This window comes from Urocitellus parryii, chromosome Y, assembly GCF_045843805.1.
Source record: "Urocitellus parryii isolate mUroPar1 chromosome Y, mUroPar1.hap1, whole genome shotgun sequence".
Taxonomy (NCBI): Eukaryota; Metazoa; Chordata; class Mammalia; order Rodentia; family Sciuridae; genus Urocitellus; species Urocitellus parryii.
In genome coordinates this window covers 30296076-30368164 of record NC_135548.1, presented here as the reverse complement: position 1 = coordinate 30368164, position 72089 = coordinate 30296076, and the positions used below count along the sequence as shown (strand labels likewise).

The following is a 72089-nucleotide window of genomic DNA, read 5'->3' as shown; positions in this document are numbered from 1 at the left end:
CAAACAACTTAATATAACAAAGGGCAGAAATGCTTCTGTTAGTTGCTAAACTGGAAAAATGATGGAACTTGAAGTTTCCACACAACAATGTCTTGGGAATTGCTATTTCAAGGTACTGCTTCCTTTGCTGTGGCAAAGAAAGAAGTCCAGGCTGCCACAGATAATCCAGAGATTCTCTTCTCAGGATAACACACTTGCAACATGAAATAACAAATAAGAAAAGACTGAATGGTAAGCTTGCAATACGAGTCTTAAATCAAACTGACATGTTGTATAAAGGTGATATTCTATACAAATTTCCATAGAAAAGGAATATGATGAAAAGTGAATAACCTAGAAAAGAATCAGTATAATAAGTAAAGGAAAGAAATATGCACTTAGTAGAAAGCAAAGACAGAACCAATCAATATTAAGAATGAAATAAATGCATATGAAATAATACAATTGGGGCTGGGGATGTGGCTCAAGCGGTAGCGCGCTCACCTGGCATGCGTGCGGCATAGGTTCGATCCTCAGCACCACATACAAACAAAGATGTTGTGTCTGCGAAAACTAAAAAATAAAATATTAAAATTCTCTCTCTCTCTCTCTCTCCTCACTCTCTCTTTAAAAAAAATAATAATACAATAGTATCAGTGGAAAACTTATTTGTTAAATATGGGATTTAGAAAGGGTGCTATTTATTGGCAAAGCGAAAATAAAATATAAATAGTTATCTTTTAAATTCATCATACTACTTAGATTATTTAATTCCTATAAATAAATTTTTGTAAGAAATGTGAAGCAACATAAAGAAGCTAAATGGAAATAAAAGCCATGTTTTGTTCTAAGATTTTAGAATTATGAAATTATGTCATAATTCACATATTAATTTATAAGTAGAATTCAATTTGAATCAGTGGAATTTTTCTTCTTTTTTTAAAAGAAATTTTGTACTTGAATGTACTTCTAATGTTTAGCTCTGTTATATAGTCTATAATAACCAAATATATTTTGGAAAAAAAAGTGATAGTTATTTTTAAATTAAATCTGAATACTTTTTCAATGAGATGCCCATATGGAAGAATTGCACAAGAACAGATACACTAGCTAGTAAAATAAAAACAAAGCATTACTATATATATATATATATATATATATATATATATATCTGCTTTCTTATAAATTATACAATACAATATCACACACATTATTTCAGTAGGATAAAACAAATTAAAAATTAATAATTACAATTAAATTTTTTAAAGCTCAAACAATATTAATTTAAAAAGTGAATAATCAAGCAATAATTAAATATTTTTTTTTATTAATTAAACTGATAAGATAATAAGAAATAACCTCACTGTTATGAACAAAACAAGATATCTAGTACACGGACATTGGAATTACAGTTTGTTAAGGTATTTTTGAAAGACATTTTTGTAATGTGGAAGAGCTTAAAATATAAATGACCTTCTAGTTTTGAATATTCACATGTTATGCAGAATGGGGAAAGTGAGTATTAATATAAGTAAAGTGCTTAGAACTTTACCAAGATTATTACTGATATACTTTTTAAAAATGTTTTCTACAATAATTTGGCTTTTCTGCTAAGCATGTCTGATAAACTCAATTTTTGTCGTTTTTGTTTCCTTCTCTAATTATAAACATTTATTTTCTTAGAACAGGAAATTACTAACCTGATAAAAATCTCAGAGCTGCAAAAGCCCTTATTCCAAAACTGGAATTCACAGACTTTCTAAAGACATTATGTTCATCTGGTTTAAACTATCTTCTTTTCTGAAAGGGTTAAGTATTACACCTTACATTTCTTTGTTACCAAAACAGAAAGATTAATTCTGAATTAGGATGTGGAAAACAACACAAGGTTCCCCCTAAATGCTTTCGCACATGCTCTAAGTGTTTGGGCCATCAGCAGAGTGAAATTCAGGCATATGAAGTGATCACATTGGCTGCGTGGTGGCACAGGCCTGTAATCCCAGTGGCTTTGGAGGCTAAGTCAGGAGGATCTTGAGTTCAAAGCCAGCATCAGTAAAAGAAAGGCACTAAGCAATTCAGTGAGGCCCTGTCTCTAAATAAAATACAAAATAGGTCAGGGGATATGCCTAAGTGGTCAAGTGCCCCTGAGTTCAGTTCCCAGTACCAAAAAAAAAAAAAGGTGATTACACTGATATTACACAAATAGAACAGTGGGGACCTTGGGACCAAAGGCCTTCCTAAAAATCTGGGTCATATGAGGATTGTGTTCCAAGTAGATTAAATTTCACAGGTTTTGCTTATCCCAGCATAAATTGGAAGTGAAAGACTGTAACCTTAAGATCATGATCTTAAATAGCAATTGATAGAATATAGAAAACTCTTTTTGATTCATTAAGTTTTCTGAGTCTAGCTGGATGCCTGAAAAAGAGGTCAGGTGGCTTTAGATTGTAATGAACATTGTCAACAACAGATTTGCAGGAGTGGACTAAGGTATGAGGGGAAATTCTAAGTTTTTTTTTCTGCCTTCTGGCTTTCAAAATCTCTTTACAGTCTTTTACTGGTTTTATACCCAGAACTGTCTTTCTCAAGGACCTGGGAGCCCTCTCTTGAAAATGCAACCCTCAAGGAAGATGGTGTCCTTATCTTCTAGTCTCTATGGGGAGGTAGGAGCCCAAGTTTTCTGAGCACCTTGTTTCAAATTATGAAACTTTCGTCATGAAGACAATAGTTTACTTTCCTTTAGTAAAACCAAATGGCAGACACAGATGGCTTACAATCTCCTTCCTGTCCTTTGAGTCTTCAGAATTGATATCAGACTGTCTTGAGTCTACTATATTGCAATAATTTTGAATAAAGTCTTTCCTGCGTTTATCCAATACAATTTGCTTTGATAGCAGCATTCCACCTCGTGTTTCTAGAGAACATCCTTTTCATTTCTAGATAAATTATTAAAACTATTTCATTTGATATTACCTCAGTGTTTTTAAAATCAAAAGATAACATTATTTCTTATTTGTTTCTGTACCATTAATCTTCCTCTTATAAGAGTTCTCTAAACCCTGCTGGGGTTGCTAATTGCAAAAGCAAAGTAAAATCTGATTTGCAAAACTTAGCATCTGAAAAACCACTGTCAAATTGTCAAATTCTTTTACAGACTATTTCACCCTTTTCCTTGTTTTCCTTTATTAAACATATGCACAATTTCAGGCCTTTCAGAGCCTTAATTTTCCTCTCAGACTGGGATGTGAAGAAAAGTAGTATGAAATTAGTGGGCCAACATCCTGAAAGATTAGTCTGACCACTCTATACACATAATTAGAACTAATTGAATTAGTCCCACTCCTAGCAAAGAAGTAAAATCAATATTATAATTAAAACTGAGTTTCTGTATAATTGGATTTTCAAATGAAAGCTGAAAAAGGGGGAGGAGTGGAAAGTGATTCTTAGGTGTAGAAGTAATTAATATTTGTATTAAGTTTATATCTTTAAAATAATCCTACAGGAATTTGTGGCAATATCCTCATTTTCATTAGCCAGAGCTGATTGCAGGAGTTCTTCACTTTAATCCTTAAAGAAATCATGCTTGCAACAAAAGCCTTCCTGTCTGTTGCCAGTGAACTGCCTAGCTAACTGGTTTGCCTCTTCTTTCCTACTTCAACTATTTCACTCAGATTCAGCATTGAGGGTCTTAGGACTGTTATTGTTTGATATAAAGTATCCCCCCAAAGACTTGAATCAGAAGCTTGGATCCCAGTGCAGCAATGCTTAGAGGTGGGGCTTTGGAGAAGTGATAGGATCATGAGGGTATTAACACCATCAGTGGATTAATCCACTGATCCATTCACAACCTGAATGGAATAATGGTAGGTAGGGCAGGCAGTGAGAGGTGGGATGTAGATGAAGGAAGTAGGTCCCTTGGAGACATCCCCTGGAAGGGTATTTCTTATTCCTAGCCCCTTTCTTTCTTTCTCTGCCTCTTGGCTGCCATGAGCTGAGCTGCTTTCCTCCTCCATGCCCTTTTGCCAGAATGTTCTGCCTCACCTCGGTTCCAAAGCAATAGAGCCTGCCAACCATGGACTAAAATAAATTTGAGTCATGAGCCAAAATAAATTTTACTTCCTTTAAGTTGTTTATGTCAGGTACTTTAGTTGGCTAACACAAGGATCATTTTATTCAGTCTAATTGTTTAAAAGTTTTACTTGAGATTTTTTTTTTCTTCCTAGAACAAAATATATCAATCTGAATAGGACTGGGCAGCTTAACTCTTCATCTGTTAGTTATTTTCCTGGAAATAACTGGCATTTCTTCAAGTGCTTTTGCCACATTCTTATATACAAATGAAATTCCCTTTTTCAGTGTAATGTTAGAAGAGGGTCACAATTCATTTAAAAAAACAATAGTGACATGATTCAGATTACATGAAGAACACAGTTTGACATGGCTCTTCTCTCAGAACTTAGTGATTTAAGAGGTTTAATAAATTAGCATGTAGACAGTTTCTTAGGTCAGGAAGATTGTTAAATCCTGGGTTGAGAGGGAGGAAAATACATAGAAAATTAGATGCACTCTCAAAAAGTTCTGTGTAATTCAGAAAAGTATATATTATGCGCCAAAAGGTAAAGATAAAAAAAAAGTATAGTTCATGTGCCAAATGAGTGTCACAGAGCTATAAGTACACAAATATAAAAAATTGGAGACATTCTTGAAAAAAATTTGAAGACCTGGTTTCTATCATTGATAGCACATAAGCCAGTTGATCCCTGGGCACATAAATCAGTCATCTAAGGTCCTAGTTTTCTCATTTGTAAAGTGAATTGTGGAACTAGATTAGAATGTTCCTTCCAATTCTGAAATTCAGTGGAATTCAGAAGAGGGAGATCATACTTTGAGATGATTTGCTCATGCAAGATTACATGAGGCATATGAAACATGAGCTGAACACTGAAAGAATGAGGGGATAAAAAGGAGACAAAACATGAGCAAAGGAAACAGTTACCATGTCTGTTTTGTTCACTCTGGTATCCTCAGAGCTGGCCACGTTATCTGACACACATCTATCAATTTTATAATATCTACTTAATGTTTAAATGAATGAATTAGGAGCTAGCTGCTCCCATTGCTTACCAGAGGTGTAACATCTAAAAGATCACATTCTATATTCACTTCAAAACTCCCAAGCTTGGAAATAACCAAAGAGACAGATTTTCATGGGAACATTCTTCAGTGCTTCATATGGATGAAACAGAATTTTTTTCATCTCAGTCCATTTTGCCTTCTAGTTTGTATGCTAAAATCTTATGTTGATATTCCTTAAGTTACATAATTGATATATGACAATATCCAGAATCAACGCATGAAATTTCTTTTCTGACATCAGTTTCTAGACCAGGAAAGTCCCTAAATTGTCTTTGAACTTGATATGCAATATGTACTTGACTTTACATTCCTTTTTACCATGTTCTTTTGTCAAGCTCTTGACTTAAGTTCTGCATTTCCATTGCAACTTTTTAGTTCTTCAGTCTTCAGAACTAATCCTCACATAAATTAGCAATATGTTCTAAAATAACCCCAGTCTGCAGGCATCCCCCACAATCACTCCTAGAACTCTAGTTTTTGCTGTACCTTCTTTCCACTCTGATGGTATCTTGGGGGTGCTTTTAACCAGTTATCTGCAGGATTGATTTTGGATGCTAAAGAAAAGAGAACATTGTTTTGATTTCCCCTGAGCTTGCTGAAGTTCTAATGCCTAAAATAAAAGTGCTCTGAGAGGACATCTTTGCTTGCATATCACTTCTTGGCAATAGATAAATTGTTTCTTCATAGTTTTCTCTTTGAATTTTATGTTGGATCAGTTTTTAACTTAGAAAGCATTCTCTTTTGAGTAATACATTTTCCAATGTGTCACACCTTGAGATTTATTGCACTAATACATCATCAGAGTGGCAGCTGGCCCTGATGATGTATAGCTTAATACATCATCAAAGCAATTTCTCATTCAGGTTACATATTACATAGAGGTGTTAGTGTTTTATTTTTTAAAAAATGTATATATATATATATATATATATATATATATATATATATATATATATATAACAAATAAAAATATTACAATACATAAAGAAGCTTCCAGAAAGCTGTCAAACTCTCAAATTTGTTCTGAATCTACATGGACAATAAAACTAGCATCAAGTCCAAATAATAAAAGTGTCTGCCGATACCTCTCTGCATCACTCTGCATATTTTCTTTTAAGGTTTTCTTTTTTAAAACCGGAATTTGTGCACTGTGTAAAGAATCAAAAACTACTAAATATCCCTTCTCTTCATAACTGGTAGATATCCATAGCTCTCTTCAGAGGGAAAAACTTAACACTTCTTTTGGAGGAAATAGAAAAATGTAAAGACATCTCTTCATATATTGGCTTTGCTTCACGTTTTAAAGGCAATCAATAACATACTCCTCTGCAATTGTTTTTCCCTGTTAGTGGTGTAAATTTGAAATTTCGACATATAGGCACATAGACTCAACTCATTATTTTTGGAGATAGCATAGTAAACTATTTAATGGATGCTGTATACTTTAAATATTTCTTTGGTTCTAGTATTCTACTACTATGAATATTGTTACAATAAAAATTCTCACATAAACCTGGCATATTAGAATGCATATATAAAATTCCAAAATGTGGAATTTGTGGGGTAAATGTTTTGTGCATACATTTTTAAAAAATATTTTTTGCCATAATTAAACTGATGTGTTTTATGGAGTTTGGACTCCTCCAGCAAGGTTCAAGAGTTCTTCACCAGTGTAATCCATCTTGTCCTCAATGTTATGAAAACCTATATTTTAAAAAATTTCCACATGAATTTGAGGTTATTCTTTAATTTTATACTCTTTTCCTACATGTCTCTTTGATATTTTCCCCTAGAAACCATACCATAAATTGTAAATTACTATAGATTTCAAAATGTTTTCATAATTCATAAAGAACTACTAATTTCATTATCTTTTGTTTCCAGAACTTTCTGGTGATACTTCATTCAATATTTTTTTCCATGTCAACCTTAAAACTTGTATAGTTACAAGAGAAAATACACCTGTGTTTTAATTGGTCATGTGAAATTTACAGGATAACTTAAAGGAAATTTGACAAATTTATGATAATAATTATTTCTATCTAGGATCGACTCTATTTTTCAATTCTGCTCTCTTACTCATAGAAGGTTTTATGGATGTTTTAAATATAGATCATATTTAAATTTTTTATTCATTGGAAATAATTTTTTAATTAAAAATTTCAAACTATGACAGAAATTACAATGAAAGACAATATATAGAGTAGTTTGAAAACAACGAATCTCTCTTGAAAAGCATAGTATTTTTATCATGGCTATCACTATTGTAATAGGCAAGTCGGCCCTTCACCAATCCTTCCTTTAATTTTTACATTGATGGTTTCTGAGAGTTATTCTATATATCCATTACAAATTTGATTTTTAATTGTTTGCTAAGTCACTTCCTTTAGCATTTACTTATAAACCTAAATCCACAAAGAGAAGCAATTTTAAAACTGTTTAACTAAGTATCTTTTTGTGTGGATGTGTCAGACTCAAGTTTTATTTCTCTGACCTCCTTGGTTTAACCACTTTAATACACTTTAAGGGTGTACGAATTTGTAGATATTCAATGACTGTGATATTCTCTCTCTCCCTCTTTTTTTTTTTTGTAAATCTTTTAAAGAGATGACATGTATCAAGCAATGCTGCTGGGAAATTTACATGGATGAAATTGTATGTGCCTGTACATGTGACTATACTTATTTCCTATAAAAACTGCAGAGCTGGTGGGAAGAAATTAGTTTGGAGAGGATGGGAGAGAAAACATTTTATCTAAGGACATATTCATCTCAAGGCACTCTTGAGAGTAGAAGTTGTTAACAAGGGTTGGGGAGCATAGAAAATAGGGTAAGACAGAGCTCCCTGAGAAAGAGATGGAGGGGTAATAATGACAAAGAGCCAGAAATAGAGGAAACTGACCATTTTGATGGCAGTGTGTACTCCTCATTGTTCAATAACTTTTATTAAATAAAGCTAATGTTAACTAACTTAAAATCTAACTTAGAAATCAATGTTTTTAGAGTTCTATCTCTTTGAATTTTTTTTCTGGTTATGAAGTGGAATAAATTTAAGATTAAAAGTATGCATTAAGTCCCATCCAGACAGCATTACCTTGGAAAATAAACATTTTTCATTAGCAGAATTAATGGCCATTTTAAGATGCTAAGATCCATTCTTTTTTAACATAATGAGGTAATCCTTAAAGACTGAATTTGTAAGACCTTAGAGACTACATCTTCCCATCTCTGCTGGTTTCATAAGTTGCATGATTCATAGCCAAGCAGGAGTAGTAGAGAATAATCCAAGGTCTGAGGTTCCTTCCCCAATACCAACATTTAATACCTTTGGCCGATTTAGTAATTCAAGGGATCTCAATTTTCTTATTTAATTCTCACTCCAATTTCTAAGTTTTTTGTTTGTTTGTTTGTTTTAGGATTAAGCCGAGTATTACCTGAATTAAAAGCTAAGATTTTTGAAATTCACTTAATTTGTTAATAAATCTTGAACTTATTTTTGTACTTCAGAAATCAATAATTGGCTAGGTAGGAGGATGACAACTGTATAGACTATTTCCTTTTGAATTCAGTTCATAAAGTACTAGAAGGCAATACTACATAGAAAGGAAGAAAGTATTAAACCACATTTGACAGAAATGTGTTTTTTTGCTGAATACACCTGCCTATAGTGTTTCTGATTATTCACAAGGGTTTATTGGAAAAAAATTGTACTCAGATATATTGTCAAATGACTTTAAAGGAAACACTTGTATCAAGTTACTGTATATACTTACCTTCATCCTACACTCCAAACTTCAATTACTTGTAAAAAGTATAGTCAGATTTATAGAATAATATATCTTGATTTTTGTTTTTAAAATAGCCATAAAAATGAGTTAGTGCAGAAATAATCTTGTATATAATTTATGAACTAACATAAGAGCAAATAATGTCATAAAGTCATTCTCTGATCATTGAATATGACATTATTCATATGTAGTTATATGTTGAAATTTATAAAATAATTACATGTTTAATTCAGCCATAGTTTGAATTTAGGCATTGAAATTATTTCTTATAAAATCTGAAAATTTAATAAGATAGTATACCTTACACATTTCTTAACATGATTAAAAAGAAAATCATATCAATTTGTAATGAATAAATTTAAGCACTATTTTTTTATTTTGATTGAATATAAGAAAATATTAGTAAGCCTTAATACAAATACAAATTGTCATTTTAGAGGCAGAAATATTTTTATTGTTTGTTTTATTCACTTCATTTTTTGCTTTTATTATTCTAAGTGTTAATGTTTTTATACCTTTAAAATATGACTGTTTATTTTCCCATTCTCCTCACAACCTCTTATATGTAATTTTGTATAGCAATGAGGGTCTCCCTCATTATATCAAAGAATTCATTTGGTATTTGTTTTTTAGGGGTTGGCTAGCTTCACTAAGCATAATCTGCTCTAGTGCCATCCATTTCCCTGCAAATTCCATGATTTTGTCATTTTTTAGTGCTGCGTAATATTCCATGGTGTATAAATGCCACAATTTTTTTATCCATTCATCTATTGAAGGGTATCTGGGTTGGTTCCACAGTCTAGCTATTGTGAATTGTGCTGCTATGAACATCGATGTGGCAGTATCCCTGCAGCATGCTCTTTTAAGGTCTTCAGGGAATAGTCCGAGAAGGGCAATAGCAGGGTCAAATGGTGGTTCCATTTCCAGCTTTCCCAGGAATCTCCAAACTGCTTTCCAAATTGGCCGCACCAATTTGCAGTCCCACCAGCAATGTACAAGTGTACCCTTTTCTCCACATCCTAGCCCGCACTTGTTGTTGTTTTACTTCATAGTGGCTGCCAATCTTACTGGAGTGAGATGGTATCTTAGGGTGGTTTTGATTTGCATTTCTCTGACTGCTAGGGATGGTGAGCATTTTTTCATGTACTTGTTGATTGATTGTATATCCTCCTCTGAGAAGTGTCTGTTCAGGTCCTTGGCCCATTTGTTGATTGGGTTATTTGTGAAATGAATTACAGTAGATGGGGTAGAGAGAGAAGATGGGAGGGGAGGGGAGGGGGGATAGTAGGGGATAGGAAAGGTAGCAGAATACAACAGTTACTAATAGGGCATTAGGTAAAAATGTGGATGTGTAACCGATGTGATTCTGCAATCTGCATTTGGGGTAAAAATTGGGAGTTCATAACCCACTTCAATCTAATGTATGAAATATGATATGTCAAGAGCTTTGTAATGTTGTGGACAACCAATAAAAAATAAAATAAAATAAATAAAATAAAATATGACTGTTATAATTTAACTAGCCATATAAATTGACTTAAATCATTTAATTAACTTTGCCCATACGTAAGTTTGCCTTTATTGAAGCTTGCTTATAAAAACTGGAGGAAAACTACAGATGTATCTCCAAACTTTCTCCTTTCCTTCTATGAACATACTTACATTTGTGTATGGACATTAGAAATACCAAAGCGTTAGACAGCAGTAATGGCTAACTTTGTTAGCATCATTACTATTTACTTACCAGATACATTTTTCAGTATTTTCTATGTGTAATCTTGACAATAAGACTATGGAGGTAGTACTATTGCCCATAATTTTACATAAGAAAAGTTAATACTTCATCCAAAGTTATTTATCTTGTAATTGACAATGTCATGATTCATAATGACATAATCTGTCTTATGAAGTGTGGCAATTAGCCACCAAAATTTACCATCTTAGTATCATCATATGTCAGATATATTACAGAAAATATTTGGAAGTGTTATGGAAAGCTTTATTTAATACTATCCATGAGTTTTCATTTTTTCAAAAACCGGATGTTGGAAAAATAGAAGATTAAAATATATCAAATAACCCAAATACTTATAAAAATATATTTAAGTTGTGTTAAGTATTTCTGCCCATTAAAAGAATTAAAAATCTTTTCAGTGGCTTCTCTTCTCTGTTTCGGTTTTATTTTTGTCTTAAGAAACAGAACTAATTCTTAAGAAAACAGAATTGTTTTCATTTTTACACTCACTAGACATTCTAAATATGTTTGAAATGTCACTGCACACTGCTTACTAACTTGGTGGTAGCAAGTGAAGTCAGAATTATTAATGAGAGACCTTTGCCAACAAAGGCAAGGGATAGTGAGCAATACCTTTCCATAAGTACAAATGAATGCACATTGCTGGAATCTCATATAAGATGACAAATGTCCTACAGTGCTGATAGGAAGGATAAAAATAAGGACTGTGGTGGAAAAAGAACTCACCACTTATGTACATTTGAAAGAATTCATGGAAAGGAGAAAAACAGATGAAAAAAAAAGATAGAGGGGGAATATTTAGAGGTTGAGGAGGAAAAGGACAATCAGGAATTAAAAGAAAAAGTAGGCTAAATGCAAAGGAGTATAAATTAACTAAAGTAAAGGAGCTTAGAGTGTAAGGAAGAACGAAATAGAGAAAAGGGTCTTAAAAATACTGTGTCTCCAGTTTTTTGCCTCCCATTTCTAGCCTCATTATTTGGTTCTCTTTCTACATATATGTAATGTTTGCCATTATAATTTCATTAGAAAGTGCCTTGAGACACTTTTTAGTGTATCAGAGACTTTGATTTTCCTTTCGGGGTCATAGATAAAAGATTTTTTTAAAAAAATTATTGGGTAACATCAAACTTTTGAGGAAACGTCTTTTTGGGCAATGCTGTTAAGATTTCAGAAGAGGGGCTGGGGTTGTGGCTCAGCAGTAGTGCACTTGCCTGGCATGTGGGAGGTACTGGGCTCGATTCTCAGCACTTCATATAAATAAATTAATAAAGGTCTATTTATAAGAACTATTTTTTAAAAAAGATTTCAGAAGAAACCATTTTTCCCTAAACAAACTTAATTTTATACCAAAGCAAAAGCATAGAGAGCAAATTTGGAAAATATAAACTGGACTCTGATTTGAAAAAGCAATATAAAATCTAGAATTTTAAAACTGCTCCTGTCGTCTCTTGATCACTAATAAATTCCTCTATGTACCAATGTGATCTCTGAAAGAATATTTCCTCACCTCAGCACTATAATCATCCAACTCCTGCCAGGACACTGGCCTTCCTTGTAGTCTTATTAAGTAGCATTATTTTTTGCTCCCATTCTCCTTACTTTGGACCTTAGAGTTTGCACAGGTATCATAATTCTTCATTCTTTCTTCTAGGCCATTTCTCACCTTTATTCTCTAAGGCACACTAGTTTTGATCTCCCACAAACTTCTCTTTGCTGCAATCATTCCCATTTTCCACTCACACAAATAAGGTCCTGCTTCAATTGTTCACATGTCTTTTAGTAGTAATTTCATATTTCCAAACACTGTGGCTAAAATATTCTGTAGTCACCCAAGGGGATTGTTTGTTTTTGTTTGGGGTCTCACACCTTTCATCAGAAAATTCAGTTGGTTCTCTCTTCAAAATATATCTGGAGTCTTCCCATTTTTCATCACTGCTCCTACAATCACCATAGGTCTATCTCCATATACTCCTTGCACTGAATTTTGAAATAGCTTCTTCTTAACTGGTCTTGTAGCTTTTATCTTATCTGTCTATTCCATAAATTGAATTCTCAGCAAAGCATTCTGGGTAGATCTACTTATGCATACACAGCAGGTCACTCTTCTGCTCAAAACCCTCCTTCTATCTTCAGATTTTCCTTTGAATGAAAGCCACTGTCTTTAAAATGGCTTAAAAATCACCTATATGATTTGTCTCTTCACTCTTTACTACCACTATGATTTCCTTTGCCACTACTTCCTGTCCCTCTCATTCTTCTTCAGTTATGCCCATCTTCAAATATGTTAGGCAGACTACTGTCTCTGCATTTTACACTTGTTTATGCCCAATACCTATGATGCTATCTCCCAAGATACCTACATGGTAAGCTTCCTAACCTCCCTTACAGTCTTTGCTTAGCTTTCATCTTCTTTACAGTAACTATCCTATTTAAATTATACCCCACTCTTCAAGTGTGCCCTAGGCTTCCTTTCCTACTTTATTTTCTCAGTACCACTTTTCATCTTCTAACCTACTCTGTAGACTAAACAAGTTTTACATTGTCTTTCACACAGAATCTCTGTGAAGACATGGAATTTCTTTTTTATTTACTGATGTATATCCCCAATACCTAGAAAAGTGCCTCTCATACAGTGAGCACTCAATATGTACTTTTAGCTATTGACAAAATGGGTGAGTGGTCAAATAAATGAATACTATTTCTTTAACTGAAAATATAAGTTACAATGGTCCTTCATTTTGAATGTGTCTTCCAGAACTATCCATAAAATATTAGGGACCATCATTGTTTTACCTAACTGCTTAACTACTTGTGTTTTATGAATACATGGATAATAATATGTTGTAGAGCCCTAAAAATTTAGGTTAAGAATCATAGCTGTTAGAATAGATATTGATTTAGAATAACTTTCTTAGTCTCTTCAAATCCTGACATTTGAAAGGTATTCTGAATTCAGTGCCAAAACATGATAGTACTATTCATAGACAAAGACATACACACGGTATCATTCTTCTTTTCACTCATTTTTATCAATATTTTGAAGGCTCATAGACATCATTTACTGCTACTCATTTTATACTTGTTATGGTACCCGAATAAAGGTTACTGTGATAGCCAATAGTAGTAATTTTGTTTTTAGCATTTCCCCTGTGATTCTGATTCTTAAACATGCTTATAATTCAGTTTTTGATGAAGACCATTTTTAGTGCTACATGAAATCTGGAAGTTGGGCTAAAGATCTTTATGTTTTATAAAACTGCATCATTCAGAATTCCTATTAGGTCATCCCTCACACTGGAAATGTAGGTACCCAAAATCATAAATACCACAGATGGAAAAGGAGGAAAATTAAGAGATGGCTGGTCTGCCTCAATACAGGCACCTGATTCAGAAAATATGTGTATTTGCACAAAAGTTCTGGCCCACATGCCATCCACCACTGTCCCTGAAAGGGAAAGGATTTTCTGAAGATTTTTTTGAGGAAGGGAATCTGGTTATTTCTGATGACAATAAAATTCAGTGATAGGGAAAAATTCTGTTTAAAGAAAATTTCCTGGACTTGTTGATCTGTCCAAGATTCTGACTCTTAGAAGCCCAATTATTCTGAGTTCTTAATTATGAACCTAATATTCTTGATATATTTTCTGAATTCTTTACCTATTTTTTCCTAAAAAACTATTCTGGGCAGAGACCTGAGTTCTCAAGCTAGTTAATATACTCAGGTTCCATTTAGACCATAATATATCTGAGCAATGTACTAAATATTTATGAAAACATTTATTTTAAATGGCTTTATTATACTTTGGTATTATTTGAAAGCCCATTACTCATCCGAAAAAGTCTACTATGATACAGCATATGATTTAGAAATCAGTGTGCACTTTTCCAGTTTGAGAATAAAGGTTTATTTTGATTCAATCGTGTCTTACACTCTTAAAAACTCAATATAATTAATTGTCAACAGAGATTTGCATTTCCTCAAGCCAAAACAGTGTTGCAGGAGATACAGTAATATAGAAAGAAAACCTGTATGTAAGCTACTTGCTGAAATGCAGATAGGCAGAGTATTCTTTAACTGATATTGTGGTATTTCAACCTAACAGTGGCAAAATCCTAGTCTTGATGGAAATGTAATGATGAATATGGCAATTTTCAATTATCACACTTATATTATCTGTATGATTATTCCAACCTGATCTTAACTTTTTCTATGTTGAAAACAAAAAAATGCAAGGAAAAAAACTTTTAATTACACAAATGGTGCATTGCAAGGATAAATTACACCATTTCTATCCATAATATTATTGAATTTTTAGACAACTAATACTATGCAAATACAAAATGCTATTATAGTTTCTTTTACAGAAACTGAAAATACTGTACAAAGGATTGAGGATGGGAGGAAATGAACCATTTATGTTAGTTTTATTTCCGAAGAAACATATTTGGAAATATGTAAGCTTGAGCACTCTTAGTTTTTCCTCCTTCAGAATGCATTTATCTTTGTTCATCCACAAAGAAAAATAGTTATTTCTAGCACTTGTTCAGGATCTTGATCTCACACTCACAACGATACTTCAGCTCTCTGCACAGAAAGAGCCATTTGACAAATTGAGCATTTGAGTTATCGCAATCTTATGTGATCTCCCCACAATGCTGCACACCTCTTATCTGATTCCGATAGCTCAGGGACAACTTAACACATTGCATTTATCTTTATTGCAATTTAATTTTGAACAGTCAGGATTCCGAATGAAAGAAGAAACTGCCAGAATTTTGAAATCAGGTTGTTCTGCTTGTAGTTTGCTTTCTCTGTTAAATACTTGGAAAGATACCCACTATGATGTTTTGACACCCAATCCATTAAAATCTCCTCTTAGCATTCTTGACCTTGACTATGGATGGTTAATTTTTTTTGCTCCATTTTCCCCACAAGTGGTGCCAGCCCTTAGAACAGAGAAGCTGTCATGATAGCGCTGTCCTCAAAATGGCTGCAGGAGCAACCCCCACTTCATCCATCACCATCTTTTGTACCTGCCACTACAGGGGCTCACCTCAACTTCTATCTTTTCCTTACCTATAGCTATTGACAGGCACTTCTCAGGCTGAAGGATGGTCTTAATACAAGATAAAACTAAAGATCAGAGAAGAACAAAGAAACCATTTATTGGAAGTGAAAGTGTACTCTAGTGACAAGGGGAAAAAATTGCAGGAGGATGAAATTCAAGAGATGACTTCCAATAGCAATATCATTATTGGAAGTTGTATAATATTCAATCAATAGCTGTGATTTTTTTAAAAAAATATGTTCTCCAAGATTCTTGGTGTAACATGGAGGTAGTCCAGATAGTTTTCAGGTTACTAGTGTATCAATGTCCTGTAGATGCTAAAAAAGAAAAAAAAAATGTAAATCATATGAAAAGTTAATGGCAAATATTAGATATAGCTTCAATTTACTCACAGATAAATCAATGTGTACCTTATTCAAATTTATATATTTAAGTCATAAATTTAAATGTAATAAACATGTATAATCAAAATTGGCCTGAATAATGCTTTTAAAATGCTCCTTCTCAAAAAGGTATTGTACATGAATTTATGTTATGTCCAATGCCATTGCATTGTATTTAAAGACTTCCCTGGTAAAAAATGAAAAATAAATTTAAATAGAGTCACATTCTACCTAGTAAAATACTCATGTTACAAAATGCATGCAGGAGAGGAGATCAGGATTAGTATCTCCCATTCTGTAATCACTCAGAAGCATGTGGGATAAATGATATAAAGTTGCTCATATGTTTGGTAGCTTTTCAATTATAAAAATGCCAGTTTCATACAGTTTAACTTAGTAGGTAAGAAGATTACACTTTTATTTCTGACTGTGTGCAACTAAATATATATAAATTAAGTATGGGTATAATGAAAATTTCTTTACAATGGTTGTGACAGTGAGTATTGCTTCTGGTTTTTGAAACATCATTTAATGTATGTTTATTATTAAATTATTTCATGCTATATAATGACTTTTGAAGTTTCTTCTTCCATCTTAAGTGTGTCTTTACAATACTTAAGTATAATATTTACATTTCAATAACAAATGCATCTGTAGAAATGATTTTTGATTACTATATAAGCAAATTTTGTTGAAAGTGGGAGTTATCATTCACATAGTGTACAGTGATTAGATGGGATTAAATGTTCTTATAGGTTCTTTGCCAGCCTCAAGATTTTGAATTGTTTCACTTCAGAGTAGATTATATGGTAGAATTTTTGAAACCTATAAAGTAATGGAGAGGTGCACAAGTTTACAATTTTATAGAAAAAGCCTCAAAACTGAATTTCAGGTATAGATAGATCGGTTACCAGCTCCTTGTGTGCAGTGAGCATTTTACTTCAACTTTGTGAGTTTAATTTTTCCATTTGTAAACTAATAGAGTATAATTTGGTGATTATATGTTTTGTTTAGTTTTAAGATTCTAGAAATAAGTGAGACTTTGACCTGAATTAAGCATGTACATCACCCACTAATAAAAATAGTGGATATGGCAAATAGTGGCAAAATTTTTTATGTTCTGTAAAAAGGAAGAAAGTATGCAGAATCTATACAGGAGAGGTCCAAGAACATTCAAGAACATTTTCCATTACCTTTGAACCCTCTGACTCAATGAAGAGCATAAAATAAATGGAGAGGGAGGATTTGCAGACACATACAATGCTAAGAGTTGTGGCTATGCCCACTCTTAATGAGTCAAAGCTCCCATTCTATCAAAGGGTACTTCACTTTCTGTGACTAACACCCTCATTCCCATCCTCAGTTGTTCATGGATTCTGTGCTGTATCACTTCCTATAGTTATGCAATATGGAGTCTCCTCCATATTATATTCATCAGTTCGTATCGAGGAGGGGTACTGCCTTATTAATTACAAATTTAGTGAAGAGGTGATGAGATCACCTTTGATAACAAGTTTTCTATGGCTTCATTTATAATCCTTATAATTTTAAAGACATATTTTTATTATTTTTGTTCTTGGAGAAATAAACATTTCAGCCATGTGTTCCATATTTTATTGGAATCAAGTTTCTGAAGTGATCTAGGAATAGTTAAAACAGAGAGAAAGATAAAGGAAAAGGAACTGTATATTCAAGGTAATATTGTCACATGTAAGAGGAATTTTCAATCAGTGAAACATTACAAAGTTGGGAAAAGAGAAAATCTATCTTACCCAAATTTAACTCTTCATAGGACCTTCCTGCTAATAATTTGACCAAGAAAACCAAGTTCATTTAATTAGCAATAATAAATGCATTAATAATTATAATGATAATGCAACAACAGAGTAAAATAATTACATTAAAATAGAGTGTAAAGGCTGGGCATGGTAGTGCACTCCTATAATCCCAGCAGGTCAGGAGGCTGAGACAGGAGGATCATGAGTTCAAAGCCAACCTCAGTAATGGCAAGGTGTTAAGCAACTCAGTGAGACCCTTTCTCTAAATTTGAAAAATTACAAAACAAGGCTGGAGATGTGGCTCAGTGGTTGATTGCCCCCTGAGTTCAATCCCTGGTACTGCCCCCTTCCCCCAAAGGGGTAAAGGTCAGAAAATCTCAGTAACAAGAAGCAAATTCATGAGAAAAAAATACTTAATGGATCTGATAATACTATGAAACATCATTCCAATGTGAATTTAAATGACATTCTCATGCCATGTACTGTGGCACATGCCTCTAATGCCAGCAACTGTGATAGCTGAGGCATGAGGATAAGAAATTTGAGGCTAGCCCGGGAAACTTAGCAAGACCGTGTCTCAAAATGTAAAAATAAAATTTATGAATAAAAAGAAAAAATTCTCATGTTATATTTATAACCATAAAATAACATTAAGAAACTGAAAACTCTAAGAAAAAAATGGTTAAGATAATTAACTCTAAACAAAAATGGATATGAATTAATAATCATATAGAAAAAAATCAGTCATTGTGAAATAATCACTAAATAGCAAAATGTAAGATCAAAATGCCAACAGGTAAGAAAATAAAATGCAATAAAGGAGGGTATAAGTGGAGTATAAAACAAAGGGAGAAATACTAAAGACATACAAAGGTGATCCAATAAATATACAACTGGAATCCAAAAAGAAATAGCAGAACAATGGAACAAAGCAAATATTTTAAGTTACAATTAGGAAAATGATCTTGAAATAAAATAAAACATGCATCTAAATAATTAAAGGGCACATTCTGCACAAAAGAGAATTGATCCAGAATCATCAATATCAAGGTAGTTTCTGATGAAATTATTGTATATATAAGGAAAGAGAGAATACTGTCAGTGGCAAGCCAAAAACATTTGTTCAGGATGTGCTGTTTAACTACAGGAACAAAGGATCCCAAAAGATAATCTCATTGTAACTTTATAGTTGATAAGGAGAGGTTTGCAAGAGGGAGAGGAAAATGATACATTCTAATTTTATTGTTTATCAGTTTGGGGAAAAATATGCAATCAAAAATAAAGAACTGAGAGTATCATGGGATGGTAGTAATATAAAGATTAACAATTTGATACACTAAAAGAATATCCTAAGTATTAGAAAATCAAAGGAAAAATGAGAGTATTGAAAACTATCTCATAATGAAAGATATCTAAAGCAGTAAACACATAATACAGTAACATGTCAGAACTGACAAAAATTGTCATATCAAAAAATGGAAATGAAATTAAGTTGCTTATTAAAAGACAAAAAACCTTCAGGTTGCTCACAAAGCAAAATCTTGGTCTCTTGTTTTATACAAGAGACAAGTGTAAGCAAAGGCATTCAAAAAACCTCAAGGTCAAAAATATAACAGACATGCCAAAAAGCAGGAAGGATATAAAATTGGTTACAACAGGGTAGAGTGCAGCCACAGAAGTGTTAAACAAGCAAAGGAAAGAAGTTTATAAATCTGAAGTGTGTGCCTTACAATGATGACATGACAGTTATGAATATTTATCTACTAAACAGCAAAGCAGAAGCTGTCATAAAGCAGAAAGTATAAGAGATTTGAGGCAAAATGGTCAGATACACAAAAATAATAGGAGACTTTAGTATACTGTCTCTGCCAAAGCCAGATCAAATAGTCAGAAAAGCAAGAATATTCAAGACCTCAACAAGGTATGTAATAAAGTAGAGCAGCTTTTGTATGTACAATGAACTTTGTGATCTAAAAACTGAAAATAATTAGTAAATTATTAAAAATATTAAAGTAGAATTCAAGGTAGAAAACACTAAAACCAGTAAGAGTAATTTTGTTGACAAAGAGACAAATAGAATAACTAAGACATGAGTTGGTGTGAATATACTTTGTATAGAACCAGAGATATGAAAAAATATGCTCTATATGTGTAGTAAGAATTTTAGTGCATTCTGCTATCACACATAAATTAAAAAAGAATAACTTAAGCAAATAATGGAGAAGAAATAAATAACAATAATCAGGAGCAGGCAGGACATAACAGTCAAAACATGAGGTGTTTTGCAAAACCCTATGCAGTCAATTGCATGATTTTTTTTTCAGTAAAACATACTTTACCAAAACTCATCACAGAATAAATGGGAAGTTTCATTTTATTGACACAATGAAGCTAATTACCAAAGAGCAGTCCTCCCAGGATTCAACATGTATCCACAGTGAATGCTACAAAACTCTGAAAAATAAATAATTACTATGTTACTTACAGTGTTTCAAAGCATGTTTATCCTCCATACAAACAAAGTGGAGCATTTATAATAAATCTTCATAAACAATACACTAAAAAGAAAATTAAATACAATCTTATTTTCCCACAGATCACTGCAAAGTATAAGTAAAATACTAGTAGAGTTCAATATCTTATTCTTTGTTTTAAAGCAATAAATAATAGTTAAGTTTTATTTTAATATAAGAAGTGAAACTAGTATCATCCGGCATGCAGACCAGAAGCATTTGCCATCAATTAATATACATTACAGGAATTAATGTATCTATGAGTGTGAGAGACAAGAAATGGTAATAATATGATATCATAGTTTATTATAATATTTTTAATGAAGAAGTTATATAAGAATGATTATCAATAATGTAAGAATTTTAAAGAACAAAGTAGGCAGTTTATAAACATTAATATGTTATTATTACAACATCAGTAAATGCATAATTTAAAAAGTTAAAAATAATAAAAGGATATCATGTGCTCACTACCTATTTATAAGACTTCTGTCCTACGTAGTTTACATTTATTTTTACAGATATCTTCTAAAGTGCAGGTGTGTTTTAGTATGTGTGTTGTATGTGTCTATGTGTTCTGTATATGCCAGAATCAGTCTAAACTTTTTATTCCAAATTAAAACATAGTACTACTTTATATAATACCCTACTTGATGGTTCTATTTCTGGAACTCCAACAAATAACACCACATTAAATGAAATTAATTTTTTCCAATAAAGATATATAATCAGTTAATGAGAAGGGAATAATTATTTAGTTAGTGTCTGCTCTATGTTAGTTGTTCAATAATTAAATGACAACTATATCATTTAATCAAAAGTAATATAAAAAGAAAAATACCAAAAGATATATAGCATTATCCAAATTCATTGAAAATAATGAATCAAAATCATTAATCTCCTCTTGTACATCATTCTAGTAAGAGAATTAAGATTTGCAGCTAGTCATAACTAAGCCTGAGTTGTATTTCTGCTATAGCTTTCTTCCTCATGGAAAATTTCTACACATTTTTTCATCATTTTCTGGATGAAACCTGATATTTTCTTTGAATATACGTGAGGAACATTTCCCATTTGTGGTGCAATTGTTGTCACTATTGTGATCAAGTATCCAGTTGACCACCAGAACTTGCATTCTCCATTCACATGTTGAACTCTTCTCAAAAACTGTGCTATTGCTCCATATAAAAAAGGGGAAAACAAAACAAAACCCTCTCTAATTCTTTGAAAATAAATAAACTCACATTAAATTAAAAAAAAAAAAAGATTTGGGTGTACAGCTCAACAACCTTCTATGCCCAAAGCATCTCTCCTGTATTTTCCAGCCAGTTAGCAGCAATGTCCATACTCTCAGTAATCACAATGTGTACGTGTGGATGGTTATCTTGTAGGATAACTTAGTATATAGGTCTTCAGGTCCAAAAGAAAATAAATGGTACAGGTTATTTTGTGTGTGTGTGTGTGTGTGTGTGTGTGTGTGTGTGTATGTGTTTACTGACCATAACTTTAATGCTTATGTGCCAAATGAATAAGGGTTATGATTTTCTTGAAAGCCCTCTGAAATTTATTTCAAAGACTTTCTTTGGCCAAACATGCATATTGGCCCATTCTTTGCCTTATTTCATGTTTTAAATGAGTGTCAACGGTTACTCGTTGCTATTAGAGTAAGACATGGGTGGCAGCAGAGGTCAGGGACTCTCTGGCATTCCATTAGAGCCATAAAAACAAAACAGAATGATAATTTCACCTGCTCTAACCTCAATTTTTCCAGGATGGGATGGACATTGACCTTACTGTTTGTCAGTCATTGACTCTATAAACTTCAACTACTTTAATTCTGCTTACTAAACAAGAAGACTTTTTTCACAAAAAGGATAAAAAATAAAACAATGGAAAACACTCAGCAATGACTCAAGGGAGAGGCATATACAGGTGACAGAAAAGATAAAATAACATCTTCTTTAGTCCTGGGTCACATCTCTCGTTTGGCTATTTTACAATAACCAACAACCTTCAATTTTATCTTCTTTTGTAGAATACCTTATAACTTCTGTTATGTGATCAAGTACAAGCAATAAATCTAATAAATTGTTCATTCTCCCTAAAACCTATTTGTGGTACTTGAAGGGTTTATGAATTTCTGTGAAAGTTTTTTTTTTTCTACCATTCCCAACCTTCAAAGTTTTTAGCTGAAATGTCCATAGAGAGTTAAGAGAATAATTAATCTTTTAGAATTTCTTTTCTAAAGAAGCACAAATAGCAGTTAATAAAGCATATGTTAAATGTGTTTCTTTTAAAGTTATTTGGAAATTGACTTCTTAATAATAATTTAATGAAATAAAGGCTAGAACCTGAAATAACTTTCCTCCAGTTTTATTTTTTTGACAAAAATCATTATTTGTTGGTGGTTTTTCATAATTAAATGGGAAACAATTTAAAGTTTAAGTGAGGTTATTCAAGTGCAACTTTTCATGAAAAAGCACTGTTCAAAGGACATCTGAATATCTGATAAATAGTGCCCTTTAAAGCAAGTCATTTTCTTCTCTTAATTTGTTCATTGTTTTAAGTTATGATTTGAGAGTTAATATTAAACTTTGGATTTTCAGAATAACAATAGGTCTTCACTTTTATTTCTCATCTTAACATTACCAAGACAAAAAACAAAACAAGAACAAAAACAAAAACATAACAAAACAAACAGAAACACAGATAAATTTCTTGTGGAAATTATTGATGTTTGTTAGACTGATAGATTGCAATTCCCAAATTAATGAGATGCCACAGAGTTGTTAGGTCACTCCTTAGAAGGTAGACATGCATTTCTAGGGACATGATTTCACATATAGACATTAATACAGAAAATTAGTGATATTTTAATTCCTTGATTTTTCTTACAAAAATTAGTGATATTTTAATTTTTTTATTTTTATGTGGTGCTGAGAATTGAACACCAAGTGAAATAAAGTGATCTGATACATGAAAAAGATTAGCTTTTTAGCCATTAAAAAGTAAAGTTTTTTATTCCACAAATTGATTTTGAATTTTCCATGAGTGATTTATTTCTGCTTATTAATAGCTAAAATAACATAATTATCATGAAACAATGTGTTTTTTTTCTGTATTTATCTGACCAGGAATCAATGTAAGGGGATCAAGAACTCATTAACTGTATTAAAAATTCCTTAATATCCAGTAAAGTTAGCTGAATTTTCAATCAATTTGATCAGCTGTGTCTTTGAGACAACACTGATTTTCCTCTTATGCTTCGATGGGTTGTTAAATCACTGATGCTGCTGAGCTGAATTCATAAAATTTGTCAAGGTGAAGAGTTATTCTGATACCAAAAAGTTAGATCAGTTGCTCACTTTGAAAATTCTAACTTTATTTTGTATACTTCTTTCTCTTCTACCAGGTGAGGGGTTCTTGCACCACTGATTTATGGCAAATATCTCAGATATTCGGTAACTATTTTCTCAAGGCTTGAAAAATTTCCTGGCAAGGTCTTATATCTCAATGAAGAGTGGGTGGTGTGACTGTCTCATCAGCTTTCCAGAACATAGATGTCCCCTTCATATAGCAGTTCCAGAGACAAGCCTATCGCTGGGCAGATAATAGACTCAACAAATGAGCTGATTCTTTTACATTTGACATTCAGGTAGGTCTTGGCAAAGAAAATTTAATGTATTTTGATGATAATATTCCAGAAATATGTAATTATAGGGCATATATATTCTTAGAATTAACTGACTAAAAATACAAGAGAGAAAATGAAGGGGAGACTTTATAGTATTATTTTTTTAAATATGTATTTTTTAGTTATAGGTGAATACAATATCTTTATTTTTATGTGGTTCTGAGGATTGAACCTCTGAGTCACAACACCAGCCCCTGTGGTGTTATTGTCATATAAACTAAATTTCACATTATTTAAAGAAGGATCTAAATTTGACAAATTCTGTGTTATTTCAAAGAAATGGATGGTTTCTCTTATTAACGTGTGTTCTCTAAACCCATACATGAATGAGCCCTAATAAAGCTCACACTCAATGAACTCTAATTAACTGACCATTTCTCCAAGTTCATCTTACAGCCTCTCACACAAATACCTTTGTTTGAACCTACACTTTTGAAAGGCATTGATTTCTTATCATTGACAATGCTTTATAAATAAGATGTTAGCCATAAGAAAGGTGCATAAAAGGATGGCATGATCTAGGTTTTAGGAATATTTAGAGCAACAATGAATCTGAAAAGAAGACAATCCTATTTCATTTCCACTGAGGTCCGTATCCATGGAAACTCCCTTTTAATAGCATCCACATCACACTGGAAAAACAGGTATGCTACCTTTTGAAAGTGAGTGCATTAAAAGAATCTAGCTCTTTGCTAAGAAGGTCAGCTCTTGAAAGCCTTCAAGAGCTTTGGTAGCTGAGAAAGCTGGAGGGCTGTAAATCCTTCCTTTCGTTGCTAAGAAGCTTGGCTCCTGAGAATCATATCAGTGCTCTCTAACACAGAGTGTGGAATGTGAATCCTTTGTTTCCTGCCTATGATGTTACACTCTTGAGTACTTGTTTCTTTAGCTAAGAGAACATGCAGGAGAGGCCTATTACATGAACCCAGAGATTAATTATGAATAGACACAAACTGAGAAAGACAGGTAGAAAGATGTACAGTGTGTGAGGAAAGAAGACTTATTTGCAAGAATGCCAGATGGCAAATGCCATTACAGTAGAAATATATGCACTAAAATAATATTCACATGGTAACATTTTAAAACATTTTGTAATCTCAGCACATGTTTTTTTTTTTTTTTTTTTTTACTATAATAAATTTCTGTCAAGGAAAATGCCTTCCCTATTGGATTATTCAACATACTCATTGAAAATGAAGGAAAAAAATACTAAAGGTCATTGTGTTTTTAAATCAAATTTGTGACACAGCAGAACTACTCTTCTTTTACTATATAGTAAGAGAAATACTTTAAACAACTGGATGATAAATAATTATGATTGTTCAATAAAAAATAAGTACAGTATATTTTAGGTACACATATAAGTCAAAGCATCCTTTTTTTGTATTTACACAACTAGAAAATAAGCCAAGAGTATTAATTATCTGATAAACTTTTCTATTTAGGAGATTATCATCAATATCTATAAATATTAGGATACTTGTGAAAACTGAGGTACTACTTTCTGTACATATTAAGTTAAAAATTTTATATGGCCTAATAGACCATAGCATCAACATTAGATGGCCAAATAATAAAAGTTATAAAGTTAGAAATAATGTTAGTATTAATAATAGCAATGGCATGTGTCAACTTACTCTGTGGTTCATTTCTTGACTTACTAAGTGCTATATACTTTCATGAGCATCTTGAATCCATCATGTAATGATCTTCAATATACTCTCCTGAGTTGGTTACTACTAGCAGTTCATTTTACAGAACAGGCAGAGAGTTTGATTGATTTGTTTAAGAATAAGATTTTTGCATAACAAAACTGGGATGTTTTTGTTCCATGAGTAGAGCCCCAGACAGAGAAATAATGATAATCATTTTGGTTTTCATCCCTATATATGTTACAAAGTAATATTCCATATATGACCTATTTTGATCTTTATAGCCCTTCTGTAACTAAAAAGACTGATACAGGGATGTAAAGTGAATTCCAATATCAAAAGTTTACTAAATGCCAGGATATGGAATCAGAATGAACTACTAATGCTCCTTCCACAACTTGTATTCTTTTTATAAATGAATATAATACTGCAAAAAACCTCCCATCAATTCAAATGATGATAAAGCAACAAAACAATAGCTAATAAATATAAACATTAATCACCATCTCATTTACTTTCTCAGAATCTTTCCACTTCCCAGTTTCCACTGCCAACAGCACAAGCATTTTGCATGACTCAGAGACTTGTGGCCATTTTCATTCTTCAAAACCCCCGTCAGCAAATTGTGATTTAAATCCATTCTTTTCCTTTCAATTTCTACAATTATGAAACTAGTTATAATCTCATGGTTGGATAACTCCCAAAGCCTCTTACCTGTTTTCATTTGAACTTTCTATTTCAACCAAACCTCAATAGGACAAGTAATCTCCAATACAGTACAAAGAAATGCATGCTGAAGCTTCTTGCTGCCCAGCTATCTAAAACTTTCATACAAAAAGTAGCATTGTATGTGGACTAGGCAGTTTAGGACTTGAACCCTTGCTCTGAACTCATGAGCTGTGTGATACTGAGCAAATGTTTAAACTCTTCATGCCTTGTTACAGTCCTCTTTAGAGCAGGATGATAATGCTACTTACTCATGGATTGATATGACATCTGACGAATTGTTACACCTAGAGTGATAAGGAAAGTATCTAGCATGTGAGCACTTAATATATGTTACATAGCTTAATAGCCCTACTCATTTTGTTTCTGAGATGTATGGGTGAATGCATCTTCCAGTCTGCTACTCTTAGGTTTGAATTCTAAGTGTGTCTTTTAGCACTTGTGTGACCTTGAAAAATTCACTTGAGAGTCTTCGTCTGTAGATTTCACCAACAATTTTCTAATGAACATTAAATGAGACAGTAAATGCCTAGTACCTAGCACTGAATGTGGCTTATAATAAACACTCAATAGTTATTAACTATTATATTGAAAATGTTTTGGAAGGGTTGTTTCTTATAACAATTTCTTAGGATTTCATAGGACACCCATGAAATGTGCTATAAAATTGACGATAAGAAAAATGTTCAGGAAACTATTGTATCAACAAATCCAAATCTACCAGATTTTTTTCATCAAATGTAATGTCAAAACTTCATCTCCTATTTTTTTAATAATCTTATGGCTATAATCAGTTTTGTAAATAAATAGCTCTATTTTCCTCTTTAATTAGCTTGCTATAACTCAAACAAAAAGCCAAACAAACTTGGAATCTAAATTCAGAAATTGAAAAAATGTCATAAAATACATTTATTTTCTCAACATATGATTGATCCATTGGCTTCTTTTAACTTTCCTGCTTTAATATTCTTTCCTCCTAAATTGTCTATTTATATTTTGGGGATACAATATTTTACTTTTTTTCTTCCTTATATTACCATTAGATAAAATGTAGCTTCCATTTTCAAGTTAGATAGGATTTCAAAAATTCCTTAATAATTAAAAATACTTTTTCCATTTGAATTTCATTTCCAATTGAAAATCATATTTTTCATATTCTGATTTCTGTACCCTTCTTCTGGTAAGTACAAGAAAATCATCTGATACATACTATACAAATGTGATATCTGATACATTTACAATGGAAATATTGGAAACTCAGATGGAAAGTTGTGATACTGAGGAAATGAAAAATGAGTGCATTGTGAAGGTCATTTTCACCATCTTCTCCCTATGATGTGATTCTCCAATAACTATTAGAAATTCCCTGTTCTTCCTAATGATAATTTGTCAAAGCCATGTGCCAAGTTCCAGGACTTCAATGAGAGTGATGAAATTTGTTAAATAATCTTGACCAAAATGAGATATTATATCAAGTAAGAACTCATCCATCGACTTTATTTTGGATGGAAGAAAACCAAAGGCATTGAAAAGCTCAGAACCCAGCCCTAAGAAATAGCCTTTTTTTTTTCCGTCAGGTGTGAAATTTAACTTATGTTGTTTTTTTGAAGATAAAATTTGAATTTATTTCTTTTGATTAACTTGCTTTGTTAGTCTCCTCTTATTTGACAACATGGCCACCCAAGAGCCTTTTCTTTTTTTATGACTTCAATCAGATCTAGGGAAAAATGATTACTATTTTTCATTACTTTTTTTTATCATTGCATTCTGGTCTGTACCTTATTAAAAGCCAAATATTTTCATTCCCTGTAATGGGAACTATTACTGCTGATAGTTTCCTTTTTATTTTTTATCTTTATCACTAAATGAAAACTTAAACCTGTTTACTTTATAGAAAAATATTAAGTACCTATTTGGCGACTGCACAGTTGCCTTTAATTTAATGGAATAGATAAATTCTAGTAAGTCTAGCTGAAATATTTACCACAAATCCTCATTATAAATCAGAAACTTATTTCTATGCAGGGGTAGAAATGTACCAAATTCAATTGAGTTCAAATCAGCAAATATTTATTGAGAACGTACCTCAGATATTGTGCTGAGTACTGCATGATACACACAGAAGAGAAAGACATTGCCACTGCTCTTTAGTAATTAATAGTCACCCTAGAAGGGATACTAGGTATGCAGATATGTCTAATACAGGAGAAATACTCAGGTCTTAAAAGGCATGTAAACAATGTGTTACAGGATTTTATTTTAAAATGATTTCGTGCCCTGTTTTGGGAAAAGAGGTTCTGTGACATTTTTACTACTAGAGGAAGGAGAAGGCTTCCTAACAGAGTAAAACTAAGCAAAAACATGGAGGTAGTAATGTGGGGGCCTCTTAGTAAGGCCACTTTAGACACAGCATGGGATATGTGTAGAGGAATACTAGGACATAAAGTTTTGCAGATATTGCATGGTCCTAGGTGATCAGTTAAGATAATTATATATGATTAAATAAATATTTGGGAACAATGGAGGCTTTTGAGTGAAAGTATAAAATATCTAGAACTGTTGAAAGTATGCAGAATCAATTCAGATAAGAAACCAATAAAATAAGCTTTTATTACCATGACACCTTTTCAATTTCCTCCTCTTTGGCACAGATGAAGCTCTGAAACTCCTTTCTGATATGCCTGGTAAGTTCAGTCTTTCCTCCAAATCCCAAGGAGGATTAGGTCCAGGACTTCGGAAGATATTAAAATCTCTGCTGATGCTCACATTTCTTATATTAAATGGAAGAATACTTGCATACAATCTATGTGTATATACCTATAGTCTTTAAATCATCTCCATAATACTTATAATACTTAATGCAGTGTAAATATTATTTAAATAGCTCTATACTGTGCTGGTTAGAGAATAATAACAAGAAAATATCTCTACATGTTCAGTATAGACATAATTAATTTTTTTGAATATTTTTTATCTCACATTGGTTAAATCCTTGAATGCTAAACCCATAGTTATAGAGGACTGACTTTAATTAAGATATAGCAACCAACCAAAGAGTTTGAATATTGATAAAAGACAAAAACACAGAATAATACAATTTGTTCCTGGGCAGGGGGGGAGTAAAATTAGTAAAAATTCCATAATAAGTACATATTTATCTCCGAGGCATACTATTAAATGAAAACAGCATGGTGTAGAACACTGAGTGCATTATCTCTCATTTATGTGAAAACCATGATAACTCTTCTCCCCTAAAAATGAAAACCTGAAGGGTAATCTTATATAGGTATAGAAAATTTATTAAAGATTTCACAGAAACTGCCCTACTTGTTATATTTTGGGAGATGTGGGCTGTGGGTTTTAAGGTAGGAGAGAAAAAGGTGTGAATTACTACCATGTATCACAAAATTCGGAAAAAAAAAGTTCTTTTCGATTTGATGAGAGACATGGTATTTTAATACCTTCTCCCCTCCTCCAGTAGTTGCAAAAAAAATGTCTTTCTATTTTCTAAAGTAGGGCATGAAATCATTTTTAAAGAAAATCCCACAATGTATTGTTTAACGTCTTTTAAGACCTTTGTGTTTAGTTTTATACCATGTATTAGGTTTTTAGTAGAGAAAAATGTACTGGATAATAAATCAGGGCTTTTGTGGGTTTTTGTTATAAGTCAAAATGTTAGAATGACTTCTTCGGGAATTAACTCATCATTGATGCTTAGGGAATTTATATATTTTTTATTTACTTGAAATATCAGTTTGAGAATATTAGAAATCAAAACATTATTACCTTAGTTTTCTGCCGGAATTAAGAACAAATTAATATTTGCCCTGCAGCATGGAAAGGAAGCAGAGGAGGGAACTGGAGAAGAGGAAGAGAAAAGAGTCTGACTGCTCTTCAGCTTTTACTACAGGGACCTCCAAGGTGATGACTAAAGGTGTGTACAGTCAGTCATTAATAGGACTTTGCTCCTGGAGAGGATTACTTGAACATGGAAGATGGTGAATCCTTTAGACTTTTCTGAGTCTGACTAGTTTTCTCTATTTTGAGCTTCCATATCTGCTTTTCCTAGGCCTGAATCCTGCCCTGTGGGGCCTCAGACAGCAAAAATTCCCCACAAACCCTCGCTGGTGGACAGAGAAGGCACATCACAGGAGAAACATGGATAAGCATCAGGAGATCTCAGGCAGCCAGCACTTGGTCTGCAGGATCTCAGACCCTCTATGGTGTGACCACTGCCTGTCGCTGTGTGTCCGTGGGCACTCTGCCTCACCCTTGTGTCACTGGCAGGGTCCTCAGAACAGCACCACATCCCACTTATGCACCCTTAGATCTAACCTTATCTTCCAGCTTGGGCAGTGCTTGCTGAAGACCAAGGATGTCTACCTAGGCTTCTTCAGCAGAAGACTTTCAGGTATCTCTCTCTGATGAAGAGGGTACCTCTGGCAGTACCCTCTTTTTTTCAGTAATGAGGATTGAACCCAGAGGTACTTTACCAATGAGCTACATCCCCAATCCTTTTATTTTTTTTTTTTTTTTTATTTAGAGAGAGGGTCTTGTAAGTTGCTTACATTGCCGGCTATGTTGCTAAGGCTGGCCTGGAACTTGTGATCCTCCTGCCTCAGCCTCCCAGATCTGTAGTCCAACTCTTAATAAGCTTCTGGGGACAGGAAGGTATGTAGAGATTCCAGGGCAGGTGGTAGCAGAGGGGAGCAGTCAGGCAATGGTGCTGCCCAGGGACAGGGTAGCCATGTCAAGTTAGGAATGGCTCAGAGAGCAAAGAGCCCAGCAGGTACCAGATCAGGGTATGAGCTGGATCCACCCATGGCCACATTGGGTTGCCCCATGGACAGTCCTTAAGACACTGGTAGCTGCCATGTGCCAGGGTGTGTCAGGAAAGCCACTACCCCAGCACTGAGAATCCACCCTGCAGCCTGAACAGCTGAGGGGGCTCTCAGGTGAGGCAGAGCAGCAGCTGACCACCTGACCCCTTCTAGCCCTTTCCTTTTCCCTCCAGCACCATCCGTGATGATTCAGCACATCCCGCCCAAGGTTTTCTTTGTGAAGGAACTGCCCAGATATCCTCTTGTTTCCACCTGGCAGTCTGGCAGAGACCCCACCTGTACCCACTCCTCTCCCCACTTGGGGATGACCTCTGCCCCAAAGCTCTGCAGACAGCATAGCCTAGTGCCCCTATCAGGACTTCCTGGTGGGCTCTGGCCCTAGGGCTCACAGGGCCTGTGAATTGTACACAGAGTGAACTCTAACCAGCACTGCTGGGCTGGACCAATGAAGGCCCAGATTCCCAGAGTAAGGAACACGGGTCCCTGAGGCCTTCATACCGTATTTGTGCTGAGTGTCAGCTAAAATGAATGGCAGGAGGACAGGGCAAGCACACATAAGCACAGGAACACCCCTCACGCAGCATTGACACACATGAGCACATGGGGCCCCTCACTCCACCCCTGCTGACACACCCTTGGGACGTGGAGTGGGTGAGACTACACTTAAGGCCTGTGTGCTACTTAGCTCTGGTGGCCCTGAGGGTGCACAACATTTCTACAATAATTTGAGCCATGAGGGAGAGAACTGCACCCTGCCCCCGCATCCACTCTGCAGGACAGCAGCTGCTCCCATGCACCCCTGTGTATGCTCTAGTATCCAGACTGGGCCCAAGTGTGGCCATACTGTCTGCAGGGAGGAGAATATAAACCACCCTCACATCTATCTCAGTGAGAGACAGATGAGATAGATTTGGGGGCCTCAGGGGGCACTAGATAACTCATTTCTTTCCCTTTGCTTGGCTCAGAGTTGATGGGAGCCCCTCAGTTTCTGCGCTCCAGATCCATTTACAGAGGAAAGTGTCTAGGGTGTGCAGGGGTTTGGTGCTCCCACCTCCCATAGCTGCTCTGCTGACTGTTTTACTTCAAGCTAAAGGCGGCTTTAGAAGGTGGGTTTTGAGCCCACCTCTTTAAAGAAGGCTTTAGAAGATGGGTTTTGAGACCACCTCTCATTTTCAGATGGGAAAGTAAGGTCCCAAGAAGGGCAGAGAAGACTGGGTCATGCAGCTGCTGCAGGAGGGTCTGAGGCTCTGCACACCTGCTTCAGCCTCCCCAACAGAGTCTACCTTTTGGTGGGACCACAGCACCAGGAAGACTGCCCTAAGATGGGGGCTGCTTCTGCCCCCATGTGGTCAGAAACAGGCATCTCTGTCCCTTCTGCAGAAGGGCCGAGTGTACAGATCCACTGGTGACAGAGGATCAGGCCCATGCTGCCAGGCCAGGAGGAGAGGCCTCTGTGATGCCTTGAGGGTGAATTCAGGAGTGCTGAGCACCTGTGCATCACTGTGCCTGTGTCTGGTCACTGCCTGTGTTGACACCCTTGAACATGACATATGACTGTCACTGCACAGGTAATGTCACTCCAGCAGTACAGGGCGCTGTGGGTGCCTGCTAGAATTCCTGCATGTGTGCATCTGGACACCAACTGCATGGCCACAGGAGTGGGGTGAGGCTGAGCTCAGGCCCTCTCTCTTTGTTCCTTTAAGTGGCAGAGACTAAGGTAGTGGACAGCCCCAAAACACCATCCTGCATGCTGAGAGACAAGGCATGGCTTCTTTTCAGCTCACAGCTAGCTGCCCAGGTGTCCCAGCAGGGCAGCTCTCCCTAGGTCTGAAAAGGCTACATTCCTGAAGTTTCTAGCTACTTTGCAGGAATGTCTGAGGGAGCCTCATCTGGCTAACCTCTAACCCCTGACCTTCCAGGTTAACTCTTTCTAGACCAATAGTGCAACCAACTGGGTGTCACCTGTGCCTGACACCCTGCCTTGGCAGGTGAACATGTGGAGCTGGCTCCATCTGTGCCTGTGTTTCAAGTCCCAGTCTCGGGATATCTGTGATCTGTATCTCTTAGCACACATCCTGTCTGTGTTGGTGCTTGTGGGAAGTATTTGAGGATTTGTGTGCTCCATGAACCTGTCCGATGCATTCAGGCTCAGCAACTACTGTGCTGGCACACAAAAAGTCATGGGTGTGACACACCTGTGGTTGCTCTTTGTATGTCTTTGAGCATGCATGCATTTGTGGGTGGCTGGGCAGCTGTGTACACAGGTGTGCTTCCTCATAGCTCAGTGTCAGCCACACCTGTGGCCCATAAGCTCAGTCCCTGCATGTCCCCCTGTTCTTGGTGGGTCTGGGTGCGCTCCCATGCAGCACCCGCCTCATTGAAGAAGTTGGTGAGCTCAGGCAGAGAAGCCGGGAGCCAGGCCAGGACTCTGGGAACCCGCACTTCCTTGGACTCTACACCTGTGCTCTCACTCTTCCTCTGCATCTCTCTTCCCACAACCCCTTCTCTGGGTAGGCTCTTCCTGGTGTTACACCACATCTGGCGCTCAATAAATGGTTGATTGACTGATGAAAGAATGGATAAAAAGGGGGCTTTAAGAGGCAGGCACTCCAGGATGGGTCAAGTCTGGCGCAGTGGGGTTGGGGGCAGAAGTGCTGACGGCCGTCCCTTCACTCCCCCAGGACGTCTCAGGTCACCGTCTGCACTGCTGCCCGCGGGTTATTTATGACCCTCCTCCCCCTGCCGGCGGCGGAAGAGGCGGCTCCGGCCTCATCCCAGCGGCGGAGGGCCCAGCGCGGGGGAACCTGGAGCAGCGACGGTGTGGCGCCTAGTGGAGGGCGGGCGGGGCCTTGCGGGTTTGGAGGTGGGGCTTTGGCTTTTGCAGCCTTCTTACCCGTCGGTCTGTGATCAGTAGCAGCTCCGGCCACACCATGTCTGGGTTCGCCGAGACCCCTGCAGTAGGCCGGGTAGCAGGAAGGGGCGGCCCTGCTGCAGCAGTGGCGGCTTCGGGTGCAAGGGCGCAGTAGCGGGCGGGGAGGAAGCGCGGCCAGGCGCCTTCAGGGCCGGCGGAGACGCAACTCCAGCCAGGGCCAAAATAAGTTGCGCCGGCGACCGAGAGCCGGCTGCTGGGCCACCCTCGCGACATGCCGGCGGTCAAAAAGGAGCTCCCGGGCCGCGAGGACCTGGCCCTGGCCCTGGCCACCTTCCACCTGACCCTGGCCGCGCTGCCTCTGCCTCCGCTGCCGGGCTACTTGGCCCCGCTGCCCGCCGCAGCAGCTCTGCCCCCCCCCCCCCCCCCCCCCGCCGCCTCGCTGCCGGCCTCTGCTGCAGGCTATGAAGCACTGTTGGCTCCACCACTCCGGCCCTCGCGCGCCTACCTTAGCCTGCACGAGGCCACGCCGAACCTCCACCTGCCCAGAGACCCACTGGCCCTTGAGCTCCTCTTGGCCGCAGCGGCCGCGGACTTCCAGCCGCTGCTGGACAACGGTGAGCCCTGCATCGAGGTGGAGTGTGGCGCCAACCGTGCTCTGCTCAACGTACGGAAACTCTGCCAGGGCAGCAAAGGCCCGTCCATCCGCCACCGCAGCGAGTGGCTCATGCCCAAGGAGTTCCAGTTCGTCAGCGGCCGCCAGACGGCCAAGGACTGGAAGCGCAGCATCCGCCACACAGGTGCGGCCGACTAGGGGGCGCAAGCCGCTGTCCCTCTCCTTCGCTACTGGGGACCCGCGGGTCCGAGCCCTTCGCTCTGCCACTGGGGAGACTTGGTTTTGGCCCAGAGAGTGCGCTGCAGCTCCAGAGCACGTGCTGCCGGGGTGTGAGTGCACACTGGTTGGGGCTGAACAGGTACGTGGGGCCGCGGGAGTGGGGCGGGGCGTGGGCGCGCGGAGCTGGAACAGTGTCAGCTAGACCTGGAGCAGCCCGTTTGGATGGTGACTCCAAAGGTGCGACAATACACCTTTGGAGGCCGGATCGGGGGCACCTGATAAGCGCGGTGACCCTCTGGCGAGGGTCTTGGGAAGTTTGGGACCCGGTAGCGTTTGGTTTAGGAGTTCAGGCTGCGCAGTGGCTGCCCTTTCCTGCGTTGGGGACTGACGCAGGCCTGGGTCGCAACTGCGCCTCCACTCACCAATTCCCCAGCTCAGCCTTCCACTGCCCGGCCACAGTTCGGGCTAGACTGGCTAAGAGAGGGTGGGGCAGGAGGAGGGGCGCCAGGGCTGAGAGGAAGCCACCCTCCACCAGGGGAGGGCCTCGCCCAGGATTTGAGTTTCAGAGCCCAGCAGATCCCCTTCTCCTCTGAGAGGGTGGGGCGGGCAGCAGGCTCCGAAGTTGGACAACAGTGGGTTTGGAAGGTTGGTGTGCCTTGCATACACCTTCCGGGAGTGGGGACTGGCTTTGTGGGTGACGGCGCCCCAGAGGCTCCATCTATGCCCTGACAGCCCCTCACCAGCTGTGCTCGGCTCTCCTCACAGGAAAAAGTCTGAAGACGCTTATGTCCAAGGGAATTCTGCAGGTGCATCCTCCAATCTTCGACTTCCTGGGCTGTCGAATATCCTCGCCTGTGGTGAGACCTGGGAATAATCTGGGTTGGGGTGTCTGGACTCCCCTGAGAGCCTGGTGATCTCTAAGATTGGGAGTCCTAACTTCAGCACTCTGGGCAGGCTGGAGGGAATCCTCCCAGGGCAGATGGGGTGGGTGGGGTTGCTTTGTGCTGTTCCAGACCATCCCTGGGAATGGGTGGGAATCCTGGGTCACAGGATCCTCTCCTGTTTGGATGAAGGGCGGGTCCTGCCTGTTCTTGAGCAGCCTCCCTCATGGGTGTCTTGGAGCTACTTCTCCAGCCTTCCAGGTTCCAGGGTCTTCCCACTGTTATTGTCATTCATTGGGCCTGGGGACTTCCCTGTCCCAGGTCTGGAGATCACCAAGTCATCTGGCTCAGCAGAGAGAGGTGCTGGGTGCTGGGGCAGGACTCTTTTGAGGTGTAACAGTGTTAGCTGGCCAGGTTGCACATCTGGGTTATCCCCAGGCTTGAGCCTGAGTGGTGTGTGTCTTGGTGCTCCTAATGTTGAAGTGCTGCCCTGCAAGGGTATGGACCTCGGAGGGTCCATGACATGGAGCCTGGCTGGGGCAGGGTCTTTGCCTGTAGGTGTCCAGAGAGCAAGAACCCCACCTAGGATAGACAATCTCTGGCCTCCCCACTGGCCTGGGGAGCAGGTATGAGACTCCAGGCAGTGAGGAGTAGAGGGTTGATCTGAAAAGGAAATTGCCTCTAGAGAGGAAGCTCCCCTAGTGGGGTACCTCTAGGGACATGGGGGGTGGAGGCTGCTGTTCCTAGGTCCACCCAGCAGTCCCCTCTTACAGGAAGGAGCAGGAGGGGTGGAGGTACCAGTGGTCCTGGAGGGCCCAGGCTGCCACCTTGGGTTTATTCCCTTTGACCGGGTGGTGGGGTATCCTGGCTTCCCCGTGGGCTCTGCAGGATGCACGCTGAGCAGGCTGGGAAATCTTGGACACATGGATGCTGGCAGGGGAAGGAGAGCCACAGGCCCAGCCCACACCTGGTCTGTCACAGTCACAGCCTCAAGCCGCCTGCCCTACACACTTGAGTCTACAGGAGCACAGGGCACCTGTACAAGAGCTCCCCAAGCAGGTGTGCAGAAACACCTTTTGCTTGCTGTCACATACCTACTGGGCAAAAGATTGAAGTCCCTCTCCATCGTGGCACCCCTTCAGGCAGCTGGAACTGGACGGGATCCTCTGGGTGCCCACCTCAGACTAGTCTGGGTTCTCTTTTCTGTTTGGATGGTAGTGCCCCACAGTTTCCAACCTGCCACCCCTGAGGCCTGCCACAAGAGAGGGGCAGAGGGTGACCTGAGCTCAACATCTGCCATCACCTCAAGTGGCAATCTGAAGCTCAGAGAGGGATGGAGCTGCTGCCTTTCTGAAGCTCCCTGGTTCCTGCCCTGAGTGAAGGGCACTTCAGACCTGGGCCTGCCGGCCTCTCTGTGCCTGGCCGCTTCCTTGGAGGTATCTCCATGGATCTCCTTTCTAGCCCCAACCTATTGGTGCACAGAGGCTGTCTCTACCCACCCTTGTGGCCAGTTTCAAAGGTGTGTGCACTTCATGGTCACAGATACTCCAGGGGTAGAACATGGTGTGCATGTGACTGTGCATGCTGGAACCCACTCTCACCATTTCAGAAGGGGTCAATTATTGGTTAGGAACCAGCTTCTCAAATCAGTTGAGCAGTGGGGAGCTAAGTCTCTGATGTATGGGGGGGCATGTGTTCCCCATCCTTGGGCAGGGTTAGAGTGGCCATCTGGGTTCTCAGCATGCTCCCCCATAGAGTTACCCCCAAGAGCCACCCCAGACCTAACCTTCCAGAGTGCTTTCAGCGCATACCAGGGACTGGAAGATCCTGTGCCCAGCTCTGTGCCTCATGTGGCTAAGACTGGCATATAGCCTGGGCTCCTTCCCAGCCAGCCGGTCCTGGCCCCCTTCCAAGTAGCAGTCTTATAGACTCTGTGTCCCCCTCTTCTCTTCCCACAGGTGAGAGGCAGAGAGATGTTTACTCCTAGTCTGGGTTCTACTTTCTGTTTGGATGGGAGTATTTCTGCCACAAAAGAGGGGAAGCAGGTGGCTTTGAGAAAATACCCCTTTTCTTTTCATGAGAGTATTTCACCTAAGGCTGAAAGGTGACTGAGGAGAAGGGCAGAGCTTATCTCCAGATGCCTGGCACTGGGCTTTGGCAGGCTGGACAAGGCAGAGCCATGGGCCAAGGGGTGTTGAAAATGATACCAAACCTATGGATTGACAGAGGCCGAGACATAGGTGGGCACTCACCACTGCCGTCTCCCTGCGCTCTGCTGTCACTGGACCCTGTCATCCTGTGGGCTGGCCCTGAAAACCCATTGGCCCCATGCCATGTGCCCTTATATTGCTGGGTCTATTTCACTCACCATGTTACAGAGGGAATCAGGGTATCCTGGGCAGACCCCAGCAGATGTGTGAGGGCAGGTGTGGGGGATACTGTGGCTCCCAGAGCTGGGGGAGGGAGCACTGAGCTGGGCAGAGCCAGGCGTCCGGAGATGATGTGGTGCTGAATCTGAAGAGAAGCGTCCTTGCAAGGACAGGACTCCATGCAGCAGCCCACCTCAAGATCCTGGATGACCTGGGGCAGGGACCCTCCTTGACCCCTTCCTCACTAAGCTCATGGGTGTAGTGAGGATCAACTCTTTCTGGCAATGGGAGGACTGAACAGGAGAGGAAAGTAGATACTCTGAAAGCCCATGTAGCCTCTGAGCCAGCAGCCTCTTAACCAAGTAAGAAAAAACCTCTGTACACTGGAAAATAATCAATGACTTTTTTTCTTTTCCCTGGGGCATCAGGACCTGGAGCCAGGAAGGGTAGAGAAATGCCAGGACTGGGGCCACACACTCATGTCCACCGCTCTGTGCAGAAATGTGTGAGCTGGGTGCAGAGCTCCAAGCTTGAGCATACACAGCACCACACACTTACACATGGTGCAGGGGGGACACTGAGGAGAGAAATGAACCATCAGGGCTGGGGAACAAAGGGTCAGGGCTGTCAGTGCTCTCGGGCAGCCTGTGGCTCCCAGGCCTGCAGATTGCAAGGGACCAGCAGTCTCAGACAGACTTCCCCTGAGCTGGGCTCTTCATGGTGCTAACAAAATAGCAAAGAGGGGCTGGGGCTGCCGCTCAGTGGCAGAGTGTTTTGTGAGGCCCTAGTTTCACCAGCACTGCAAAAGAAAAAGAAAAGTGACTTTGCTTGTTGATATTGCTGTAAGTTTTCAGGACTGACAGAGGAGATGGGATGTCAGCCAGACACGTTGAGAGGGACCTGCTCCCTGACTGCACACCCACCAGGACCAGCCCCATGATCCCTGCCCCAGGCTGTATGCACAATCCCAGAAGACTCTGGGGACACAGGGAAGGAGCTGAGGGTCATAGCTTAGGCATCCCCAGGGCTCCCTGCCACAGGGTGGGCACCCACACTCAGGCTGGGCAGGCAGAACAGCCCACACTCTGCTGTCCTCACAGGCTGTGCCTACAGCAATGAGGCCCCTGGGCCTTGGCCCAGGCCCAGGAGGCTGATGTCTAGCTCAGCCTTAACGTTCTCCTCCTCCTGCCCAGAACCGGGGGCGGCTGGCGGACAAAAGGACAGTGGCCCTGCCCCCTGCACGCTCCCTGAAAAAGGAACAGAACCCCAGCTTTTCTGCCAGTGATGGTGACAGTGATGGAGGTGGCCCAGCCTGTGGACGGCAGCCAGGCTTGAAGCAGGAGGATGATCTGCATGTCCGAATCATGAAGAGAAGGTACTTACTCCAGATCTGGGCCGGGAGGCTCAGGCTCCTATGGAAGGGGACACGAAGACCAGGGGTCTTCTGGAATGCTGCTGTGGGGCGGGGGTGCAGGCAGAGGCTGTCCTCTCTCCTGAACTGGCGCCCTGGCACCTTGTTCTGCCTCAGCCATGCCATGGTCACTTCTGGGTAGAGGTTGGCCAGCAAAGAGACCCAAGGTCCGGTACCCACCTGGGCTGACACCCACAACCTCCCAGAAATTTGTTTCCTGATATGGGCCTCGTCCTGCCAGCACCTAGGGGTGGGGTGTCTGTGAGTAAGGATGGTGGGGGCTGTGGTGCCTGGTGTTCCCCGGGGCTGTTCAGCCTGCTCCTCGTCCTCATCTCTGGAAGGCCAGAGCATCTCAAGCCCTGGGTTTGTTCAGTGGAAGCTGCCACCAGGTTGAACTGGGCATGAGGTGCCACCCTCATGACTGCCCTGGCTTCTGGCTGGTGGGATGTTAAGAGTCAGGCCCACACCCTGCTGCTGTCTCTGTGCCAGTAATGGAGCCACTGACCCTCTTTTCTCTCCCAGTAGAGTCCACACCCACTGGGATGTGAACATCTCCTTCCGAGAGACATCTTGCAGGTAGGAGCCTGGCTTGGGCAGGGGCAGCTGTTGCCATTTCTCCTGGGTCCCACCCACCCTGCTTCCCTCCTCTACCCATGGTCTTTTGTCTTGTCCTCTGTCCCAGTCAGTGTGAGCCAGTGTGGGCCATGCGGTTGCCAGGCTGGTTTGGATGTGTGTCCTTACCTGGCCTGGAAGGTAGGTGGCATGGTGCCCAACTGAGATCAGGAGGCCCATCTCAGCCAAGTGCAGACTTGTGCCAGGCCTCAACAGCATGGGCAGGGTCCTAGACAGCCCACCCGTGGAGACAAAGCATGCTATGACCCTCACCACTGGACTGTCCATTGGAGCCCAACAGCTCTAAGATGAGGCTGTGATTTTCACCTCTCACCCTCCCAGAGACCCACCAGGAGGGAGAATGGTGATGTGTGAGCAGGTTCTTGAAGGATGCATAGGAGTTCACTGGGAAAAGGTGGTCTGCAAAGCTGTGGAGGGATGAAGGATGGGATGGAAGGGAGGAGAATGGGAACATGGCAGGTCTGGCTCAGTGGGATGCTAAAAGGTCTGCACCTTAGCCGCTGGACCAGTTGGGCTTTGTTCTCCAAGCTGAGCCAGCCACAGAAAGTTCCTGAGCAGGGAGTGACCAGGTCTGTGTTTTGGAAAGATCCTTCTGGGGACCCTGGAAGGTTGGGGTTTCCTCACATGGATTTGGGTTATGGAAACAGGCTGGGGCCTGTGGATCCAAGACATAGAGGATAAAAAAGAAGCCCCCAGGAGGAGGTCAGGTGTCAGGGACCTAGTTCCTGCTCCCAAGGGGCAGGGGCTGGTTTCTGGTTATTGGGGCCAAGTTTTTCCCCAGGGCTTCGAGGGGAGCACCACAGGAAGGCCTGATGGGGAGCAGTGGGCACCAAGGGCAGGGAAAGCCTCTTGGGACTCAAGCTGTGGGTGCCTGGCCTCCCAGGCCCAGCTGCAGGAAGGCAGCTTGTCCTGGATCTCTGCCAGAGGTGTCATTATTTATGTCTTCAAGAACGTCTGGATCCTGGAGCCGAATTACAATAAAAACAGCTTTAAACTTATTTCCACCTCATTTTGGAGTTGCCAGCTCAACGGATCATTTTTATGAACCGTCATGAACATTGATGACATTTTATGAGCCTTTTACTCTGGACGCTACAGGATAAATTTGCCAGCAAGGCCTGCAGGGAAACCCAATGGCTGTGCCTCCCCTCTGGACCTGCACCTCCTTGCAGTACACCTGGCCTTGGGGTGCGGGGAGGCCCCAGGAGTCCCATGCTGAATTCTTACCAGTACTGGCTGCTGCAGCCTGGCTGTGCCTGGGAAGAAGCAGGCCTGCATTAGTGGAGACCCTGGTCCCACAGAGGATCCAGAGGGGCAAGGATGACTTTCTGGATTTCATTAAAGGGAAGGTTACAGTTCTGGAGAAGAGCACACCCCAGAGGACTAACAGCCCATCATATCCCGTCTGCTAACAGCCCCCAGTGTCTGGACAAGGAGGGCTGTGGACCGCCAGCTGCCTCACACTGGGTCACCAACTGTGTTTGTCCCATCCCGACTGTCTGTCCATCCCCATTGTCTGTCACTCTTCACTGGTCTGTCTGCCTCTTGCATCTGTCGTCCTTCTGACCAGTCCTGCTGGGGATGCCTGCTGCTGGCTGCAAGAAAAGGCCCAGGGCCCCTCTGCCCTGTGATGCCCCTGCAGCCTGGCTGGAAAGAAGGGCCTTCTAGGTCCCTGACCCTCTAGGGCCCCCAGCTGGTGAAGGCTACGTGAGAGAGTTGGGGTGGGGAGGCCCTCAGGGGGGAGTCGGGTCTCACCCTTCTCCTGGCCTCCTCACAACCCTCCCTGCAGCCTTCCTGACCCTGCCCCAGTCTCCTCCCCACGTGCCACAGCAGCCTGCTGAGGCCTTGCCTGTGTGTAGTGGCCCCACACTGTGAAGACAGGTGCAGAGCTCTCAACTCTCCAGCCTGTGTGTGAGTCTCTTGGCATTTTTTTTAAATGAACCCAGCATAATTTGTTCAGTGAATAACTGAGTGACCAGAACAGGTTTTCAGGACTGGCCCATCTTGGGACCTAAGGAATGAACCCCCAAGGCAGGGACTTGGGTGTGGAATGCAAGGGCAGGTCCTGTCTAGCCAAGGGTGGCCCCCATCGGCCTGCACCTTGAGAGCCCGGGTAACCCCCAAGTGAGACTGAGCCGATCGCTGTCATTGAGGCTGGTCCCAGATGCAGGTGCTGCTGGGGGTCCAGGCCAGGGCTCACAGGAAATTACTGTGCTCACCTCTCCAGTCCCTGGAAGCAGGAAGTGTCCGGTGCACTGTGGGGAGCAGCTCCATGGCAGCTGCAGCCCTGTACCCGGCCAGCCCAGGCCCCTTCCCCATGCTGAGGACAGCAGTTCTGTCCAACATCCCACATCAGTGAGGATGATGGGGGATGAGCCTCGTGAGAATAATCCCATAAAGTACTTACTCCCCACCTGCCTCCCGCCTTCATGGGATGGGGGAGAACCTACATCTGGGTCTCTTAGGGGCTCTGGGGCCGCCCCGGGGTATCTGGTGCTGAAACTGATCTGCTTAGGGCCTGGCCCTGGATTAGCCTGGCTCCTGCCAGCCCAGGCTGGGGGCTGGGGGCTATTTAATAAGGTTCAGGATCGGTTCCTAGGTCACTGTGAGGAGGCTCTGCTAGTGTCAGTGCTGCTGAAGAGGCTGCTCCACCACAGGTGGGCCGGGAGGGCACTGCTGGGGGCACTGGGCTTCCCTGCCCCTGCTCTGGCTGGCCTTGACTTCCTGTCCCCTCCTTCTCTGTTGATGATGGGGTTGCTCACATAACCCCAGGGTGCCCCACTTTCTCCTCCCTCTTCTCTCTGGGGCTGTGGGTGAGGGCTCAGCAGGAGGGAGAAGGGACAAAGAATCACATGCAGGGTGATTCCAAGGCCAGGCCTGGGTGCACCCTGGGTGCACCCTGGGGATCACAGGTGTCCTGAGCCTGCCAGGGCAGATCTTTTTATCTACGGGACTTTGGTCTGAACCTCAGTTTCCTGATTTGGAGAAATGAGGGCCCCAAGAGGGTGTTGCAAGTTTTAACCAAAGTGGCATGTGCCAGGTGCTTGCTTCAGAGCTGGCAGCACATGGGTGACAGTGTGCCCTCTATATGTCTGTCCTGTGAGACAGCAGGCCATCCTGTCCTCCCTCTGAGGCAGGGAGCCGAGCACAGCACTGCCTCTCTGGAGAGAGGAAGGTGGGAGGGGCTGCTCTGGCTCTGCACAGACCAGCTGGGTGCTGGAGTGGGGTCCAGGTGCCACGTCTCTGCTTTCTCTTGGCCTGCCTGCTGAGTGTGCGTAGTTGTGGCATCCCAAGCCCACAGAGGTAAGCGCACACATCACCACGCTCAGTGCAAGCTGTCCTCAGCCCCAAGCACCCTTGTACTCATGCTCATCAGGTGGCACTGCCAAGGCTCATGGCTCCATCCTCTGTCTTGCTCTGCTGCAGCCAGGACAGTGACCTTCCCACACTCATATCCAGTGTGCACTGAAGCCGCCACCTCGTTATGCCCGAGCACCAGAGCCGCTGTGAATTCCAGAGAGGCAGTGTGGAGGTTGGCTTGGGACCCACAGGTGAGGAGGCCCCTGGGTCCTGAGGGCGATGATGGGGCTGCCAGGGCCACAGCACCTCTGCTTAGGGACAGCCACCCTCCCTGTGTCTGTTCAGCAGCTCTGGAAGCCTTGGCGGGCAGCCAGGGAGGCCAGCAGAGGAGGCGGGAGGTGTGAGGCCAGCTGTCCCCTGGGGCTCCATGTGATGGTAATTGTGTTAATCCCAGCCAGTTAGGCAGACTGGCGGCCCAGGGCGGCTCCAGTGTGGCTGCTGCTGGGGTGGGCTTGGAGTTTCGAGGCCGACCACCCCCTCCTCACAAGACAGGCACAGGCAAAGACCTTCCAGAGCTCACCTCCCACCAATGCCCACCTCCCACCAAACCCACAGGGCATGTCGGCCTGGTCCTGCTTCTCAGGGGTCCTGGGAGGGAAAGGGCCCATCCCCTGCAGCCTGGACCGCTTCAGGTAGGCCAAGAGGGTGCTGGCCCAGGAGCTTCCAGGGCCACCAAGGAGATCTGGTTCCTGGAGGCAACAGGAACTCAGAGGGAGAGAACATCTTGGGGACCCAGGCAGTCTCCCACGGAGCAGTTCATGAGGGGTTGCAAGATGCCACCGCTGAGAGTGGGCACAACTTGACCTCAGGGGCCTTGTCACATGGACCCTGGACAGGGTTGTTTCTGACAATGGCTACTGCTCTGGGAAAGCAGGGTGGGCATCACCCACCACCCTGGACACTCCCAACAGAGCCCCCATGATCCCAGAAGGCCCTTGTGTATAGGGGTGGGGGTTGCTTCTGGAGCTGCTTTGGAGGTGGCTGATAAAATCTAATTGCCCCATCGATCGGGTGGAGCAGAGGGAGCCCCTCAGTGATTGAGATGTTCTGAGGCAGAAGGCCCTCTCCTGCCTATGTACAACCTCCTCAGGTACACAGACCTGCATGTGCCCTGTGTGTCTCCTTCAGGGCTTGCTCACCCTGCCAGGTAGCCCTCCGCACTCTACAGTGAGTGCAGGTCACATGCTGTGCATAGCAGCCAGGATGCTGTGTGTGTGTGTGTGTGTGTGCGCGTGCGCGCGTGCACGCGCGTGCACCTGCCAGGTCTGCAGCTCCCCATGGGATTCCTCTGGGCCCTGAAGTGGTCTTTACCTGTCACCATGTCTACTTCATTCCTGTGGCCCAAGGGGGTATCCTTCGAGCCACAGCTTCCTGGGCTCTGGACAGGAAGGATCCCAGAGGACTGAGGAGCTCAGCGCAGGTCTTGTGACTTTAAGGTCCACCCCTGGTACGTGTGTCTGCCTCCTGTCACTGCCTACATCAGGTGTGACTCTGAGCTTATGCATCTCCTCAAGGCAGCTACAAGGCTGGGTCTCACTGCGGGGCACTCCAACCCCAGTATCACCTCCCCCAAGCTGTGACTCTCAAGCTCCCCAGGAGCAGAGAAGCCCAGCAAGGAGGCGGGAGTTGCCACTGTTGAAACAGGGAACAGACTGCAGAGGTTACCCTTGCTGACCCCTGAGCATGTACAGGGAGCAGGAGATGGGCAGCAGGTGTGGAGAGAGGCTGCAAGACCCACTCCCTGCCTGGTGCGCTCGGGGTGCCCTCCTGCTTGCTGGACTCTGACACGCAGCTTGTGATGCCCATGTGCACCTGAGTGCCCTCCATCTGTCCTACAGGGTCTGTCTAACCTGACCCCTCATGCAGGCAGTGGGGACTGCCCCCTGTCTTTGGGGCAGGGCCTGGGGCCAGCCAGCTAGACCAGTGGCAGTGAGGTGGCTGAGATCAATAAGTTATTAGCACCATTCTGTCAGCTGTAATGTGGAGATTGATCAGTGCTCTGGCTGCCGCCGCACTTCCCTAGCCTGATAAAAATGACAGATTAAAGGAATAAGAAAAAGGAATTAGGCTCCTGAGCTGACAGCAGGGCTTCCTGGGGGCACAGATTGGGGACCCCCAAGTACCAAGGTGTCATGAAAGGCTTGAGTTACACAGGAGCAGCCCTCATCCCCGCCACCCTGGGTCTTCAGAGGCAATAGGGTCTGACCTGGAGGCCTGGATGATGACCTGCTATCAGCAGGGCCCCCTGATGTCAGGGTCCTCAGGAGGAAGCAGAGCTTGGGGGTGCAGGGACAGGTTAGGAGACAGACCTATAGATGTGTGTGGCTTTTATTTTCATTTCATTTTTATGGTACTGGGGATGGAACCCAGGGCTTCTTACATGTGAGGCAAGCACTCTACCAACTGAGCTACATCCCCAGCCCTGTGTGCAGCTTTTGATGTGGAGATGTGATCTCTAGAGGGGATAGTATAGGAATAGGCAGACCAGGAGCCAGGCACCTAGGGTCTGTGTAGGGCAGGTCAGCTGTCCAGGGGTGACCCTTGGAGCGCAGAGCCTGGCTGGGCAGGTATGTGCTTGCCAAGGCTGAGTGCAGGAAAGAGGAGGGTCTGGGCTTTTGGTGCAGAGAGGAGGGCTCCCCTGAGCACACCCCTGGTGTGGGGAGTGACATGTGCCTTCCTGACTGACTCTCTTCCCCAGCACCTGCACAGCCCACCCCAGCCCTTCTCAGAAAGGGAAGGTAGTTCTGTTCTCCAGGAGAAGCTGAGGTGGGCTCATGAGCACACATGGGAATGGACTGGCTGGTTAGGGGCAGCCAGAGGCCCTTGGGGACACAGTCACAGTCACGTGTCACACCCATCACTTCTATTCAAATGCAGCCTGGGGCCCAGGGTCAGGGCTGCCCTGTTTCCTTGCCTTGCTCCATACCTGTCATGATATCCTCCAGCCAGCTGGGCTCACCAGGTGGAAGCCTGGGACCCAGGGCTGGCAAGGCCTTGCCCACCAGCACCCAGGATGCTCCTGAGTGGAGGGGACTGGGGCTCACTAGACTGAGCTGGGGCAGGGGTGGGTCTTCCCCACCTGGTCTTCCCTGCCTCCTCCTCCAGTCCCTGAGACTGGGTGTGGCTCACTCCACCCTCTGCAGGTGGCTTGCTAGGCAAGAGACTGGGCTGCTCCCCGCACGTCACCAGTGACTGCTCTTCAGAGAAGAAGGCCCGAAGCGAGTAGAGTCTGAGTCTGAGTACCCTCGAGGTGGGAGCCCAACCCAGGGAGGAGGGACAGGTCACTGGAGGAGGAAGCAGTAACTGAGTGCTTGGAAGTGTTGTTAGACCTTCCAAAAGGGGCAGGTGTGCACAGAGGAGGGACTTGGGTTTCGTAGCAGGGGTGGAAGGTCTTAGGCTTAGGGTGAGGTGTGCCTTCCCTACTTGCCTCTCCGCCTGGGTAGTATTTCAAGGAAAATCCCCTCCCTATGTGCTACCCCAACGCAGAGACTCTGCTGCTGCCAGAGCTGCAACCCAGCATGGCGCCTGAGGACCACTACCACCGGCTGGTTTCCGCTCTCAGTGAGGCTGGCAGCTTCGAGGAACCACAGCGTCTCTACCACCTGGGCCTCCCCAGCCATGGTATGTGACCTCCCCACCTGCCCCCATACCTGTGTACACTCTCAGTTGCCCCTCCACCCCAGAAGAGGGTGTTGGCTGCTGACATCAAGACCAGGATTGGATCTGTCAGTGACCCCCAGCCCTTTGTGGGTAGGCGATGAGGCCTGGCTGCCCCAGGTCTTGTTCCAAGTCCCCACTTTTCATCACATTCTCAGGATCCCCTCCAGGCATGCACACAGGTTACTCAGGGGTGAGCCCAGGTGAGAGGAAGGGGTAGGGGCTTGAGTAAGCCTACCTGCCCCCTATCCAGGAGACCCTGTGGTCTGTGCCCATTCTCCTGACTCCCACAGCAGTTGGTGCACAAATTTAAGTCAGTGGACGCTGACCTGTGGTCACATTCAAATAGTGCCAGATCTTTGTCCTGCATGGGGGGCAAGCCTTCCAGAAAGACAGGACTAAGAGGCAGCTGTGTTTGGCCACCATGGCCTCCTGGATGCCAAGAGAGGCCCAGCTAGAGGTTGGGATGAGGCTCTTGCCCCTCTCCACTCACTGGGTCTGCTCTGTCCCTTGTGGTCATAGCCCAGGGAGCAGTCAGATACCTGTCCAGCTGCACTCTAGCCTCACAGGCTAGTCTCCTGCTAGGTGAACTTGGCTTTTATGGTAGGAGGTGGATGGGGTGCCGTGAAGGGGCAGGATTTCCTCTCCTTGCACAAGGCACCAAGAGTCTGAATAATTCACCAAATGTTAATAATTTAAAAATCTTCCCTTTTAATTGCTTTGCCTGCTCTGCCTGGGGCCCGCTCTGCAGGCCTATGTGGGGGAGGGAGCGTGGTTGCGGCCGCCAGGGAGCTGCTGTTAATCACGGTGCGCCAGCCTAGGAGCGGGCTGCAAATAGCTGTGACCGCGGGCTGGAGGGCGGGGGTGCAGGCCCCGCTGGGATCGACGCGGGCAGCTGAGCCGGCTAGGCTCTGCGGGCTGGCACCCAGCCCAGGGCAGACCCACCTCCGCTTTTCGGGTAATTAATTTATAAACAGAGGCCGCGGTTCAGTGGCAAAAGTATGCAAAGGGGGGTGGTGGGGACTCGAAGGCCCGGCCCTGGGCAGGAGCACAGTGCATCAAACCACTGCACGTCGCCGCGTCCAGAGATTGTGGCCGGTGTGCCTGCAAGGATGCGTATGCATGGGCCTGGTGTGGTCTTGCTGGATGCTGACTGTATGCAACCACTGCTGGATGACCGATGTGAACGGATGTTGGTGTATGCTGGTGTGGCGGTGTGGCCACGTGTACAGGTTCAGTTTCCTGCCTCCCATCTAGGAGACGGTCACCTGGTGGAGTCTGGAGACCCACTCCTAGACTTGTCACAGTGACCTCCAGGAACTGGTCTATGCTCTCATGGATCTGTGCACAGTCCCTCCCCTCAAGGCTCCAGCCTCAGGTTCCACAGCCTTGCGTACCAGCACTGGGCTTTCCTCCCACCTCACATTCCTTTCAGGTCCTCCTGCAAACCTGTCTCCCCTGCCCTGGGGCTGCTCCTCTGGCCCCAGTGACTGACATCAGGCCTGACACACAGCAGGGATGGTGTGGAAGTGGGCCCCTGGTTCCCTTTCTCCTGGGCTCCCCTGGGCCAGTGACCTGTGCTCACTAGGATGAGGGGAGAAGTCCAGGGAAGGCTGGGCCTCAGGGTCGCTGCTGTTGCCCATCCCCTACCCCCCCACCCCCAGATCTCCTGAGGGTCCGGCAGGAGGTAGCAGCTGCAGCTTCGAGGAGTCCCAGTGGCCTGGAAGTTCACCTGCCCTCATCCACAGCAGGTCAGCACCGGAAGCAGGGTCTGGCTCAGCACCGGGAGAACACTGCTCCAGCTCCAGCTGTTGCCCGGTCCTTCTCAGAGAGGTACTGGGGCTTGGTATCTGACTTCTGCAGGCCCCATAGCCTGCACCTTCCACCCACTTACTCCTCCCTGATTGCAGCTGCACAGTCATGTGGGTATTGCCTGCTTTGGGTTTAGGGTCTGTTGGGCAAAAAGTTCCTGCAGCTGGCTGAGCTGGGTAGAGGCCCAGGAAAACATTTCCGGGGCAGTATGTACCTGGGTGCCAAGAACCCTGGGCAGGAATGTGAAGGGTCACTCTTGTTTCTTTGTTGAGCAACTGGGATCCAGCAAAATCCAGGTGCCCCGGGACACTGAGGGGGGATGAGGTTGGGGAAGCAGAAGGCAGAGCGGCTGGAAGTCTGGAAACCCAGCCCAAAGTAAGTCGGGAGGGGTCGGCCAGAGGACTAGAACTGGGGGAGGAGGGAAGCCCGCTTTGCCAGTTCAGACACACTAGCGGTCTGGGGAGACGGCCTCCCGGGCGGGCGGGGACAGGGGGAGACCTGTAGAGAGCAGGGAGGCTCTCAGGGATGCCCCCCCCCCCCCGCCCCGCAGCGGCCGTCTCCAGTCGGGCGCACCCCCTGCCCTCCACCGCGGAGCTCGGCGTCTGCAGCTGCCGCTGCCTCAGGATTGCGGCTAATTACGTTTCGTGCCCCCGGCAGCGCTGGGCCCGCTACGGGGAGGGGGTGGGGAGGAGGGCCCCGCGCGGTAATTACCGCTGCAGTCACCATGGCCCTCCGGGTTAGCGCCTCCTCCGAGATTAATTGGCGCCGCCAGGGGGCGATAGCGGGGCAGCGCTCGACCTAGAGCCATAAGGAGCGGCACATCGACCGCCCGCAGGGCCAGCAATTAGCGGCGACCGGAATGCGCTTGGAGGCGGTTAGGGGAATCCGGGGCGCGGAGGGGGCCGGGCAAGCCACGCACGCCCCTCAGTCCTGCCTTTCGCAGGGAGCTGTCGCAGCCGCCCCCTTTGCTGTCGCCCCAGAATGCCCCCCACATTGCCCTGGGCTCCCATTTCAGGCCCCCTTTCTTGGGGGTTCCATAGGCTCTGTGCCAGACTCCAGGTAAGGAATCGGCAGGTGTGCACGTCTTTTATGTCCTATGGGCACGCTCATTGAAACTGGTCCTGTAAGGTCGCCCATTAATGTCGAGGATGGACCAAGGTGGTGCAGAGGGCCAATTCATCAGGCCAGCACCATTTGACCACTTGGCCCTGGTCTGTCCCTTTTCCCCAGGGTACAGCTTCCTGCCCCCCGCCCAGGCGGAGATGCTCGCCCGGCAGCAGGAGCTCCTGCGTAAACAGAACTTGGCCCGGTAGGTGCGGCCAAAGCCGGGAGGGGAGGTGGGTGGCACTAGCCCTCAAGCTGATCCTACTACTCCTGGCCTAGGCTAGAGATATCCGCGGAGCTGCTTCGCCAGAAAGAGCTGGAGAACACACACCGGCCACAGCTGCTGGCACCTGAAGCGGCCCTGCGTGCCCCAGACAGTACAGAGGAGCTGCAGAGGCTCGGGGCCATGCTGGTACTGAAACATAGCTCCGCGCCGCTTCGCCTTCACAGAGTGTCTCTGGTCCGAAGCCTCCAACCTCACCCCGGGAGCCTGCTGGCAGAGCACCGCGGAAGGGGGGGCCCTAGTTCTGCCTCAGTTCGGCCCAGCGAATCCAAGGAGACAACAGCATCTGGGCTCTGGGCTCAAGATGTCTCAGAAGAGCCCCCAAGGACTCAGATGGAGAGGACCTGGAGATAGCACCCACAGGGGGCCGGGGCTCCACCCCAGGTCAAGCCCTAGGAGGAACCAGCACTGAGGGAAAGGGGCTTCTTTCAGGTTCCACCCTGGCCCCTCCTCTGTCCCTGGGCTTCCCCTACTCCGTCAGCCCATACTTCCACACAGGTGGGTGTGGAGACCCAGGCCAGCCACCCTTGGAGGTCTTGCACGGGGAGGGGGTGCAAGGCTTCCACAGTCGAAAAATCTTAAGTCATGGATTGCATGTCTCTAAGCAACTAAGGCAAGCAAAGGTCAGCAGACCGGTGGGGTATGGGATGGGAGGAACAAAGCCCTAGTGACACCCACTCACACCTAGGCACCATGGGGTGACTCTTCGCTGATGGGGAGGTGGCCACATCCCCTGAGGACGTCAGCAAGTGGACTGTGGATGATGTCTGCAGCTTCATTGGGGGCTTGTCTGGCTGTGGGGAGTATGCTCTGGTGAGGCAGAGCTGACCTGGGTGTGCAGCGGGCCTGTCACTTGCCCTCCTCTCCCTTCCCTACACCCCTCAGCCCCACCTGCTCCTGCCTCATGCTAGCCCCTGCCCAAAGCAAAAGGGGATTCCTTCATTTGACCACTCCCTGAAAGCTACACAGCCTGCTTACTCTCCCTGGCTGCTCTCTGGGCCTTTGCTGTGTGGGACTGATAAGCCTGACCCTATCCCTGTTCTAGGTATTCAGAGAACAAGAAATTGATGGGGAGACCTTGCCCCTGCTGACAGAGGAGCACCTGCTGACGACTATGGGGCTGAAGCTGGGGCCCGCCCTCAAGATCCAGGCCCAGGTAAGCATGGACAGTGGGCAGAGGGCATAAAGGCTCTTTGAAATCACCCAATGTCCTTGGCAGGCACCCATCCAGGCTTTTCTTTATAGGTGGCCAAGCGCCTGGGCCGAGTTTTCTACATGGCCAGCTTCCCTGTGGCTCTGCCTCTGCAGCCGCCAACCCTGCAGGCTCCTGAATAGGAGCTTACCTCCAGAGAGCAGCCCCTGTCCCCACCAACAGCCAACTCCCCCTATGGGGGGAGCCACCCACCCACTAGCCAAGCCTCACCCAAGCCAGAGAATGGAACAGCAGCAATACTCCCAGGGGCCCCAGATGCCACCCAGTCTCTGTGTTGAGTTGGCCAGCAGGCTGCCCACAGTCCCAGCACAGGATGCAGTGGTACCTCCCCCACAGCTTTCTCCCTTTCAGTTTTGGATGCAGAAACACCAAGAATTTTTAAAAGGAAAAAATGTGACTTAAAAGGACTGAATGAGTTTTCAAAAACTTTCTGGGGGTGAATGCAGAGGTCCACAGACAAACCAAAGACAAAGGAGTAGAGGAACCAGGGAGCCACCTCTGTGGAGCAGGCTGCTGTGACCTGGCAGCAGAACCAGCCTCCTGCATAGGGCTGGCTCTTGCTGCCCAGGTCAGCACAGCTCTTGGTTCATCTGGTCTGTCGTGCTGTGACAATAAAGCCCTGTCCACTGTCTACTGCCCTCCTGCTGCACAGACACTGGCCTCAGGGCCTTTGGGGTACTGCAGGAGACCCTTAGTCCTCCTCTGAGAGCTGCAGATCCTCTAGCTCATCCTGGGGCCCCTGGGCCAGCTGCCACAGCTCACCAGGGTCCAGCTCCGCCTCTGCGACTGGGCCTTCATCTGCAGGGAGAGAAAAGGCTACATAAATTCTGCTTATCAGGAGGAAGCCAGTCTTGGAGGTTAATCATCACTAATTAATCACAGCATTAATTAATTTATTGCTGCACTATAAGCTGGCTGCTAGAGCCCATGAGAACAGAGCAGTTGGCTGGGCACCCCAGGGAGGAGTGGGCCAGGCTTGAGACTGCCCTCCCATGGCTCTGTTGCCAGATGGGATTAAGGACCAGATCCCTTGCCCCAAGAACCACTCACCTTCTGAGTCTGCTATCCTCCTCATCCTGGTGGTCCTTATCATCTTCTTCCGCCCTGAGACCCTGCCGAGTTCTCAGGGACCCATGTGTTTCTGTGAACCCAGAAGAGTCCATGATGAGCCCCCCCACCCAGCGACCACCAGCAGAGGTTCACAGGAGGGTAAGCCACAAGCTAGAGGACCACCCTTCTCTCCACTTGCAGGTGGAAGACCAAACAGAATAGTTAGAAGTAGGCATGCTTAGCAATCAGCACAGAAAACACTGAGGTGGGGACCCCTCTGGCTGTGAGGTCCCACATCCATCCACACCCTCCCCATCTCCAGGAGCACATGCTTCAGCAGGGGCAGCCCCCACCTCTCTCCCAAAAGTCTGTGGTCTCCTCATCCTCAGTACTGTCCAGGTCAAAGAGGTCTTTAAATTCCTTCCTGTCCTCATCCTACCTGTCCTCTATCTTCTGCCGTTTGATCTCTAGGAAGTTCAGATTTTCTAGCTGGAATAATCAGAACCAGAGGAGTAGGTAGGCATGGGCAGGGGGTTCAGAGAGGCCAACACTATTTCCCTCAGAAGCCTCCAGCATCCCTCAGGAGCACCCTGCTTGGCCACTTGCTACTTGACAACCTTTATGCTCCCACATCCGTAGCATCCCTCCCAGGACAGCCAGCACCTTGGTGGCATGCTACTCCAAGTAGTAGTCTCTCAAGTCACCCCAACTCATAGCCACAGCCATGCCCAGGGTCAAAAACTAAAGCCCTTCTTGCCTCTTCTACCTGCCTTCCTGGGGTCCACAGGCTGGCCTGTGTGACCAGTATGTGTAGCCACTCCATTCCCTCCAAGGCCCCTACCCTTGGGAGATGCCTGGCTGTGACAACTCCTGACACCACCCCATAGGATCACCACCTCCTCAAACAGCCATAGTCCTCCGATGCCCCACCCACACCACCACCAAGACCCCATCAAATCTCTGCCTGGTCCTAAAAGTCATGCCAATGTGCAAGATCTGAATCTAGCTGACCCACCCGCTCCCTTGGCACCCCAGATGTACCTGCTCTTTGCCACTGATCTCCAGCTGTATCTCGCGGTCCCTCAGCTTCCGCCAGTGGCTATAGTACCTGGTGAGTGGGGTCCCCTCTTCTCGGGCCTGCTTCTCCCAAGCATCCTAGGGGTGGGGCAGTTCAGAGTCATGTCCCACTATGGGAAAACCTCAAACCCAGCCATTCCCTGACAAGTGCCCTCAAGCAGCACCACCCCCACTCCAGATACCAGTTCCCTACTGACCACTGCAAGCTGGTCAGAGACACCAAAAGAGACCCTCTGGCGGTGACTGTGGATGTGCTCTGCATTCTCCTGCACCTTTTCCAACAAGTGGCGCATCTGCTGGCAGTAGTTGGCCACCTTGCACTCCCGGAGAAAGGATTTGAACTGCAGAAGTGGGGGGCAATCAACCCAGCAGGAAGACAGGAAGTCCAGGGCCCATCAAAACCTCATGGCAACTCCAGGGAGGTCCAGAGCCCAAGTGCACACAAGTGGGCAGTGGGCCACAGATGAAATCAGGCTGCTCTCCAGCCTGCCCATCTCTGTAAATAAACCTCTTCTGGCAACAGCTGCACTCATTCCCTCACATGCAATGAGCTTTCTGTGGCTGCTTTTGTACTGTGGCCAAAGGCCAGTAACCAGACTGAGAAACCATGCAAGCATAAATCCAAGAACACTTATTGAAAATACCTGTTTACCCCTACTCTAGTCCCCTATCCCTGAGACCTTTGAATCCAGCAGCAGAAGCTTCCTGACTGCCAGGCACTCCTATCTGGGACCCAGGCCACTGCAAAGTGCCAAAGAACAGCAAGTGACTATGCATGTGTGCACAACTATATGACTGCAGCCTTGCACGCACACACACACACACACACACACAACCTGTATGGATGGACCTCAGATGCAGCTCAGTTGTGAGCAGCAGCAGTAACCCTCCCCCATGAGAGGTACAGGCCTGAGACAGGGAACAGCAGACAGAGAGCCATACTCTCATGGGAGAAGCAGAGAGAAACCCCCACCCCAGCCCCAGGACCACATAGGAAATCAGTCAGGGACCAGCCCACCCCAGTGTAAAGACTTCTGCAGGCGGCTGATCTGGTTCCTGGAAGGCTTAGACAGCCTTTCAATGGACCAACATGATGCTAGGATCCTTGGTGAGCCATCCAGTCCTGTCCCAACCTGCTGAGTGACTGATAATCTCCTACACCCCCAAGACCAGTACCACACATTGTGGTCCAAGGGGTCCAGCTACAAGGCGGTGCCTGTGTGGAGACCATAAAGGATCAGGCTCTGCTACTAGCCCTGTGAAGCTGGGACAAAGACACCTCCTTTCAGTCCCTGTGTACAAAGGTCACTGAGTCCATTAAAAGATAATCGAAGTCCATCATAAAGCAGGCCCCGGGGATTTGGGGAGGGAGCCAACCATTGGGTACACACCTGTAAGACAGCAGGCAGTGCCAATTCAGGGAAGGCAATACTGTGGGCCTGGCCCTGCAGGTACTCCAGCATGAGGTCATACAGCTGCTCCACTAGGCCATCCTGAGGCAGCAGGGAAGGACCAAGCTCATCAGGGGATGGGGCCCAGATGCTCAGAGTCCTCCAACTCAGGCTGATGAGTCTGCTCCAGGTCCAGGGTGGGGGCCACAGGAAGTGTCCACACCTCCCAGCCACACTCAGGCTCATGGGGGCTGGAACTATGAATCCACTGGTCTCCAACCCAGGGAACCAGGAAGGTCCACACCCAAACATCATAGGATGGCAGGACCCTCCCATCCACCTCAATGCTCTCTGAGGTCCTGCTATGACCTCAATGCAGCACAGCCCTAGGCCCATCTACAGAGACTTAGAGGGCAACTCACCAGGTATGCTTTTTCCTGCAAGTTGACATTCGATAGTTTCAGGACTACAGAGAAGTTGATGGGCCTGGAGCTCATGCGGCTGGGTCGTTTGTTGAAGTCCACCTGCTGGAAAACCTACCCCAGCCAATCCCAGTGCTCAGATCTTAGCTCATAAGCCCATCAAGATAAGGGGTGAAAAGCCAGAAAGCAGCACACCCCAAAGCCTGCAGACCCCTCCAAACTCTGTTTGCTTTCCAGAGATCTAGCCCCCTTTGCCTCTTCAGTGGATAGGGCAGGACCAGGAGCACTGGCCCTCCCTCAAAGTCAGGGAGGCCATAAAGACCAGTTTCAGAAGGCCAAGAAGGTACCCTCTATAAAGAGCCCTGCCACTTAACCTACCCTTCCCAACATGCAGCACTGAGGCCTGGGCCTGGCAGAGCTTCAACCAGTGTTACAAGGCCAAAGCAACAACAGAAGGACAGAGCACAAGAAGATGGGAGTCTTGGGAGGGTCTGGCAGCTTACCACACCCTCCATACACTACAGGCTATGCACCCAAGCCTTCCCAAAAAGGGGCAGGAGTGGGCACTGAGCCTGGCCTCTTGGCCTTGATATTCCTCCTCAATTCCTAAGAGACTCACACCCAAGGCAGTGGAGCCCAGGGTACATGCAGGAGCCTGGAGGGGGAAAGGGGCACAGAATGGAAGCCATGGAGAGACCCTAGGTCAGGATGCTGGGCAGCTGAGCTGGGCTCCAGATAAAGATTGATCCCAGCAATAAACAATAAAGTGGTTCCTTCTGGGGGGAGGCCTGACTCCCAAAGGGAACTGCTCTCAACATCCCTTCCTGCCCTCACATCAGGGAATAGTAGGCCCAGATGCCCTGCTCACTTCAGCCTCTGTGATCTGCCTTCTCAACCTACAACTGGGCATGGGAGGCCCCACAAGGTGCAGCTACAATAAACCAAGGCAGGGTCAGTGTTCTAGCTATCACTGTCCAGGATGAAGGAGAAAAAGAAACCATGCCACAGCAGTGGAAGAAACTGGGGAGACACCTAGAGCCGGTTGGCAGGGTAGGAGGCCCTCAGTGGGGTGCCAAGGTAGAGAGGCCACAGCAGGGGCAGTTAGGAATAACACCTGGCTGTCACAGGGAAACAGATGTGGCTTCCACAACAGCTTCACAAAGCACAAACAGCAACCTGCCTCAGTGGAAGGGAATGGGAACAGGCATGGGTTCCCTTTCCTTGTGACCTGGAGACAGCGAGTCTTTGAACATCCTGTGGGCTAAGGCCTAACCTGACACTAACCTTCCCCCTCAGAGCAGCACTGGTGCTCAAGTGCACATAGTGGTCCAGGCAGAGCCTTGGAAGCTCTGAAACCACAAACCTGGGTTTGAAACCCAGCTCTCCTGCCTGCTGCAGTCCTGAGCAAATATCTCTGTGGCCAGAGTCTGTTCCCTGACTGCATGACATATGACATCTGCCTCCAAGTGGTCTGGATCACATGATATAAAACATGTCAGATACCAGCTCAGAGTTTCCCTGAAAGCAACCCTCAGCCAAGGTCACTATGTTGACAGGTCATGGCTTGTGAGATCATACCTGCAGCAGAACTGGGAGCAACTTTACAGTGAAACAGCAAACATGGAGGGCTCAGTAAGGTCCAGTCCAGAACCCAACTGAACCTCTGAGGACAGGCTGCTGGAGACACAGCCCTTATCACTGGGTGCCTGCCTCCAGTGGGGATTCAGAATGGTAAGCCCATCCTGGCACAGGGCTGCCACAAGGAGAGCCAAATTACCAGTTTCCAGCAGCCATCAATCCCCAGCAAGGCTAAGAGATTGAGCAGGCAAAGAAGCAACAGGCCCAGAGTACACAAGGAGCCAGTTCCCAATAGTTGTGACAGGGCAGCACCAGCATAGAGGACCAAAGAGAGGGGCCCAGAAGGGTGAAGAGTTTCAAGATGGTGAGAGTGGCATGGAGTGTTCAGGGCCAAGATCAACAGAGGAGGAAAGTGAGAGGATCCTTGGATGAAGCCACTTGAAGGCCATCAGAGCCATGGGAAGTGTAGAGAGAGGACGTGACCAGAGATTCTGGGCTTGAGGGGGGAAGGGAGGGCACGGAGTCCAGGAGTCCTTGGATATGTGCTGATACTGGTATGAGTAGGGAGATGACAGCCCAGTGATCTAATTCTGATAGACAAATCACCCAGAGACTCTGGGCCATGGCGTCTCCATCATAGACTGAAGATCCTCATAAGATCTTCCTCCAAGGGCAGTTTGGTGACAAGAAGTAGACCCAGGGAGAATTGGGAACAAAATGTCTCAGAGATATGACTAAAATTATAGTTCCTTACCTGTGATCCTAGACCAAGTAGGGACTGTGGAAGACCAGGGATGTGGGCAGGGATAAGCCTGGGCTAGCCCCAGAAATAACCAGATTGGGGATGGACAGAAATAGAAAGGGAGAGGAATTGAGGAGAAGTCTGCCCTAATCCCTAGGGAATTAGGATCAAAGCTGAGCTCAACTGAATAAGGGCCCCTAAGAATAGTACTTCCTAATCCTGGAGCCTGTGAGTGTATTATGGTTTGTAATCACAGGGACTTTGCCCAGGGGATGATGTTAAGGGCCTGAGATGGAGGATTATCCCAAATTATCTGGATGGTCCAAGGTAGGGGAAAGAGGGAGGTGGGAGGTCAGTATAAGAGAAGGAATGTGAGAATGGAAGGAGATGAGGGAGAGAGAGAGTAGGGAAAGAGAAAGAAGAGAAGATGGGAGAGGGAGAGGGAAAGAGAAGAGGAGAGAGGGGGTGGGGCAGAGAAAGCCAGAAAAATAGATTTGTAGATGCTGCATAGCTGGCTTTGAAATTAGAGGAATGGATCAGGAGTCCAGGGATGTGGTATCCTCTGGGAGCTGGAAAAGGTCAGGCAATGGTCTCTTCCTGAGTCCCTAGAAGGAGCCTGGCCTCCCAACACCTTGGTTCTAGATCCCCAGGATGCATTCTGGACTTCTGACCTCCAGGCCTGTGACAGAATAAATGCATGTTTTTTTTTTTTTTGAGCCACTGTAGTGCAGTCATCTATTTCAGCAGCCACAGAAAACTCCCACAGGAGCAAGGCACTCATTGAGACCCCTCCACAGCCCCTGCCCATGGTGACACAGGCATGACCATAGGCCCTGAGCCCCAACCCTGCTAACTTCCATGGTATATTAGAGATACTGGAGCTCAGGGACTGCCTGAGCCGATAGGGTGGGGCTGGGCCACAGACTCACCATTCATTCATGGTTACAGAGTGGCTGGAACTCTAACCCTGCTAGTCACTGCCTCACAGAGAAAGTCTCAATACAGGACCTAGTTTTACTGCTAATATCCACAATTGAATGAAATACTCCCAATAAATAATGACTTCCCTGTCACCAAAGGAAGATGGCAGGTGACCTTCTGTGCCACACACTTTAAAGAATCACTATGTTCTTGGGCCACAAATTGGTCACCTATGTGTACATCAGAACCCAAGTCCCCTCAGTGCTGAAGCCTTGATAAAACATTTTTCCACCTCTAACTGTGGTACAAGATGCTCTGTCTCATTTCCCTCAAGCAATGTCTTAGAAATTATGAGCACCTATTTCCTGTACACACTGGTTCCCTAGGAGTTAGGAGCTCATTGTTGGCAACTGTCTGAAGTTCTTCGCAGACCTTTTGTGTAGCAGTTTTCTCTTTATCTTGCTCCTATTTCTCTTTTGTACCCAACCTACCCTTGGATAAGGAATTGAAGTGGGCTCTGAATTTAAGAGTTTGGGAAGCCAATGGCATTGGTGTGCCCTGAATTCTGTGGACAGACTTGTTATCAGGAATGGGGGTTGTGAATATGTGTGGGTAGAAGATGAGTTGGGCAAAGAGGATGAGGGGATTCCAGGAGTCCACCCAGAAGAGAGGGGCACAGTTTATTGCCCTTGTTTGATGCAAGTGATAAACTGTCTGTGAGGGTCAGGGCTTGTGGAACCAAGCCTTCCCAAACTGTTCAGGCCCTGGACTCACCCTCCCTCTGCTTCCCAATCCTGAGAATCTCCCCCACCCCTTGCTCCTGCCCTGGCTTGAAATTCTGGTTTTGTGGCATGGATGCCTATGGCAGCCACTACAGCACCAAGAGGGGTCCAGCGGGCAAAGCCAGAATAGTAGAGAGGCAGAATGAGCCCTTGTGCAGTCCTGGGCCTGTGGTCTAGAATTTCTCCTCAGGGGTTCTCAGTCTGTGCATCTGGAAGAAGGGTCAGGAGGAGGAAGACACTGAGAGAGAGAGAGAGAGAGAGAGAGAAATAATATGAGTGTGTGTGTGTGTGTGTGTGTGTGTGTGTGTGTGTGTAGTGGAGGGAGTATATGAGCAATTGATACCTACTCCAACCCTGTCATAGGGTTACTGAGGGCCCTAGCTATTTGGTTGTGCCTGGTCAGTGAAGTTCATGCTTTTAGGTACATAGCCTGGTGGGCCCTGACCTCTGACCCTCAAGCAAGTCTGCCCAACCTTTTGTAGCCACCCATGGTATAAGTCCTAAGAACTGTGCATTGTATCTCCTCTCCATCCCCATGAGAATTCTCTCAGGGGCCAGTCTCTGCACCTTTTAGTGTCCTTGCCCTGTAGCTAGCTGCACCTACACCCTGATAAAGGTCACTAGCATCCTCTTTGTGACCAAATTCTAGATGTTTGCATTTACTCACCACCATCTACTCATTTTTCCATTCATTTCTGGCCTTCAGACCAACTCTGAACCAGACAAATGAAGGAAAGTGATCCTCACCTTGGGTTAAGTGCTTTAAAGGACAGGCAGTCACAGAGCCAGCACTGGAAGCCCAGCCAGCAGGGTGGGCACACAGTCCCACACCTCTGCGTCTCTCTACACCATCTCTGGAGTATGTGGGTCTGGCTGGGTCCCACTACACTGTGTGTTTTGTGCTGAAGTTTCTTCTTTTGTGACTATATTTTAAAAATTTGCACATTTGAAACTATTCTTATTCATCATGCTTTACTAGTGTGTGTGGAATCCCTTCCAGAAAATGCACTATAATTTATTTATTCAAACCTGCATTGGCCTCTTATACTGGCCACAGGCAGGCAGCTGGACTCTAAAGATGTGTCTCCCCTCTCATATGCATACCCCAGCAAGTTCTCAGCTCTAAGGATGGCCATCTCTGCAGAGGTTGTTTCAGGGCCACTTCTTGCCTACCCTTTCCACATAGCTTCCAGCCTTACCAGCTAAGTCTAATAGTCTTCCCTATCTCTGGGTGGAGTCCATATCCTTGCCCTGGTGTGGGAGGATAGAGACTGAAATGATGGTGGCACTGACCTGCCTTGTTTGATGGCAGTCTGATGCCTTGTTCTGATGGAGGCTTCCCATGGCCCCTGATGACCCTCCTTAGGGTAGCCATACACAGGTAGTGGGGCCAGGAGGCAGGCGCTATTGGTAGACCTTCCTAAGCAGCCTTGGGGAACTGCTGAGTGGATGGAAACCAGAGTTCCCAGGTCAGCCCAGTTGGGCCTGGCACACAGTGAGTCCCATTCAGCATTCTGATACATGGACCTGGGCTGATCTGGGATACAGGGGTGTTAACAGTTGATTTAGTCTCATTCATATAGCCTACCTCATTCCCAGGGGTGCTCTCTGGCTCTTCAGTCAATACCTCAGTGAATGCTGACCAACTCCCTGCCATATGTGGGACCTATACAGCCAAGAAGAGGGTCTTCAACTCCCTGGGCTACTTCCTGCTAGCAGCTCCACATCACTCCTGTACACAGCTGCACTCCACTGGGCATCCAGGACCCCCTAATTCTGTCTATGTGATATCATATCCTTTGTATTGGACATCCAACCCCACAATCTTGGCCTGCCCACTCCACTAATCCCCAAAGACAGATTCATTGTACAAAGTCTGACCTTCTCCCTGTCCATTCCCTTTTATTCCTCATGGCAGGCCTGCCTTATTAGATCACCCCCTCTACTTCCTGGCTCAAGACCACACCCTGCCTACTATCTTATTTTCCACTAAGATGGTATTTTCCACCCCTCCTGCCTAAACCCTCCCAAGGCTACCTCTAAGTGAAGCTTTTTCTCCTTACTTTCAGGGCCTGGGCCTGAAGGTCTCATGTGAAAAGCTTTTCTTCCACCTTTGCTGGGGGAAGCTCCAGGTGCTATTTTCTGTCACTCCATCTCCGTGTCTCCCAAACAGTCTAACCCTGACATGAGAGAGCAGAGAGCTATTTGTGCGTAAAACAAAATATAATTCAAATTAAATGAACATAATGATGGATGATGAGATATCTCATGTGTGTAATGCATCATGATAGAAATATTAAAATGATGTCACAATTCTATAGAAATGTCTCACACCTTTGCAATGATTAGGGTAAAATGTACTTCTGACAATCAGTAGTTGAATTTAATTTAAAATTGCAACATTGCTTCAATTTTTATTTGTATATCTTAACATGAGACTCTTGAAAATTAATTTGCAAATTTGACAATTTCCTCAGATGTAAATTGATGCAGTAATAGTAATATAAGGTTATTTGAAGATTAATTGATACAATGAATTTCTAATTATAATCTCTTACAAAGTGCTTGATATATAGTAAAGTGAAATAGAGCTTAAATTCTTTCTGCTTAATAAAATGCAATGAGCAATCAAATCCCCACTATTTCCTTTTACTTAAAGATAAATGTCAATTTTAGCATCTAATTTTGTCAATGGCAAACCAGTATTTTTCAATATGCCCATTTAAAGAAAAATATTTTGACTTTCCATTTAGATTTTCTAAACCCGTAAATTTTTCTTTGCACTTATTTTTCTTTTTATTACATGTATTTACAATATATAGAGCAGAAATACTATATATTACAGTAAATATATCATGCATTTCTTATTAATTAAATTTTAAAAAATATTTTAATGGAAAAAAATGTGGCAACTTTAAATGTTGACCTTGAAAGTGAAATATTTTCCTAGTAATATAAAGTGTTATTTGGTCATTTTTTTAATTTTATGTTTTGTAGTATTTTAAACTGTGTGTAATTTTAATTTCCAATATGATAATTAAATCATTGATTAAATATTGTGTTATCGGTTATCTTTCTTTTTTATTAAAGGCTTGAATTTAGAAATTATGATTCAAGTTAAATAATTCAACACAATCACAAATTTATAGGATCAAAATTATGGCAACTCTATCAGGATTTCAAGATGCTTTTAAAAAGCAAAACAAAATTGGAATAATAAAAGTTACTTAACACTTAACTGTAATTCTTGTGAGTGCCTGGTAAAAGAAAGAAAAACATTCATCACTGTAGTTAAGCAGGACTTAGAGGTTAGAGTGCTTGTCCTCAATGGTGACAAAGCAGCTTCACACTCTCCCTCCAGCCTGGCTAAGGCATCAGGTTTTCTTGAAGATGCAGCCAGGGTTACAATGCTCTGAGTGCTGACACCATCTGAGTTCACCACAGAAGCAAAAGCATGTGATGTGAAGCCTCCTGGAGTTCCTGATAGTTTTCTCCATATTATACTAATGAATTTATTATGAGTAAATCGAGGTTTTTGAGAAACAATAACAGGGATGTGTTGACTATTGGATCCAGAGCTGTAATAGTGTTTGAAAGCTATCCCTTTGGATGCCCTTACTGAATGATAAAAGTTAGAAAAAGTATTTAATTAATTTCCAATTGTGCTTTCCTTTAACTCAATCTCTAGAATCATGGCAGTTTTCTTTATTTTTCATAAGGAATTCAATCTAATTAGAATTACATCTAAATCTAATCATTCAAGCATATTACCTAGAAGTTTTTAAACAATCACTTTATATTAAATAACAAGAGATGGGAATAAAGCTAGAGTATGGCTTTTTTTGTTATCCAGCAAAGACAAGCTTCTTCTTCATTCATGTTTCTGCACAAATTCCTTTCAAAGACAGTACTAGTCTTCAATATCTGATTTCTGATTGTGATCCTAACTCATGAATATTTGTGAAAGCCTAAAATATGTGAAAATGCATAAAATATGTATTCAGAGCTACTACCACTATTCAGTGTTCTTGAAATGATTTAAAAAATCGTTAGTCATGTTTTCATTTTATTTTTATTTTTTTTACATTTTATTATTATTATTATTATTATTAGTTGTTCAAAACATTTTTAAAGCCTCATCTTTTACTAAGTATTTATCTTCACCAAGAGAGTACAGCACAATAATTTCAAAAAAATGAAGAGGAGTAGGAGGGGGAGGAGAGGCAGGAGAGTGGACTTCTAAAATTTTGGAACTAGATTCAAAGAGAAAATTGACAAAGAGAAGACATTTTTGTTGAAATTTTGGATATTAATATAAATAAAGTTTACTAATAGGGATTTTAGAAAATAAGCTTTTAAGCAAAAATGTAAAGAGGTACAAAAAGACATAAATTATGAAAATCAGGATATTGAACAGATTATAGATATGAATACATTTATGGTACATTTTTTCAATTAAGTTGTTGCTGGGTCAAATCGTGACCTTAATTAATATTTGAGGATCATGGTTGAAAAAGCCCTCTTTTAGCATAAGCATCCTAAATAAGTAAATGATATACAATTCTGTTTATTCTATTTTCAATTAATGCAAACAATGGTATTTATGATGGAAAAACAGCCACCTTTCCTTGTCTTGTAGTTTACAGTTGTCCCTCTGTATTCATGGGAGAGTGATTCTAAGCCCCACCCCAAACACACACACACACTAAAATCTGCTGGGTTTCAAATCTATTATATACAGTAGTGTTATATGTTTGTATTATTTATTGCATATCTTCCTGTATACTTTCAGTCATTTTCACACATAATATCTCAACAAAATATATTTTTTCAATATTGTTTAGGAACTAGTGTCAAGAATAAATGTGTGTACATGTATAGTTAAGATTCCATTTATTTCCAGATGTCTTAAAACTCATAATTGATTGAATCTACTCCTACATATCACACAGGTATTCAGGACTGACTGTACTTCAAACATCATATAGTATTCTAATTATGACATTAAATGTTATAAGTTTCTTCATAAATATAGTATTTAAATAACCCCAAATTACTATATCACACTTCATATTTTATTATCCTAAATCATATAATAATTAATTTAATTGGCCAGATGACTATAAAGAATGTTATTAGTACATGGCCGACACTGCCAGATGCTTTGGATATGATGCCACATATTAAAATTGATGTTAATGTCTGACACCCACAATTAAAGCCTAGACAAAGAGTCCCTTAGTGAAGTTTTATTCTAATGTAGGAAACAGATGTTAATTGTAAAAGACACAAATAATGGTCAAGTTATACTTATAATAAGACTCAGTGTCAATTACAGAATAAGTATAAATTATGTCAAGAGAGTCAAAAAACTTATCAGAAATATCACAATCAAATTAAGATTTCATAGATGAGGAAGAAGTTTTGGAAAAGAGGGTCAGGAAAGACATTCCACTGAAAGGGAAAAGCAACCATAAAGGCCTCTGGAGAGGATGAATAAGGATAGGTGACAGGGATTAAAGTCAGCATACCTGTAATCAAGAGCTGTCGGAAACTGTGGCATTGAGGAGGATGAAGAATATAGTAGGCATTCCAGTCAGGATGCATTGATCAAGTCGTTGAAGCAGGGTGATTATATGATGAGAATGGAGTGTTCCATACAGGATAAGGGAAAATATTTGTGGTTTACATGGAATTCACATGAAACTGAAATTATACAATGTCAGGATTTACAGGATTGCTTGGACCTATGTGAAAAGCCACAAAACATGGTTCCTATTGGTGACATTAGGTGCATTGGTACTAGTTTCTGCATGGACTCTGTTATTCTCTGAGGGCACAACTCATATATTGTGTAATGTACATAGAGCTGGGAATTGGTTTCTATACTGGCATATAACACAAAGCAAATGAAATATATAAGAACTTGTGTTATATTCATATTAGAACTCTCAGTGTTGCTGGGCTATTGGTGGAGAGCCACAGAAAATGAGATATATCAATGTCAAGATAAGCAGGGTAGTGTGACCCTATGTGGAAAGCCATATAACTGGCATTTTATGTTGGCAAGAATGCCAATGTTTCTGAATTGATTCAAAAGTTTTGTCATTCCATACAATTTTTAATGCTGACCATAACTTTCTTTTAGTTTTACTCTTATTAAAGGTTACAAATTTATAAAACCGTAAACTCTTCCACATCTATGATCATACCATACATTTATTTCTTGCATTTCTATTCCTGTGCATACGTGTGTGTGCATGTGCCTGCACACCTCTCACTTTCCCAGGGCTGGGAATTGAATCCAGGGTCTCACACATGCTGGGCAAGCCTTCTACCACTGAGCTTCACATCCAGCCTGGGGTTGTGACTCAGCTAGATAGATAAAGCTCTTGCTTTGCACATGTGAGCCACTAGCTCAGTACCACATAAAAATAAATAACAAAATAAAGTTCTAAAAAATTTTTTTGAAGTGGGGTCTACCTAAAATTCCCTGACCTTGAACTTGAACTTGCAATACTCCTTCCTCAGCCTCCTAATAACTGGGATTATAGATATGTGTCCCCATATATTGCCTGTGTCTATTTTTTTTAATTTAAATTTGTTTGAATTAGTTAAATATGTCTAATTTTTAAACCATTTTTTTTTATTTTGAAAAATTAACATGTGAAATTATACGAAAATAAACTATATCCTCATTTATATTGATTTATATGGATAAGCACCCATACTTCGCTAAGAGCTCCCAGTAGTGAAAGTTGAGTTTTCTGCTTGTCTTGGTGGGTGGGTTTCTAGTAAGTGGCAGGCCTCTGGGCCAAGTAGCTTGATGGGAGACTCTGCACACCGATGTTGCAGCCAACCACAGACACTTATCACAGGGTTCCGGGCTTCTGAATTCAGACAATGCAACCTAATCCCAGCAGCCCACATAACTCTCCAAGGGAGGGCGCTCAGCTAGGTGTTTATATACCTCTTGGGTCAACCCCTTTGGTTCACATTTATGCTACTAAGGATTTGGAAAAAGTAGAGACCCTATTGGTCCAAATTTAGGAATTGCTCCTGCCACCAGCCCCCTGTGTGAGGGCAGAGCACTTGCACTTGTCCATTAGCAAGTCCACCAGACCAGGAGACCTCCAGAACTTGAGAGGAGGAGGTGGAGCTGCCACCGCCTCGCCTCTGCCAGGAAGCTGCGGAGCGCAAGAACTAATGGCGCCTCCAAAGCGCAGGAGACAAAGCCGCTGCTTCAGCTAGAGCTTTGAAGCCAGCTAGAGGTGTAGGAACCGCTGCAGTGCGGGAGCCAATGCTGCCGCCAGAGCATGGGAGCCCCTGGCCCTGCCGGACCACCGGAGTGGCTGGAGTGCAGGAGCCCTTGACTTAGCTAAAGCACAGGAGCCAAAGCCGCCCCCAAATCATGGGAGGAGGAGCCACTGCTTCCGCCGCCGACGCCACACCAGAGCATGAAATCATCGGGTTCACGGGAGCCTCTGGAGTGCAGGAGCCAACGCAGCTGCCGCCCAGGGAGAGTGGGAGCCGCTGGAGTACAGGAGCCAGTGACACTGCCACGAGAGAGCGCGGAATCTAAGGCTACAGGGGTGATGGCCTCCAGAACTCAGGAGCCACCAACACTGCCGATAGAACCCCGGAGCTGCTGGAGTGTAGGAGCCAATGATGTTGCAGCTGGGATACAGGATCTGCTGCCACCAGAGTTGAGAGCCGCCATCTATGGGACCCAAGCCAAAGGAGGTAGGTGCTGGGAGCCCCACGGGGAGGGTGCAAGCGCCTTGGGTTTGAGGATAGCGGCTTCTGGAGAGGTACTCTTTGGCGACAGGAGTTGCCACATTAGAGGTGGGCTCACCTAGGATGGGCATCTTCATCTGCAATGCAGGAAGTGTGGCCTGTTAGTTTGGGGGTCTTGGACTGGAGGTAAGGGTACCTTTGGTGTCTTTAAGCTTTCTGCAGGGGCGGATGCAGCATGAGGATCCTTCAGAGGGGGACATTACCTTGAGGTGTCTGAGTGAAACCCCATTTTGTGAAGGTACAGGTATCAGTGAGGAGATCTTAAAGGAAAGATAAGATCCTGTGGATAGGTCTAGTGTGGGGGGTTGTTGATATGGAAAGGGGATGCCTAAGGTAGCCCAGCCTTCAACAAAGGGGAGAGGTTCAGTTGTGACCATAAAGACTTCCTTCCATACCCCAACATTCTTACTCCTGGGGGACAACTCTAGGAGCCAGGAGGCCCCTTACTGAGGGTTCCAGGTCAGAGTGTGTGGACTGCTTCTTTGGCATGTAGGTTCTCCTCACACCTTGCTTTCTATGACAGGAAGATAACAGGTTTCTGTTGTCCCACTGCCTTTTCACTCTCCCTTGGGCCAGACTGGAGCTTAGCCTGCCTCTGGATTCATAGGTAGCCACCTTCCAGGTCCCTGTAGAGGTTGGGAATGTTTATACTTGTGGAGACTAAAAAGAGACTTTGCATGTCTGGACTGTGAGTGTGGGTAAACAAATATGGCTGTGTGTGCATGAGGACATGTGCCTGGAGTATGCATATATGAGAATGAATGTGCATCTGTTTGGAGATGTCCAACTGTATACCTAGGTATTGTGTGTTTGCTTATCTGTGTGCATGAACTGTTTTTGTGAGTCTATATTTGTGTGATGCATAAGTTTGTGGGAATGAGTAAGGCTATGATTGTGTGCTTTTGTGGTGTGTGTATATTACCCTTCCCTTGTTGCACCCCGTCACTCAGCCTGGCACCTTGTTGCAACTATGTTTGCATCTTGGGAGTTGGCAGCCCAAGAAAATGGGAATATGAAATAAAGGACACAGAATAGAGAAATGGAAAAAAAGGCAGAGGGCAGAGTGTGGGGTAAAGGTGTGAACAGAAATGGCCAGAGCATGCAGGGAAATCAGGGGCATAGGAAGTGGCTCTTCCCAGCCCTGAGTGCTTCCATTTGGGCAGATGCTGCAGTCACTGCCCAGAGGCAGCATATGACATGGGGCCACAAGTGCCTGTTGTCAGAGAACTCTGGGAGCTGGGAGTGTGCACCTAGGGGCAAGTTGGTACCATCCTGGATCCTGAGTTCTTCATTGGTTTGCAAAGGTGGTAGCAGCATTCCTGGGAAGATGGGCCATGAAAAGAGGTGTGGCTTGGAGCAGGGACTGGAGAACCTAAGGACAGTGGCTACCTGAACACAACCAAGAGATGGTGGACCACATGATCTCAGGATATTGGAGCAGCACGGAGGACCAGTGTGCAAAGGCCACCGGGAGCTCAGTTGCCAGGTAAAGACTGCACTCACCATCTGACACTCTGTCAATCTAGTGGCAGTAGTGGATGACATGGTTCCTTGGTTTAGCTCCTTGCTAAAGGAGGAAAATATTTTTGTGTTAGTATAAAATGTTTTTGCTAGAGGCATTAAAAGAAGGAACTGTGGAGAGAACAAAAGAGGTTGTTCTCTCAGTTTGGGGCTGGGGTCTGGTAGAAGAGGAACTTCTGTAAAATCCTAAAATATAATTCTCTGAACTAAGCCTCATGATTATTGACCTTTAGAGGTTTTACTTTATGTCTTCTAGAATCAAGATCTTCTTAGAGGCCACACAAACACTATCTTTCTCAATTCCTTTTGCTAGATTAAATTTGAAAAATTTATTGAATGTATGTGGATTAATCTTAGACATATACTTTAACTGAAAGATTGACACATTATGTAAACTAACCCCCATTAGGAAATTTTTACTAATTTTCAGAAAGCATATGACATGTAGATAGTATCTTCCATCTATTAAATTGTTTGTGAATGTGTTTAACCACTCACTCACAGGGCACATGCTGATTAAGGATCTGCACTCTAGTATTGCTTCTCCCAGGAATTTATTGAACTTCTACTTATTGGGTTCCAAAATAACCAGAGTTTCTGGTAGGTGGTAAATAGCAATACAACAGAAGAAACATTTAACTAATGTAATCTTTTCATTGTATGTTTACTTACATGGGCAGGGAGCACAGGACCATACTTCCCACTCACGTTCAAAGCTCTACAACTAGTGTACACAGAACTCTGAATCTTTAAAAAAAGTAAGTCCAGCTATTTCAGAAATTTATATTAATGAATAACATGGGATGCTAATTACATGTTGTCTGAATAGATGATCTACAATTTTTTTCTTCAAGGGAAACTAGAGATCTCTCACTAAAGAACCAATTTTTCTAGTCCCAAATTCAAAATATAACCAAATAATAGAAACTTTTCACTTATATAAAGAAGTATAGCGTTCATCAAGATAACAAGTGGATATCTTTACATATGGGATTTATAATGGCTTTTAAATTTGGAAGAAATATGAAACTAAGTAACATTTTTTTTCTGGTAATTTATCCATTTCTTCCACAAATACTTATTTAATACCTATGATGTGCCAAGCTTCACGCCAAGTAGCAAAGATAATAATCATGAACATACTAATGTCTTGTCCTCAAAGAGACTAGATATAGTGAGAAAGCAAGCATGAAATATAGTTACAGAGCAGTGTAATTCTCATAAAGGATATTTAACCCAGTTTCTTGAGGAGAGGAGATAAGAAAGTCTCCGAAACCAAAAAAAAGTATTTGAGGCAGGGGGTACAGTTAATGCAAAGTCTGGAGACAGAGTTCATGTATAATAAACACAACTAACAGCCTAAATTATATATGATAGATATTTGGATATGCTTGAAACTTCAAACACTATGTGATCTGTAAAGAGAGTTTTGTAAAATAGTTAAAAATAAAATTTGATTTTAAATATGCTGAATCCTCATTAAAGCCAGAAATGCCATATGCTACTAAAAACTCCATCAAAAAAGGAAACTAATAGAAAAAATACTTAGTTTAGAAAATTATTACTTTCTATGCCTTCTGCAAAGATGGCTGTAATTTGTTGGGAGAAATAATAAATATTTAGTACATAATTTTAAAAGTTATAACCAGGAATGTTGTCATATCTAGATTATACATCCTGCATTTTGATTAATTTATTTTATATTGCAACAGTTACAAATAATAGTTCAACATTGGAATGTGGGCAATCTTTCACAATGCCAGTGGCAGGGTGAAACCTAGGTATCTCTGTATTGCATGGGCACAAACAGCCCCAAATTCAGGATAATGGGACCATGGTACTGAAGTAGCATTGCTAGAGGTTTTTCATGAATTTTGAAATACAGTCCCAACCTAAAACTGCTACAGTCACTAAGTTATTAAGTTTGATTCTGACATCCCACTTTGTGCATGTTCCATGTAATGATTTTATGAAGAAATGCTAATATATTACACTACGGCATTTCCTTTAAAAATAGCATGCTTTCAGTGTTAAGATTTGGACTGAAGGGTTTCTAATGGGCTCACTCAATGCCTGTACCTAGGACAACAGAGTTTTTCAGTCCTTCAGGTCTAGGTTCTGGGACAAGCATGCAACTTGTACATATGTTGGTGCGCACAATGACACCAATGATGTAATTACATTTGAAATCTAAGCATTAAAATAATTGCAGAATTAAAATATCTATTATCCTAATATAAAAGGTTAATATTGCATAATCAAACTTAGACTATAAAAGTTAGTATTGGGGATAAATGTGTATTTTTAAACTTTTGGAAATATATAATATTGGCAGTTTCTCACAACTCACTCATTGTAGATATTTGCATGAATATTAGACCATTTTAAAGCAATAATGTGTTAACGTAATACTCAATATGATTTATATTTATTTCCAAGTATTATTGCTAAGGAAGGAAGAAAGAAGAGATTAATCCCAGTTGTTAAAATTGGTTGTCTGTATAAATTGGCCCCTAAGGGGAATTTTCCAGATCGGTTTCCTTATTCCTTGACAAGATCCAGTCAAAATCACATTTGTCTCTGTCGTGTTACTTTAGCAGGGCAAGTTGAATGAAGGGAACAGGTGCCCATGCATATGAATCAGTGATCATGGCAAAGCACTTATTAGCTGTGGCAGGGCACAGGAAGGCATGAGGGATTAGCGGGAGCAGGAGCACCAGGTTATTTATGAAGGTAATAACAAGGCTCTTGGGGCTGTGTGCACTCAGGCCATAAAGTTTACCAGACAAGCACATCAGGATGTGTAGATAGATTGAGGGGGAGTGACAACATGAATAAATATGAAGCACAGATTCTCACCTGTAGAGTTATTAAAAGTCCACTGCAAGAAGATGAACCATTTTAATATATTAAACACTCCAGGCTGCTAAGGGAGAGTCACTGTCACCACCAATGTCATTGTTTGAGGAGCTTTTCTTGTCTCTGTTTTTAATTCTCTTTCTCCTTTTGGAAATTTGAATTTGTTTTCACTCCAGCCACATCTGAATCTCAGCTCTGTGCACAGGCTTAG

At 43.6% G+C, this 72089-nt stretch overlaps 1 long non-coding RNA gene and 1 pseudogene across 2 annotated transcripts; one reads left to right on the top strand and one right to left on the bottom strand.

Annotated features, from left to right (window-relative positions):
- Nucleotides 1-15830: 15830 nt before the first annotated feature.
- LOC144251055 (uncharacterized) lies at nt 15831-34445 on the bottom strand. Its single transcript, XR_013342617.1, has 3 exons — nt 34205-34445; nt 20288-20342; nt 15831-16044 (listed from the first exon to the last, which is right to left on the bottom strand). It is a non-coding gene; the product is annotated as an uncharacterized LOC144251055 (long non-coding RNA).
- On the top strand, nt 34445-52404 carry LOC144251054 (sterile alpha motif domain-containing protein 11-like; annotated as a pseudogene). The gene is made up of 14 exons (XR_013342616.1): nt 34445-34980; nt 35781-35872; nt 39459-39640; nt 40202-40252; nt 43736-43860; nt 46813-46892; nt 47143-47290; nt 48991-49159; nt 50082-50197; nt 50369-50447; nt 50522-51023; nt 51214-51338; nt 51571-51681; nt 51771-52404. The product of XR_013342616.1 is annotated as a sterile alpha motif domain-containing protein 11-like (transcript).
- The last annotated feature ends 19685 nt before the right edge of the window (nt 52405-72089 follow it).